The sequence below is a fragment of the Nothobranchius furzeri genome, chromosome 10 (genome assembly GCF_043380555.1).
Source record: "Nothobranchius furzeri strain GRZ-AD chromosome 10, NfurGRZ-RIMD1, whole genome shotgun sequence".
Taxonomy (NCBI): Eukaryota; Metazoa; Chordata; class Actinopteri; order Cyprinodontiformes; family Nothobranchiidae; genus Nothobranchius; species Nothobranchius furzeri.
The window spans coordinates 46141574-46211674 of record NC_091750.1 but is presented as its reverse complement, the minus strand read 5'-3'; the positions used below and the strand labels follow the sequence as shown (position 1 = coordinate 46211674).

The 70101-nt window shown below is 41.9% G+C and overlaps 4 protein-coding genes across 6 annotated transcripts; 3 read left to right on the top strand and 1 right to left on the bottom strand.

The window, feature by feature from the left end:
• Window positions 1–17080: 17080 nt before the first annotated feature.
• On the top strand, window positions 17081–23053 carry cdc23 (CDC23 (cell division cycle 23, yeast, homolog)). The gene is made up of 16 exons (XM_015960804.3): window positions 17081–17221; window positions 17465–17537; window positions 18588–18725; window positions 18802–18844; window positions 18923–19028; window positions 19121–19253; window positions 20800–20977; window positions 21050–21147; window positions 21222–21303; window positions 21489–21642; window positions 21730–21849; window positions 22013–22088; window positions 22181–22242; window positions 22354–22432; window positions 22588–22707; window positions 22777–23053. Exons 1-16 carry the CDS (start codon window positions 17115–17117, stop codon window positions 22927–22929), a joined length of 1722 nt encoding a protein of 573 aa, XP_015816290.2. The 5' UTR covers window positions 17081–17114; the 3' UTR covers window positions 22930–23053.
• Window positions 23054–24116: 1063 nt separating this feature from the next.
• On the bottom strand, window positions 24117–34038 carry kif20a (kinesin family member 20A). 3 transcript variants are annotated; one of them, XM_070555298.1, is made up of 20 exons: window positions 34020–34038; window positions 33876–33937; window positions 30802–30978; window positions 29861–29971; window positions 29644–29763; window positions 29345–29483; window positions 29066–29241; window positions 28446–28542; window positions 28073–28285; window positions 27833–27944; window positions 27339–27413; window positions 27118–27258; window positions 26863–27031; window positions 26642–26794; window positions 26361–26500; window positions 26092–26194; window positions 25783–25999; window positions 25616–25707; window positions 25395–25532; window positions 24117–25016 (listed from the first exon to the last, which is right to left on the bottom strand). In XM_070555298.1, exons 3-20 carry the CDS (start codon window positions 30970–30972, stop codon window positions 24663–24665), a joined length of 2721 nt encoding a protein of 906 aa, XP_070411399.1. In that variant the 5' UTR covers window positions 30973–30978; window positions 33876–33937; window positions 34020–34038; the 3' UTR covers window positions 24117–24662. The 3 variants fall into 3 exon arrangements, with proteins under 3 accessions (XP_070411399.1, XP_015816289.1, XP_054586510.1); XM_015960803.3 differs by having other exon boundaries at window positions 33876–34030; XM_054730535.2 differs by lacking the exon at window positions 34020–34038 and having other exon boundaries at window positions 30802–30975; window positions 33876–34015.
• Window positions 34039–39474: 5436 nt separating this feature from the next.
• Window positions 39475–45426, top strand: casr (calcium-sensing receptor). The gene is made up of 7 exons (XM_015960802.3): window positions 39475–39585; window positions 40273–40594; window positions 40953–41259; window positions 41392–42231; window positions 42303–42533; window positions 44040–44163; window positions 44241–45426. The coding sequence occupies exons 2-7, from the start codon at window positions 40410–40412 to the stop codon at window positions 45374–45376; spliced, it is 2823 nt and encodes a 940-aa protein (XP_015816288.1). The 5' UTR covers window positions 39475–39585; window positions 40273–40409; the 3' UTR covers window positions 45377–45426.
• A 5421-nt stretch (window positions 45427–50847) lies between these two features.
• On the top strand, window positions 50848–60923 carry b4galt4 (UDP-Gal:betaGlcNAc beta 1,4- galactosyltransferase, polypeptide 4). Its single transcript, XM_015960800.2, has 7 exons — window positions 50848–50898; window positions 52105–52580; window positions 52697–52929; window positions 56437–56624; window positions 56710–56832; window positions 56918–57022; window positions 59595–60923. The coding sequence occupies exons 2-7, from the start codon at window positions 52319–52321 to the stop codon at window positions 59722–59724; spliced, it is 1041 nt and encodes a 346-aa protein (XP_015816286.1). The 5' UTR covers window positions 50848–50898; window positions 52105–52318; the 3' UTR covers window positions 59725–60923.
• Window positions 60924–70101: the final 9178 nt, after the last annotated feature.

Below are 70101 nucleotides of genomic sequence, written 5' to 3'. Positions count from 1 at the left end.
TCTTTTGTAACTTTTAATTATGACTTATATTACAACAAATTCCTGTTTTCATCCATCACTGAGCTCATTGTTCTGTCCTTTAAGAGCTGAAAAAGTCTTGATGCTCATCACTGGGTGTGTCCTCTCTTCAGGTTTCTCCTCAGTGCTCAAGTAATCATCAGGGGTCTCATTTATCAAGCTTGCTTACGCACAGAACGGGGTCGGAAAAGTGCGTAAGCAACTTTCCACGCAAACTTTGGGATTTATGAAAGAAAACTTAGAGGAAAAATGTGCACAACTTTAAGTTGACTAAGGACCTTGCTGCTTACGCACATGTTGGACATGGAGAGCACCTGCAGTGCTGCTGCTGAGAAGGATAACATTATGAAATCCTGCAGCATTATCACTTGTACTGCTTCGTTTTCACACAGAACAAGACCCCCCACACGCACACACACACACACACACACGCTCGTGCACACACACACATGCGCGCACACTCACACACACACAGAGTCTGAAACCAGAATACGGAATGCGGAAAATCAGCAGGGGGACAGATTGAGACAGAATGTCATGCGTCTGTGACGGTGTGTGTCCTGTCACTGTGACCCGACTGATGATGCGCCGTGGCTACTTGTACAGGGGAGATCTCCATTTGGCTGACTGGTTAGCGTGCGTGACTTTCACCTTGGAGTCTGGGGACCGAATCCTGATTGGATCATTTTTTTTATATCCGCCACAGATCTCTCAGAAGAACTCAGCATTGACGGCTTCAGCAATGCTGTGCCACTCCGGATTTTCTCTTATTTGTTTCGCAAAAGCACTTCCTTTCATTTCTCCACCTCACCCACAGGTTCCTGAATCTCTGCTTGTGAAATAGTGCTTCCTTGATCTGCGGCCGTGATCGAAATGCTGCAACAAGCCGACTTATGTATGTGCATGAGATCCACAAGGCACTTTGCATCGACCATTTATGGCAGTAAGTGGGCGTGGTGAGGGCGGGATGTGACTAAAATGCAGCTGAGAAACATTCTCGTTAGTCTCTGATTTATGAAGCAGAGATTGCGTGCAGCTGTGTGTACTCCGTGTTTGATAGATCGCAAACTTACTTGGCGTAAGTACTTTTTTGTGGATTTAAACTAAATCTGAGTCAACCTTCCAGATGCTCCCAATCAACGTTGGAATCCCTCAAACACGTGGAACTAGGATTGGGACAACATAGCATGTAACTTGTACCATGTTTTGTAACTTAGACTTTTGTTTTGAAGCATGTAATTCATGTTTTGTAACATGTAAGTTTCATTTAGCAGCATGTAATTTTGGTACGTAACATGGAACTTTAATTTAGACACTTGCAGAAAAAAATCAAAGTACAAGTTTCAAATGACAACTTTCACAGCACAAATCTCAGTCTACAGTTACAAAACTCAAGTCTACAAGTACAAAACATTTGTTCCAATTCTAGGTTACTTCCAAAAGAACCAATGAAAGGCTGTGTCTTATCAGCCAATCATGTGTCACGAATTTCTGTCATTCTCATTGCAGAGTGAGATGTGTGTTTTGAGAGTTGTGAGTTGAAACTTGTAAATTGATTTATTTTTCTGTAAGTTACAAAATGAAAGCTTCATGTTACGTTCCAAAAGTTACGTGTTACAAAACAACAAAAGTTATATGCGACAAAACGAGAATTACGTGTTACAAAATGTAAGTTACTCGTTACAAAATGAGGTTACAGTTACAAAACTTGGTACAAGTTACATGTAATATTGTCCCGATCCTTGTTCCATAATAACAGAGCTGGAATATTGGCCATGAAGTTTAATTTCTGTGGCAGCAAACACGTCCATGTTTCTCTGGGAAAAGGGTGCATGGATTGCTAACGCCAGGTTAAGGGGAGAGGTCTTATCTCAAGTGAAGGACGTATATCTAGAGGTCTTGCTCACGAGTGAGGGAAGGTGGGAGAGGGCGATCAACAGGCAGATCAGGGCATCATGAATAAAAGCAGCTGAAATGAGTTTAGGGTGGATGGGCTCAGCCTCGGAGATGGGGTGAAGTCTCTGACATCTGGGAGGGACTGGGAATAGGCAGCTGTTCCTCCACATCGCGAGGAACCAGCTTCAGGCATGTGGTCAGGAGAGGTTTTAGGGTGTGTCATTCACCCTGGAGCTGACCCAGGACACACAGGAGGGATTATGGGAACATTTGGTAACCTGGTGGAGGATGGTCTGGCTTTCCCACATAACTCATGAGGAATCCCTCAGTGGGACTCTTTGATTTCTATTTAACTGCAATAACTTAAATTCTCATTTGGACATGTCTCTGCTCAGCAGTCAATATTGGGGTCATCATTAGTCTCAGTGGAGACGTGGCACATTTGCTGCTTAAAGGTTAGAGAAGCATTTAACGAAGTGGCTTCTCTCCTGCACACGCAGGCAAGATTTCACTTTTTCTGTTGTAATTTGTCTCCTTAAAAGCCATTTGATTAAAATTCTGGGTCTTGTGCTTTTCCTTTGCAACCCGGCGACAGAGTGACGATTAATTATAACCGCTTGTCATTTTCTTTTTCTCTATCCTGTGTAACCACTCCTCTACTTCTTTGTCTTCTTGAAACAATTTGATGCAAATTGGCCTCAACTTTTTTCATCTGAACTTTTAAGTATTTCCTTTCTTCAAACTCTGGCTGACTCATTATTTTTAGGAAAGAAGAGATTCTTATTAAAGGGACTTTACGGAGTTTTGAATTTTTATGCTCACGATTGCCCCCTCAGGCAAAAAGCGCAACGACAGCTTCTAGAGTAGGCTCGTGCACAAGGCGCGCATGCTGTACGTGCACACTCCTTAATGAAAACAACAGCTGAGACAGTCCCGTGTGTGTGTGTGTGTGTGTGTGTGTGTGTGTGTGTGTGTGTGTGTGTGTGTGTGTGTGTGTGTGTGTGTGTGTGTGTGTGTGTGTGTGTGTGTGTGTGTGTGTGTGTGTGTGTGTGGCCCGGAGGACAGGAGAACGCGCAGCTAATTAATTAAATAATTTGGTTCTGTACCTTTCTCTTCAGCACAGCCGACAAAGGTTTAAGATGGGTCAGTCCTCCTGCATGCTCAGACCATTCCCTTCCCTTGCTTGAAAATTTGTTCCAAAATGAAAGTTGAACCCACATCTTTTTTATCTGTGAATTCTATGCCGTTCGGCGAGTCTCAAATAAAAGTTTGGGCATCTTACTGTAAAAATAATATACCATCAATGTAAAAAAGAAACTCTAAATAAACTATGATCACATCCAGAATCAAACCCAGGTCTTCCACACGAGAGTCCACCATCTTACTAGGTGAACTATAGCACCAGTGACTTCCTTTGTATCTGTAATATTTATATCCTTGATGACACCTGAAACAACGTTCAAAGAACGGTTTGGAGCGAAAATGGCTAGTTTGTTGCTAATTTGCAGGAAATATCTAGAAGAAAGTAGCTAAGGGTCCTCAGAAATGTAGCTAGGTTCATCACTAGGCGTTAGGAACAGCGACAAAGACACTGAGTTGGCACTACCTCTCTCTCTCTGCTGCTGAAGCTACTGATAGCAAATGCTACGGGCTATGCCTGAGCGTGACCGCGCATGAAGCAGCCTGCTCAACCGAGCATCTCTCTTTTTCTGTGATTTTACAGAAAAACAGGCAATCACAGTAAAAATGCCAGGGCTCATTCTACAGGACCAGGGCATTGCAGGAGAATGTATGAAGAAGAAATTTATTATTTCTATACATGTTTTGGCTGTCAAACTTCCATAATGTCCCTTTAAATACCAAACCTACGTCTGTGCAGTATCTACCCCAGAAAGCAGATTACTCTTTCCTCCAGAATACTCTGGGAATTCCACAAAGAGTTTAACTGGGAATCCTCCAGAAGCTCCCAGCAGGCTGCGTAATGGATGCTGTAGCGATTGTTTGAAACTCATCACTCTGGTGGAGATTAAACCAGTATGAGATCTCCAGTCCAGTTTAATGCAATCTGGGGTTTTGCAGCCTTTTAAGAATCACTCACGTATTCATTTTCCATAACTGCTTTATGCTGTTCAGGTTCAGAGGGTTTCTTTTAAATCATGAATCTTAAACCGTAATCACATTACACAGTAAAATCTTTACGAGGCTTCTGAAAACACTTATTAAGAAGAAGCATGTCATGGTTTTTGGAAGTTTCCACTAAAGCATTAAAAAAGGTAGAGTTGCACATCTTAACGTGTATTTTTCAAGCCTGAAAAGCTCCAGTGACATCATAATATAACATGTTTGAATCATTTCTGCTATTTAGACGCCACTGAGAACATTAAGAAGATAGAACTGCCCTGACGAGAGACTTCTCCTTCTTCGAGGGGGAAATGTGTTTTATTTTTAAGATTTTAGTATTTTAATTGAATAAGTAGTCCTGCATAATAAAATTAGAAACGTATGTGGGCATAAGATGCTCGGGGGTGCATGTCAGAAAGACAAGGTAGTTATTGACATAATGTTGAGACATGAACTTAGTTTCTGCAATTAATTCATGTTTTTGTTTATTATTTTCAAAAGCAACGACATACACTTTCATGTTGTTTTGAATGTTAGAGGTGTGGAACACTGACAAACCATTTTTATTTCTGATTATAATTGGTAACTCTGAGTTTTTCATGCAGGCTGACCATAAAAATAGTCTCCTACACCTATCTCCTGCATTAGCTTCTGATGGGAAATAGACGGTGAAACTCTAGGATTAGAAAAGCCTGACAGATCTACGTCACACTGTCACTTAACATTCATGGACTCAGCCATCTTGGCCCAAAACGGGGAAGGCTGTTGGTTTAGCGTCCAGGAAAAAACAGAGAACGCCTCGATTAGTAGAAGCTAACCGTTAACGTTAGCATCCCCACCACACAGCAGAACTCCTTCAGGCTTGCGTTATTTGTGGAGATAAAACATGCAACAGAATCAGTGGTAGAGTTGGGTTGCTATTATCTGATCAGAGGCAAGATGTCCAAAAATCAGGAAATAAGACTCCAAATCCTGCCGTGTGAAGCTACTTTTTCCTCTAGCAGACTTACTTCCTTATTCAGACACATCTGGGTTTTTTCCCCTGAGTACGACTTATGAGGCATTCCTACTAGTGACCACTGCAAACGGCACTGGATGAGTTTTCCCACCAGGACAGCAGAGGGCGTAGCGCTGTTCTGGGCTATCCTGTCATGTTTCCAGTTCAAGATGGTGCATTTACTGTTGTGTTTATATTGTGTTTCTTGTATTTCAGAGAATTTATTCTCCTCCATGTCTTCATGCGCTAAATTTATTTAGAGGTGGCGAGATTTACGTGCACAGTTAAAAACACTTGCTGCATATCTTCATACCCATCCAGTCACGGGGGATAAACGTTCCTATTTTTAGAGTTTTTCTGCAATGTATTCTTCAAGCTGATCCATGTTTGTCACTAGATATCGTAGTTTATTTTTTAGGGCGCAATGACAGCACTGTTGATGAATATAATGGAAGCGGCGACCTGGCCAATCATAAGCTTTTGTTCTCCGTCTCGTTTAACAGATGTTTAGAGAAGTGGGCTTGACTCCATCCGTCCTTCCGAGCCTGTTGGAGAGCCCTTGCAACAATGGATAATGGCACTGTGTGTCTTCGCACCAACGCAGACGCACAAGCATAAACTAGGCTTCACATGGACAAGCACCATTTTACATTGGTGATCTTCTCAGTCCCTACACCACCAGTAGGTCCCTGAGGTCCAGTGATCAAAGCCCACTGGTTGTGCAGCGCCAGGCTAAAGACCAAAGGTGACAGATCATTTGCTGCTGTGGCCGCCAGACTCTGGACCTCTCTTCCCCCTGAGCCTGAGATCAGTGGACTCAGTGGTCTCCTTTAAAAGCAGCTGAAAACTCACCTGTTCGGGCTTTGGTCTGACCTTCTGCTTGTACTTTATCACTACACTCTCCTCTTTCAGCTCTTTCTACAAACTCTGACTTTCCCAGGATCCACTCATTACCACTCATTTTCTCTTTCCCTTTCCCCACAGTTTTAATCACAATTTTTTACTTTCCCCAATGTTTTGAAATCATTGTAAAATAATTTGTCATTGTTTTTCTTTTTCTTTTTTTTCAGTTTTAGTTCTTGTGAAGCGTTTTGTGATTTTTATCTTGAGAGGTGCTACATATAAGATACTCTCTTCTCATTATTATTAACATTATTCTGTTATTCAGCTTCAGCAAGAGCGTCCTGGAGAATAAAAATGATGGCGAGACATCAGAATCTTCGCTTTAAAACTAATTATAAGGGGAACTCCGCAGTTTGTGTTAGAGCATTAAAAATAAAGAAAAGATGTCACTCAAAATACGAAAAAAGGACCATTGATGAGCATTTGTGGCTCAAAAGGCTTCTGTAAACCGGAAAACACAGAAAGCAGAATTAAATCAGACGTCCAGTCGTCGTTTTATTGTCCTCGGTTACATCAGTTCCTAATTATTGTGCTAGGTTTTAATTAATGTGCTTCGAGAAGATGAAAATGCTTAAAACAAAGAGTGAGAGAGAGAGAGAGAGAGAGAGAGAGAGAGAGAGAGAGAGAGAGAGAGAGAGAGAGAGAGAGAGAGAGAGAGAGAGAGAGAGAGAGAGAGAGAGAGAGAGTTTTGGGTGAACGCATTATGGGGGAGGATCACTTTTCGGGGATAAAGTTGACTCACGTCTAACTCTAACCCTAAAAGTACCAGTCTGGAGAGCGGGGATAAGAAGAGGCATAACAGGAGCTTTGGTAATTTTTGAGACTTGATGAGGTCTCAGTAGAGGAGAAAGGGGAGCCGTTCCTCCCCGGCCTTGAACTCAAAACGAAGTAGCTCACTGTTAAGGTTTTTGATGATCAGAGAGTTCCCGGGAATCTCCAGTGAGTCTAACCCTGTTTAGAACTCTCCCTGAGAGGAGCAGTGGGACTCTGCTGGGACCGTCTCCCAGCAGAGTCTGCAGGCGGTGAGCGTCAGTGTTTGACATGAAAATCTGCTGGAGCGTTTGTCCGCTGAGACGTGTCACCTGCTGCTTGACATCAGGGAGCTCCAAAGGCAGATTGGTGTGGTTAATATTACCAAACATGACGCTGAGCGTGGGAACCTTCCACCGAGGACGTGAGCAGAGCCACTTCATAGGGAAGGGAAAGTTGCTGCAGCAGGATGTAAACACAATCACAACAATGGACTCCATCCCTAAAGGAAGAATAGACTCGGTTTGGGCTTTCAGTGAAGCGAACAAAACTGGAAAAAAGGCTACGTGGAGATATGGCAGCAGCAGTGCATAACAATGGAGCAAATGAACTCACCTTTAGAATAATGGGTACCTTGGTTCACCTGTCAGCATGAAAAATAGTGTGGACTGTGGGGGCGTTTTTCATCTCCTGCAAAGGTGCTTCAGTTTAAATAACCCAGGATTTCATTTTGTCATTTTGTGTAGCCATGCGCCGTACACGTACATTACAAATGTTTTCATTTGATGTGCTGTAAAACGGCAATAACTAGTTTGGAAAAGCTTTATTTAGAGTGTTGCCTTGTAACGCCTTCAGGAGGAAGACACTATAAACGGAGATCCCAAATCAATTTATGGACTCAAACATGAAAGCGAATGACAATGCTGCTCCAAGCAAGCTGATCAAATACACCACTGAAGCTGTGGTTTACTCAGAATACAAGATGTTTGGCTTCAGACGCTGGTTTTCTGTTGACCAGGACAACAGCAGCCGGCTGAATGTTAAAGAGTGGAAAATTCATTGCTTGTTGTTGAAATCTCCAGCATACTCAAGGCACCATTTTGGGAAATGGTCATATATTTCTTGATGACATTTTGTGGCTTTAAATGAACTCGTCTGACATTTACTCAGCTGGCTCTTAATGCCAATCAGGTATGAGGTGTTTCTGCAGCCTGTGAAGGTGTCGCTGCATGGATACAGTTGTGGTGACAGGTGTTCTGTTTCTTAAATTTGGAGGTTTTATAGATGACGTTAGGACATGATTAAAAATTATCTTGTTCATAAAATCCATAAATCATTACACTTCCCTTACAGAAGAAAAATATAATGGAACATATTGGAAAATATAATCCAATATATAGAAATCTGATAACTCATTCTAAAATATATGCTAAGTTTCATGAACACCAAATATCTGAATAAATGTGAGAATATATGTGATAAATGTATACACATACAAATATGTGTGTACATACATACATGAATATGTATTTATATATACATGAGAGAGAGGTATAGCATTCAGAGACAAGTTAAAAAAATAAGTAAATTATATATATATATATATATATATATATATATATATATATATATATATATATATCATGTACATGTGGAGATATAGGCCATGTATAGCAAAGAATTACATAATATTAAAAATTGCATATTTAGTAAATCACTTTTAATAAATGAAAAATATGACAAAATGTATCTATATGTAAAGTATTATATCATCACATATCTATATGTAACATATACTTTTACAGAAATCATAATATATGAAAAGCAGAACTTATGTACTGTTACATATGTTGCAATATATTGTCAAAATATATAATTAAATCTATATGACAATATATTTCAGTGGTGTATTATTTCTTATGTGATGGGTCACTTATGTAAACATATAACTCAATTTATCTGTCAATATAAGAAAAGTGACAATTTGTTTTGTATTATTACATACATCCTAAATATTTAGCAGGTATATCAGTAAATATATATGACAATATATCACAATATATTTCAGTGGTATATTATTCCTTATAAGATGGGTCACTTACATAAATATATAACCGAATATATTCACCAATATATGAAAAGCTACAATTCCTTATGTATTACTGCATACATCGCTATATACGCTAATATTCTTGTGACACCTCAGATTTTCCTACAGGTTTGCGTCCAAATTTTACTTCTCAGTATATGATTACATATGTTTTTCTTGAATAAGGGTTACTTAGTGATGTAGAGAAGCAGTGTACAAAAACTATTCATCGGTATTTAGAGGATTTTCAAGGTGTACAGTTTAACAATGACCTGAAGAAATTATGTTTTGTGTAATCTTTTTTAATTATCAGGGGCAGATCCAGAGTATTTTCTGGAGGAGGGCACAAGAGATACCAACAATGAACCTTGGGGGGGGGGGGGGGGTGGCAAGAATTAAAGCCTCCACCAACCTCTCTTCCATATTTAAACTACAAACAATGACTTATTTTAGACTGTACTGTTAGCAGTGTTGGAAGCATTGCTTTAAAAAAGTAATTAGTTATAGTTACTGATTACTTCAAAAAAGTAACTCAGTTACTTACTGAGTTACAAGAGTATAAAAGTAACTAATTACCAAGAAAAATAACTACTTTGTTACTTTTTTTCATTAAAGAATGCAAGAAAAATGGGTTCCCCTCTTAGAAGAGTCGTAGACTATTCATCATGTCTCCTTCGTTCTTCACACACACACATTTCACGAACGCACACACGGACACACACACACACACACACACAGTAAGGGCACAGAGGGTGGGGTGGGAGGGGCTGGAAAACAGTAGGCAAGAGCAGAAGCGCTTGTCGAAAATTTTCGTCTGATGTGAGCGGAGGAGCAGCCGGCAGCGTGAAAAATTCGTGAGCGATTTGCTTCGTGGCGCTTTGCTGCTGATGTGATCCCGGCGTCACGCAGGAGACAGAAGCAGAAGACTATTCACCTTCAGCCTGCACGTTAAACTCAGAGTTACTGATCATTTTCTAAAACAATAAATAAATAAATGATTTCTAAGTGAACTTGCTCTTTAAAAACAAAGTAAAAAATGTTAAAATTTTATACATTTCTAAAAATATATTCATACGTAATTTCTGAAAGGGACAAAACCCCGGATTGCTTCTTTAATGCAACACCATGAGTTTCTTGTTTCATTATTCATGACTTGAGTCTTTATTTACATCAAAAGTTAAGCAAGGATACAAGTGGTTTATGTTCTTGAACATGAACCAATTTCAAGGTTCAAGGAGAATGAAAACAGTCCAGAACCTCCCACAGCACTCGGAGCAGGGAGAGAAGACGTCTCCTTTCATTTGTTTAATAACCAACGTGCTTCAGCTTGTGGCATCAGTCTGAGTCATCATATAACATTCAGCTCTCAGGAGGAGCTGGAGTCATGTTTGATGTGGGGGAAATTATATCAAACATAAATAGGCAATAAATAAATAAAAGGCAAAACAGATAAAAACTATAATTGTTCACAAATACATGAAATGTCTTGGGAAAGTCCTTCAAATGAGAAATAGTAAATTGGATCGTGCGAAACAAAGGTTTCCCTCATGAAGTAATCAGAGCGATGGGCATTTCAAATCCCCTCCATGAGGCGACCAGTAGGGCTTCTGTCTCTTCCTTCCACCTTAAAGGACTTGCTGGTTTCCCGGAAATTTCAAATGAACGTTTTGCATTCATCTCAAATTTGTTCAGTGGAGGGTGGCAAACGTTTAGCTTTTCACAATGGATGTTTTCACGTTTGCACATAATTTATAGGAGAAAATTACAAGCTTGAAAAAGCACAATTATAATAAACATGGAACTACAGACTCTTTTTCCTTTTTGCTGCAAGCGTGGCACGGTCGGTGGAGGGAACAGAGAACACAACGTTCCGTTATAAATAAGTGATATTTCTTCAAGGTACCATGGAGAAAACTGAATTTATATCAGAATTCCTGTATAAAGTCATGAATCACACAATGTTAAATAATGCATTTACATAGCCCAGGGTGCAGCAACCCATCACCCCGTCCAAAAATCGGTGCTGCCAACCCTGGCCTGAATTACGTCTGCTGATAATTACATCTGAGTGGCTTGTTCCTTGTCCAGACTCATCCATACAGCATAATTCTTGCAGCGGACCACAGGAGCTTTGATATGAAATCATTAAAGTCTGAATTTATGAACCTGGACAGGGTGAAACCTGACAGATGGTTCTTTTTATGTGTCGGTCAAATGGTGATGCAGTGAATGGTTTAACTCGCACTGACTTGGTGTGATTTGTTTTGACCAGCTGGCTACATTAGCTGAACCAGCTAAAATCAGTGTGGCTCAAAGATGGGTGTCATGTTACAGGATGTAAAAAACAAAGCTGGTGTAGAAGCGGGGCGCTGACAGAGACTTCCTGTGTGATTCAGTACGTTACGTGTTCCCAGTTGGGTGTGGAGTTTGGTGGCTGGACGTCAAAGTTGGGAGGGGTTGGCATGTAACGTTAGCCTTATTGTGTCTGTTGCTGCTCCCCGCACCACCTGTCCCAAAAGGCAAACTCATACCATGGGTAGCCCCCTCCTCTAGGTCTTCTGTGCACAGACATGACACATCTGTCTCCGGCATTATCCGAGGCCTGGCTTTGCTGCTGGGGCACGTCGCTCAGCGCCTTGATGTTGGGGATGAAGTTTGGCAGCATTCAGCCTCAGTGACGGACGGAACAACGTACATTACGCTCCTCTATTTTCCACATCCGCTCTTCCTCTCTATCTCCTCATGTAACCTCAATCAAAACACTTTCGTCATGGTGGGGAGCAGAAAAAAGGAGAAGAAACACCAGATTACCCAGCAGTTGACAACCTATCTGAGCACTTTGAGGCGGAAAGAAGACTCAAAACCTTGAAATTGCTTCAGTGTCATTACCTAAATAGCTTGTTTTTTCTTCCATCTTTGGTATGGATGCACTTCACTATTTCATGATTGCTCACAAAAATGTGGGTAGAAGCAGCGTATGGCCGTGTCACTGTGGAGGCAGTGTGGAGCCGAGCTCAGGTGGTGGCTGCACTGATGACACATGGCTGTTGGCTGTTCTGGAGCCAGCTACAAACATCATCAGTGGCCAATCAGAAGGTCCTGCTCGGGACCCTGAAGGTCAAAACCGCAGGGACGAGGCCTGTCTGGGAAGCCTCTCTTCATGCTTCTTTACACAGAACAGATGTACAGAGATGCTTGGCTTTAAGGGTAAATATGGTTGTTGTTTTTTCATGTGCCTGAAAAACACATTTGATTTAGCCTCAAACATCAATGATGTTTCCTAATCTGTTCTGCTATTTAACGTGCCGCCAAAAAGATTTACAAAGGAAAGTTGGGAAATTTAGGATTGTTTCAGATAACATATTAAGCTTCGACTTTTTTTTAAATAAAAATGATAAATATTTCATTTTATTCATCGCTGGAGGAATTTGTTCCATAACATGACGTGTGTTGTTTAAATAAATGCATCTGTTAGATTAAACAAATACGCTTCTTTTTGATTGAAGTATTTCAAAACTGAAAGTGTGTGCAGACCTACGAACGAAGTAAACGTGAATTTTCCTACCCAGGTACACAAATGTCTCCGCTTTCTGTCTCACCTGCACCATCTTGCACTTTGCTGCCTCATTCCTTCAGGTGGTGTGTGTGGGATGTAGTGAAGTACTACAGAGATGTGTGTGTGCGTGTGTGTGTGTCTGTGTGTGTGTGTGTGTGTGTGTGTGTGTGTGTGTGTGTGTGTGTGTGTGTGTGTGTGTGTGTGTGTGTGTGTGTGTGTGTGTGTGTGTGTGTGTGTGTGTGTGTGTGTGTGTGTGCGTGCGTGTGTGTGTGTGTGTGTGTGTGTGTGTGTGTGTGTGTGTGTGTGTGTGTGTGTGTGCGTGTGTGTGTGTGTGTGTGTGTGTGTGTGTGTGTGTGTGTGTGTGTGTGTGTGTGTGTGTGTGTGTGTGTGTGTGTGAGTGAAGAGAGGAGATGGAATACTTGTCCTGCATCTGCACCTTTTTCAACCTGCTCAGTGAGCCGTGCTCTTGGCCTTGTAAAGCAAAGCGCTGCTTGATTACTTTGTCAGTCTCTTTAAGTGGCTTTTTGCTCTGTGGAGAAAATAAGGAGACACCTCTGACAGATGATGTCCGACACCGAGTTGGAAACTCGTGGGGGGGGGGGGGGGGTCCCTGCAGACACTGCTTCACATCAAAATGAAGGGAAATTATATTTTGCTGTCTAGTGTGTGAATAATCGAATATAGTACCATCAATCGTGGTTTCTTTTTTGCTGTAATGTTCTGCAAATGTCACATCAAACCCTCCAACCTGAACCTCAGTGTTGTGCGGCTGACTGTCTCACTTTACTCCACATATTTTAAACCGTCTCCCTCTCGTCCCTTTAAGGAGTCTTCAGGGAGCAGAGGCGGTTTATTCCTCATTATAAATCCCAGCTCAGTTCTTCAATTCCTGCAATTAGGAATGGCATTTCTAACACGCCACATTCCCACAATTGTTCTTTCCAAAGGAAAGGGAGGACACAGAACACAAGGAGATGGAACATCGTTGGCTAGATTTATGATCACACGGGTAGATCATGTTAGGAAGACTTTTGAAATAAAACATCTTTACTTTTTGTATTTTGCATCAAAACATTGATTAGACAGCGCCATCTGCTGGCCAGATTAGGTACAATGTGTTTTTGTTTAATTTGACAGCAAGCACGTTGTCAGATGACATGAAGTTTCTCTGTCACTCAATCTTATCAGATTTATTAGCTAATGGTTTCAGTAGAGCACGTTTTGGCCCAGATAGCTGACTGAAAAATAAACCGGACACAAGTGGAAAATGCTAAAAACTACAAAAAATGTTTTTTTTAATATATGCGGGTGTTTCAATGACAAAAAATAAAACATTGGTATTTTTCATTAAAAATATTGGTAACATAAAAACATTCCCGTTACTTTATAAGCCTCATGGCATCAAAAGATTTATAAAAAAAATGCAAAAAAATTAAAGTTTTTCTTTCTTGTTAAAGATTGAAAATTCAAACCAACATTTTTAAACTCCGTTAGAATTTCCCCATCTGGGACAGGAACACGGTGTGTGTGTGTGTGTGTGTGTGTGTGTGTGTGTGTGTGTGTGTGTGTGTGTGTGTGTGTGTGTGTGTGTGTGTGTGTGTGTGTGTGTGTGTGTGTGTGTGTGTGTGTGTGTGTGTGTGTGTGTGTGTGTGTGTGTGTGTGTGAGGAAGTTAGCAGGCTAAAAGGGCAGTTCTAAGTGCGAGCACCTGCTTGGCTGCTGGTTTCAGGGGCACATGCTGGTCCAGGATGCATTATTCTTTTCACTTTGTCTTTACACATTTAAAAGGGAACGTGTGGTTGAAGAATTCCTCTCACTTCCAAGCTACGGCCTTTTGCATCTGGCAAAGATCTGTCATCCGTACCAGAAGGTCTCGTGGTAGAGGACTTCCTACCTGGTTTCTATTTGAGGAAAACTTTAGCTTCAGGAACCATTCAGCTAAACCTTAAGAAAAGTAAGAATCATTTAAATGTGGATTTCTGAAAACCCCACTTCCAATAATGTAGCTGACAGCGAGACAAAGATCTTATCCTGTTCCCACCAGTGAAACCGGGACAACAGAAGTGAGGAATGCTACAAAGTGTAATTTACCACCTCCACAAGAAAAAGGTGTTTGTATATTTTTGTAATTCTTTAAATTTTACACAGAGGTTGTTATGATGTGGGTGGGGGCAGTGGTTTAAGTGGGCCAGTATGCAAAAGTACAGGTGTTGTGTGAGATCTTATTTTTCCCTGAAATGTTCAGTTTTCTCAAGAACTTTGACAAATCAAGAACAAATGTTTTCAAATTCACAGGACTTATGCTTGTTAAACAGCTGATTACATCTGTAACTTGTCTCTTACGTTTACTTTACACAATCAGCCACAAATAACGCTTTTACACCATGTAAAAGGATGTAATCTTTTATTTAGGTCTTTTACTCATCTCACTGTGGACAATGTGATTTTCAAATATTTATATTCATTTGCCAAAGTTATTAGGGGAAACAGAAATTTTCAGCGGAACAGAATTTCTCACAAAATATCGACAGGAGAATTTGCTGCCCTCCAGTGTCTGAAGGTTGATACTACACTGTTGTGCATTTTAGAAACAGAAGAAAATATTTTAGCCTTCTTATCTTAATGAAGCCTTTAGAAAATGGTAATATTTATTTTTGTCCTTTTGGGAATGTTGATATTAAAAAGGAGATGATGGAGGAGTAGAAGGAGAAGAAGGGACTGTATTTATAAAGTAAAAGAAGGTACTTAGTAGAAAGACTTCCTATAAATTCTTTCAAACACTGTTTTGTTGGCTTAAAAGAATAGGGAGTTTGCGCCCTTCCGTAGTAAAAAAAACAGAACAACACTCTGGATTCCAGCAGCATTTAGAAAATAATGAAAGCTGGGGAGTTGCTTCCCTCTAGTGTCTGAAAGCGGGTACTACACGTTTAGTCTTAAAAGCTATTTAGCCTCTTTATCTTAATGGAGCTTTAAAAAACACAATCTGTTTTGTAGCTAGCTGCTAATAGCTATAGCTTTAGCTCATTGGTTGAACACAGATAGTTAAAATAGACTTGTTTAGTTTTATTAGTTAAGTAGTTTGTATAAGTGTTGTCATTCTGGCTTTACTATTATTTAGACTAACTTTGCTGTTAATACTAGTTTAAAACCTGCAGTTATTTTATGTAGTTTATTGTATTTTAAATAAATCTATAAGCATGCTGATGAGTTTTGTCTTGTTTAGCTTTATGAAAGCTGTCTGTATAACATTTTGTTCCTGCAAATGCTGGAAAAAAATCCCTAATTTCTAAGGCTGAGTGATCGTGTCTCCATCCAGATGCCCTAAATGACAGATCATTTGCTGCTGTGGCCCCCAGACTCTGGAACTCTCTACCCCTGAGCCTGAGATCAGTGGACTCAATGGTTTCCTTTAAAAGCAAAAACTCACTTGTTCAGGCTGGTTTTGGTGTGATTTTTATCACCACCCTCTCATTATTCAGCTTTTTCTACATATTCCGCCTTTTCCGGGATCCACCAATTTCCCTCTTTCCTATTAATTTTCTCTCTCCCTTTCTGTATATTTTAATCACAATTATTTTTATCATTTTAAACATGGTTTTAATCATTTTTGAAAATAATTTCTTATTTTTTACATATTTTTGTTTTTGTGAATCGCCTCGTGATTTTAATCTTGAGAGGCGCTATATAAAAGATTGTTTTCTTTCTTTCTTTTTAAATAATACATATAATTGCCTTATAGACAGCATATGTGATCATCAATCAAACCAAATATCAGATTGCAAGTAAATAAATTAAATGTTTACAAGTTAAGTAACCAGTCACAGAAAAGAAATGCAGTTCTTATTTTATGTTTGTTCTTTGTCTAAAAAAAAACTTTTACAAGAGTATGTAGTAGAAACCCTTCATCTAACTTTTTTTAAAACACAATGTTTTGTTGCCTTGAAAAAAGGGGGGATTTTGCACCCTCTGGTGGCAGAAAACAGAACAATACTCTGGTTTCCATCAGCATTTACATAAGGGAATATGGTGAGTTGCTGCCCTCTAGTGTCTACAAGCTGGTACAACACTTTTGTTCATTTTTGCCATTTACAAGCATTTAGTCTCACCATCTTAACCCTCTCAGGCTCAAATAAGTTTTGATAAAAGGATGAACAACTAAGTCCTTCAGGGGCACTTCTGAGTTAAAAAATGCTCATGAAATACGTATGTGGAGTAACCTGGTAGGTAGGTTTTAACTGTTGCAAATCTGCAACACCTGCCTCCAGAGGGTTAAATAAAATAAAGAAGTAGAATACTTTTCAACATATGTATTGATAGAATGTCACTTTTTTTAACTTGAAATTTTACTCAAGAAGCAACGGTGCTGATGTTTGAAATGGGTTGTGACACCAGTGTAAGGGTTAGTCCCACTGTAAGGACAATCACTTGTTACAACAGCACATACACTTAGAGGTGAATACACATAGGCAGTAAACTACATCTACTTGATTCTTATCAACAACATGTATCCTGAGTAATTGATTGATTGATTTGTATTTTACGTCTAATTACTTAAACAAATGTTAACAGACTATATTTTAAAAATGTGGTCAAACCTCTATAATCAGGCTGGGTTAGGTACAGCTGACTGAAGTAGCAACGCAGGAAAAGATGCGACAGGGACCGTGATTATTAAAACCTGTCTACAGTCAGACTTGTATTTTGAAAGGATAAAAAACAGGAAATTGACTCAACTTTCGTCACTCTGACTTCCTCCAATCGCCGGCCTGTTCTGTAAAATATAAAAATGGCGGCCCTGTGCAGTGAGTTCGGGGACTTGACACAAATAAAAAAACAGCTAATATCAGTTATTTCGCTTTGTAAAGAAAGAGGACTTTTTCACAGCGCCAAGTGGTGAGACCAGAAGTTATTAATGTTCGCAGAGTATTTTATTCTTTTATCTTAGTAAACAAATAAAGAACAACGTCTGCTTACGTTTGGTAGCTATAAAAGCACTGCTGATAACCAGATGTCATGTTGGTTATTTGCTTATTAACATATATTAATATAGCTGTTAATGTTTTAAACCTCGCTCGTAGTTTACGTTAAACTCTAACTTGTGTGTAAACCGCTGATAATGTACTTTTCACATTGCAGGGCTTCTGAATTGGCGTTTGCTTTGGAGCCTCTTCCCAAGGATGATTTACCTCCATCAGCCCCTTTCACTGAGGTTCGTTAACTGGGACTCACTTTACTAGATTTATTTATTCGTCTCTATGTTCTCTGTACATGGCAGATTCCTCGTTGTTGATTCTTTTATTCTTCTCTAATTGCTTCAGGCTTGATGTTCTGTATGAAAATGAGCTTACCAACATCAGTCACTGCTGAATGATTCAACCATTACTCTGGTTTAAAAGCTGCTTGCATTAACAGAAATGTGTTATTCTAGCTCTTTGTTGTCTTATGCGTTATAAACAGTGACAGCCCTGGCTGTCTGGAACATGTAGATCTCCTCAGAATGAATTGAAACACTTTGATCAGGGGCGTGTCCAGGGAGTGGCTTGGGGTAGCACATGCCACCCTTGGAATCTGATTGGCCATCCCAGGTGCCACCCCACTAAGTCACAGTTTAAATTGACTTTACATTGTCGACAAAAGGCTTGGGTTTGTAAACTCCAAAATAGTGTGTGGTTGCATGCACCTTTCACCTTGTTTTCTAGCCCAGGTATGTAGTATTAATATTATTTAATATTTTTTCATATTCACATACATAATATTTAGAGTCCCACTCAACTCCAGTTGGTGGCAGTAATAACACAAGAAGTGACTTGCTAACCACCACAAAAGTAGAAGATGAAGAGGGGAAAAAATGGTGATTGTGCAATGTGAAACTCAAAAATTCACTAGAAAGTAAATAAATAAATAAACGATTTGTGTAAGTAAATAAATAAATAAGCATAACCGTTGGTGCCACCCATGAATAAACAAGTGCCCCACATGGGCCACCCCATTTTAAAAGTCCTGGACACGGCTCTGACTTTGATGAAGTGAGACAATCACGGTTGGTTTGTTTCGCTGCTTCTTTCAGCTTTTGTTTACACCTGCAAGCTTTACTCTTATTTGTTTTATTTGTTTTAAGAGTGTATAGCATCTCCATTGTTATGTGACCATGATGACAGGCTGCTTTTGGTGTAGACAAGACAAGCACAGTCAAATGAAATGGTTCTAAACTATGTACTGCTACTGGAGTGACCCTTTCGCTTGTTGTGCTCTCATACAGGAAGATGCACAGGACCTGGACGCACTTACACTGGCCAAATCGTACTTCGACCTGAAAGAGTACGACCGAGCTGCGTACTTTCTGAGGGGCTGCTGCAGTCAGAAGGCGTATTTTCTCTATATGTATTCTCGTTATCTGGTATGAGCTTGCATATTCTTCACGGTTGTAGGCAAGGGAAATATTTTGAAATAAGTTCTTGTTTTATTTGTTTTAGTCAGGAGAGAAAAAGAAGGATGACGAAACGGTGGACAGCTTAGGTGAGGATTTTTTCAGTTAAACATAGAAATTTTATTCTGCGTAGTTTGAGCTTTTTGTATGTTGGGATGTGGTTTTAGGTCCTCTGGAAAAGGGACAGGTCCGCAATGAAGCTTTGCGAGAGCTGAGAGTGGAGCTCAGCAAGAAGCATTCTGCAGGAGAGTTGGACGGCTTCACCCTCTATCTGTAAGAGCTCCTTCAGCCAAATCAAACACACTGTACAGTTTGTCAAATTAAACACAGGCTTGCTACTCATTCCTGTGTTTGTGAAAACTCAGGTACGGGGTGGTCCTACGGAAGCTTGATTTGCTGAAGGAGGCAGTGGGCGTGTTCGTTGAGGCGATTCATGCACTTCCTCTTCACTGGGGAGCATGGCTGGAGCTCAGTAACCTTGTCACAAATATTGAAATGGTAATAAATATTTTGGTTGCACGTAAACACAAGAAGCTAGTCATACTGTGTTCTTAATAATGATGGCCTAGAAAGTTCAAGAAGATACAAAAGTCAGCAACAAAGTTCATTAGTTCAGTTTGGCCACAGCTATTATTTATCCTGATGCTTCCAATATGCAGCAGTCTAACCCCTACTGCACATTGGAAGCAAAAGCAGCGCGGAACGGCACTGCTTCAAATAGAATCCATTATAGTTTCTGGAGTGTAACAAACCAGCCGCAACACGGACATTTTCAGACATGTCCCAGAGGCGGCACGCCACGCTGCTAAAGACGGGATCAGGTTCTATATTTGCCACTAGCCGCTTCTGGGATGTGTCACTTTCCGCAGTTAACATAGGGCTAGACAGGAAATCACTCACTGTTTCAGTGTAAAATCACTGGTAAATTTCAAAATAAAAGTTCTGCAGCGATGCTATTGCTTATATATATATATATATATATATATATATATATATATATATATATATATATATATATATATATATATATATATATATATATATTATATACATGTATATGTATACATATAAATTCAAATTCAAAGACACTTTATTAATCCCAGAGGGAAATTAGAGTTTCAGTACACACAATTCTGAGATCAGACATACATACATAGGCATAGACACATGACAAGAATTGGTGACTGTGGTCATTCGCAACCCGAGTCGCGCTACCTTAACAGAGATCAGAGGGTTTACATGAGGATTGAGTCAGGTGGAGGGAAAAAAGGCACTTCAGAGTTACCCTCCACAAGGAGGGCAGCTTTGCTATGCCAAAAACACCTCAGACAGAAATGCAACAGACTTCAGACATTACACAACATAAGTGTCCACTCGGTGGGGAGGTAGGGTACATATATATATGTGGCTTACGTGTAACCCAACAGCTTATTTACGCACAGCATTGTTTCAGAAGTGCAGCGGTGTGTTTGTCATGGCTTTAATCCTGGCAGTGGTGAGGAGCATCTTCTTTGACATCAAACGTGATTTGCTTCTTTTTGGTTTAATAGTGGATTGCATAAACAAACCGTAATCTTTAAAGTCTCGAGGGATCTTGTGATCTCGCGAGTCGAGAGAGGAGCTCGGCAGAGAAGCCGCTTCGCTGCTGAGACTGGAGTGCAGTGGTTGTTGCGGGTAAAGCGTTCCACGCCGCCTTTGCTTCCAGTGTTGTGTAGGCGTAAGGAAGCCTGGGGAGACCGTTCAGCTGTTCGATTAAGCGAGGAGATGGGTTTCATTTTTGGTTTAACCAGAAAGAATTGATAACGGACACTAGGGGTGCTAAAAGCAAGCAAAACTGCCTAGTGTGCCTTTAATCATCACCTCTGTTGTAGCTTTTGTGTTTTGTTGAACCTTCTGGGCCACCGTAACAAAGTCTACAGTGCACCTAAAACACTGATTTAAAACTCAAATTTTAAAGGTTTTGTTGCATTTTAGAACATATTAGTAATGAAATAATCAACATTTCCAAACGTAACCCGGTTGTTTATTCCTGGTCCTCCTCCAGCTGAAGTCACTATCTCTACCAGACTGCTGGATCAAAGACTTCTTCGTGGCCCACATGTACACCGAGCTGCAGATGATTAAAGAGGCATTGCAGAAATACCAGAATCTCATCGAGGCCGGCTTTTCCAAGAGCACCTACATCATCTCACAGATTGCTGTTGCCTACCACAACATCAGAGGTGTGTGTTCTTTATAAACGTTAGAAATAAACAAAACAAATACATCTAAAGGCTGTCTCTTTTGTGTGGAAGACATTGACCAAGCCTTGGCGCTGTTCAACGAGCTGAGGGAACAGGATCCGTATCGCATCGACAACATGGACACCTTCTCCAACCTGCTTTATGTCAAAGTGAGTTGTGGTTCGTTAATGTGAGGCGCAGCGGTCAACTTCTCTGTTTTAAGGTGTTTTGTGTTTTTCCTCAGAGCATGAAACCAGAGCTGAGCTACCTGGCCCACAACCTGGTAGAGATAGACAAGTACAGAGTGGAGACGTGCTGCGTTATCGGTGAGCACCACGCTAACCTCATTAAAAATCTCTATTTTAGACGTGCTGCTCGCGTTTGAATGATAAATGACGTAAACATGTCGGAGCTTTGGTGATGCTCTTAGTCAGCTGATCTTCTCTGTACTGAGAGTCACCGCTTTAAGTTGTTTAACGACCTTTTTAATTAAATGAATCGGCCTTTTCAGGTAACTACTACAGCTTACGTTCTCAACACGAGAAAGCAGCTCTGTACTTCCAGCGGGCCCTGAAGCTGAACCCTCGCTGCCTCGGGGCCTGGACCCTCATGGGTCACGAGTACATGGAGATGAAGAACACTTCAGCAGCCATTCAGGCCTACAGGTCAGAGCAGAGGTCACGCTGAGGTGTTCAGCTTTTACTGGACTGTGTGGGTGATTCAAACGGGACTTTGCTGTTTTTGCCCCTCAGGCATGCCATAGAAGTGAACAAGCGGGACTACCGTGCCTGGTATGGCCTGGGTCAGACGTACGAGATCCTCAAGATGCCTTTTTACTGTTTGTACTATTACAGGAAGGCTCACCAGCTCAGGTTTGCAGCTTGACTTAAAGTTTATTTTTGTCTGATTGTTTTATCCTATTAAGTATATTTTTATTTAAAAACGTGGCTTTAAATGTTATTTTGATTTAAAGGAACACAAAAGTAGATATGCATTGACCCAGCGCAGCATAAGAAGTGTATTTTTATTTTTTAGACCCAATGACTCGCGCATGTTGGTCGCTTTGGGCGAAAGCTACGAGAAACTGTCTCAGCAAGTCGAAGCCAAGAAGGTAAAACGTCTTCCAGCTGTCGGTGACTTATAACGAGAGTAATAAATCAGAGTTTAGTCTTTAAACGGTGATTTAAATTGTATTTTGTTCAGTGCTACTGGAGGGCGTACTCTGTGGGGGATGTGGAAAAAATGGCTCTACTCAAGCTAGCAAAGTGAGTGTTCATCATCATCATCATCATCGGTCTGGCTGGAGATCAGAAATGTGCCTGTGGAGCTGGTGGCGGGTTGTTTGTAGATATTTGAAGTGAAATCTTCCTCCGCAGGTTACACGAGCAGCTGAGCGAGGCGGATGATGCCGCCCAGTGTTACATGCTTTACATTCAGGACATCTTCTCATGTGGGGTAAGAACTTCTTAATGAAAATTAAAATAACTCAGTCCTGGTCTGGATTCGGGACCTTGGGTTTTCAATCAAGTTCTGGAGATGATTTGTTTATTTTGGGTGTTTTATGTGAAATTAGCATTTGACACATCTGACTGGACGTTCTGCACATTTAGGAGCAACTTGAACACGCGGAGGTGAGCACAGCTCTACGCTACCTGGGTCAGTACTACTTCAAAAACAAGCTTTATGACGAGGCGTCCATCTGCGCTCAGCGTTGCTGTGACTACAACGACGTAAGTGTTCCTCAGCTTCCAGTTGTAGGAGCTGATCAGAGCTCTAACGGGTGTCGTCTGTCTACACAGGCCCGTGAAGAGGGAAAGGCTCTGTTGAGGCAGATCTCACAGGTCCGAGATCAGGTGGAGACGCCATCAGCCGATCTGTTCACTCCACTCTCTAACAACAACACACCGGTCAGGAGAGTGTCTCCTCTGAACCTGATCTCCTTCACACCGTGATTTTCTCCGACTTCTAACACGGACACTTTCATTTTGTCACGCGCTACACGGGCGCCTGCTGGGTTTCATCTGAAAATGTTTCTGGAAAAGATTTACCTGAAATAAATTGTATTTGTCTGTAAAAGTTGCAGCTTTCACCACTTTTGTTCCAATAAGCTCTTTAAGAAGAGGTGTCATTCTACAGGGCAACACTGAACATATTAACAAACGTGCACTCTTAAAGTGACAGTGTGTGTTTTTTCTGCCGATAGGGGGCTGTAGATACCCAAATCGTTGCAAGCAAGCAGTATTTTTGTGTCGGAGTAAGACCTTACCAACGGATGCCCATTTGGGTCAATAAGGCCCGGGGAGTGCAAACTTCAGCAAAATAACATCAGACTCGCTTTCTTCACTGGTAATAAGAGGTAAAAGTGTAAAACAATCTTTATTAATGGTGAAAGTTTTGTAACCATTTGTTACAAATCAATACATTTTGTCCTCATGGGCTCCCGTAGAAGGAAATGTGGCATCTAGTGGGCCATTCCCATCTGTACCGGGTCGGCCCTAGCCTGGCCCGTTTGATTCCACACATCCTTGTCTTAAGCCCATGTGGGCTGATTCTACACACCAATCAGAGGCTTACTCTAATGGAAGGTGTGAATTTGCTGTCAGCAGTGGGTGTGTTGGCCCTGGTCGGCCTGAAGCAGACCCCCTCGAGAAGAGGGCTGAGAATGAGCCTTGGTTGGCCTGGAAAAATACCAGGCCACCCAGATATGTAAACAACCTACGCTACCCGGCCCGGTACAGATGGGAATGACCCATAATATTGCGTCACCCAGAGACTTGGACCCAATCCCAGTACTTCCTCTTGCACCCTTGAATTGAGCGTTCCCGGCCAGGGGTGCGGGTGCGTAGGATGTCCCGATTCTCAAGTGCAGAAGTTGATGCATTGCTCCCCGTCTCAATTCTGCAATTATTTGCACGCTTGTGTACTACACACTCGAACTCTACAGCGCACGTTCTCCAAGTGCACTTTGCTGCAGGGCGCAGTGCAAGTGTTGAGATCGGGCCTTCGACCCGTTTCCATGTATTTTAGACCGTTTTTTTATGGTTATACGTTACAAAGCCGCTAATATTTTAACTGGGCGTCATTTCATTCATTTTCAAATCTTGGATACTTCCAGAAATTAACAATAAAAAATACTACATTGTCCCTTTAAATGTTTTAATACAAATGAAATAAAGATGAAGGAAAGGACAGACAGCACAAAGAAAGGACTAAATTATTTACAAATCACTTTCTAATTCTTTACAGTCAAACTCCACAGACACACCCCCCCCCAAATAAGAAATAAAAGTTTAATTTAGTCCCGAAAAACAAACCGAAGTAACAAAAGAATCCCCACAGAATCAGACATGCAGTGGATCACTGGGATAAAACATAAAAGTGCTTCCAGAGACAGAGGGAGTCATACTAATCTCCAGCAGCAGCCCATAGACGCCGTAGCTGTGTTTGTGTTACATGCAAATCTTTCTTTAATCTGCAACAGATTAAATGTGACCACACAAATTAGTTTGACTTATCGCTGATGCAAGTGAAGGCAACACAGACAGGTGGCTGATTTTCACACTCCTGCCTTAAAGCGTTGATCGTGTTACTGGCATTACGGATAAAAAACTGCACGGCAAAAATAGTCTCAAATATAAAGCAATGCCATAGAGTTAAGCAGCAGCAAGGCTTTTCACTGAGGAGCTCAGTATTTGCCCCTGAGAGAGCGTGGGGTCGGGACAGGGCTGGGAGGAGGAGATGGCTGGCGTGATCGTAGGATCCGCGTGTACGGGGTCATGCAGGCTTCTTCGGCGACGCGGGTGTTGTATTTACGAGGCGGGAACAGAGACTGGAAGAAAGGCCGTTTCTGTGGAGGGTGGTTTTCGCTTCCAGCTGGGGTGGTCGCTGTGCCGCCTCTCTTTTTGCAGGAACCAGGTGTGGTGGGAGCGGCGAAGCTCGTAGGGGGCAGCTGGGCACACCCCGCCAGAGTCTCCGCTTTTCGCCTCAAGTCTGCCTTGACCAGAGTCAGGTTGTTCTGGAGCTCCATCAGGATCTGGTTCTGAGAAAGAGTCAGTGAACAGGGTTAGACCAGACCACAGCGGAGGAAGGGTGAGATCGTGGGGGTGGAAGGATGAAAAGAGTGGGAGGAAAAATGCTACATGCTTTGATTAGCTTAGCAAACACCTGGTGAAGACGTTAGAAACCTAAATGTAGTTTTAAAGCTGGCTGTGCAGCAGGAGTGTTAGGAGAGCAGACAGAGGGAGAGAGAGAGAGCATAGGTCAACATGAGAACTGACATTATAATCAGCATGAAAGTAAAACTACAGCTGAAGAGGCGGGAACCGGGCTAGTTAACCAGGTTTTCTGCATGTTGAGACTAAAGCGCTGCTTCAGAACAGAAATGGAAACAAACTTATTCGGTTTTCACACGTTGTACCTGCTTAGCCAGAGTCTCGTCTGCTGCCGTTAGCGTGTGACGCAGCCGTTCCCCTCCGGTGTTACGACAACAAGCTCGTTCTCCAGATTGCAGATCGGTTCCCAGCCTCTGCAAATCCAGACGCAGCTTCTGCAGGTTCTGTTGGAAGGGAAAGGACATTTTTGTTGTCCGTGAAGGCGATGAGGGTCACGGGTAGGGTTAAGACCTAAGATGGTACTGACCCTCTGGCCCTCCTGCAGCTTGCGGTCAGCAGCACTGGTGATGGCGCCAGCTGAACCTGGAACTTCTAGCTGCATCTTCAGCTTTGTCAGCTCTGCAGACGCGAGCAGAGTGAGATTGTTAACACCTGCATCCCAACACTAGAACACAAAGCATCATGCAGCCAGACCTTGGGTCTTTGTGAAAAGCTGCGAGCGACACTGATCAAGTTCAGCGCGACACTGATCGAGCTCGGCGTGCAGCCTCGGTTCGGCCTGAGACATGAGGCGGTGAGAGCGCCGAGGGCCTTCCGAGTCCACAGGAGAGGCCGTGGACGGCACAGACTCGTGCTTCCTCTTTTCCTGTTCAAGGGCAGTGGATAACTCCTTGATCTCTTCATCACGCTCCTACAGAAACACAGGAAGCAGGTTCTCCTCAAACCTTTGATAGGATTAGAGAGAAGACCTTACAAAAGCTTTAAAGAAGTCCAAACCCTCACCTGAAGCTGCTGGCTGTAGAACATCTTCAGGTGTTTCTGCAGATTAGCTATCCTGTCCTCACATCTCTCCTCCATTATGGCCCTTTCAGCCTCCAAGGACTCGCTTCAGGACAAGAAGACAGACTAGCATCTTAATGTCAAACAGGTCACTCTTGTTTCTCGCTTGACGATCAGCTGTGTGTTTACTATTTAGTTCAGAAGCATCTAAAACATGATGCCACGGCAGGTTCTGCGTACATTAGAGCAAGAACAAAACCAAGCACACATACTTGAATCCTTTCCGCATGTCAGACATGACCACCATCACCTCCGAGACCACCTCCTCCCTCACATTAGCCTCCAGGACTTCCTTCTCCACTCGCTGGCGGCGCACTTCTCTCTTCAGCACATCGATGACCTGCAGCAGAGTCTTAATAACGTACAACCGGGTGTTAGAACAACTCGCTGTAGATGGAAATGCACCTTGAACTCATGTTTATCTTGAATGTTTGCATTTATCCAAACGTGCACAAAGCACTACGAGATCCCGCGTCTGCAAACTCAAACACACCTCCATATTCAACAACGTGATATCTCCATCTTCAACATCACTTTCCTCCTCTTCTTCCTCCATCACTGTGCTTCCATCACGGTTAGCCGCCGGCTCGCACAGTAGCGACAGGATGTAGGCCACTCTGGTCTTTGTGGACGGGCCGTGGACGAGCTGAAATGACAACATGCCTCATCTCTGAACTCAGAAGTTAATGGCGTGTGGGAGTGTTTTGTTTTTACCTGGGTAGCGATAGCAGAGAACTTTAGTGCCTGGAGGGTCTCATCGTAGATGGATGCACACGGATTAATGTTGACCACCATGCAGGAGGTCCCTCGGCCACAGAAGAATCCCTGCAGAACCCGGGTCAGTTTACTGTCCCTGAAGGGCACCACCTGAGGGGGTCGCAACCTGCAGACGAGTTAAAAAAGTTCCAGGAGATTTTAGAAACTGCATTTTTTTATTATACTGCATAACCATCCGGGTTCGGAGCATACTTGTTCTGGTTGTGCCTTAAGGCAGCGATGCAGCGCCCCAGTGTCAGGAGGGAGGTGTTGATGTTGTTGGCCTCCTTCATCCGCTCACCGTTACGCTGCTCCTTACAGCGCTCAGACCCGGCCAGATCACACACAGTCAGTCTGCCGGGCAGACGGAGCTTAGCTTCAGGACTTTTTACAGTAAAACAGGTGAAGTTTACAGTAATAAAGGGTAAACTTACTCGCTGATGTGCATGGCCTGACCTGAAGCGGCCTCTGGGCGGACATGCAGCACACGGACTGAGAAGACGCTGTGGCTAAAATCAGAAATGATTTTACAATGAGCAACGCAAAAAGTCCGACTAAATACCGGAGATGCACCGATTCTGGTTTCTAGGGCCGATAACGATTTCCTATTTTTGTGCAGCTTAACTCTGATTCTGGTTAGTCTCAAAGAGCTGTTTGAAATCAACAACTTTAGAAATATCGTTAACACGACTCAGCACTCGGTGATGGCGGGTTCACCCACCAGGAAACTTCCCAAGTCTGTATGGCTGCATCACAAAGGTGTAATCCTGGACCAAAACATAATAAAGCCATTTTTTTTACTTCAGATCTGCCAATCACCCATTAAGCTGATCATCGTGAATACCGGCCAGTTCCAATCACGAGCCAATTATCTGTAACTTTTCTGCTAAACATGTTTTCCCAAAGCAAAAGTTTAATGTTTGCCCACCTCCTGCTGGAGTTTAGGTTCAGGTGGGTGCTGGCGAAGCTCTGGCTACGACGTCCAGCCTTCAGAATCCTCCAAGCTTCCTCGGCGCTGCGGACTTGGATCCAGGTCAGATCTGATGTAGCAGAAGGAAATTATAAAAGTAGCAAGTATTGTGTCCAAATAAAAGTGAAATCAATGGAAACCATTCTCCAAGAAGAGCCCCAAAGCAGTTGCACTAGAGGAGCAAAGAGTCTGAATTACCTTTGACGTAGGGGTTGCCCTGCTTGTCGTCACTCAGACGCAGCGTCGCTCGCTTTCGGGGTTGCTGGGAGGGCGAAGCTTCCAGCAGGTCGTAAAGGAACTCGTTGTAGATCTCATAGAAGGACACCCAGATGGAAAACTGAACCCCTTCTTCCAGGTCCACCCCCCCACTGAGGGACAGACTGTCCGGCTCCAGACACACGGTGTTAGCATCTACACACACACACACACACACACACATCAGTTACACAGCTGAGACTTAAACTCTAGTTATGTTTTTATACAAGTGCAAACGGGACCGACGGGGAGCTGGGAATGAAATCTTTGGCTAACAGAACGGTTGATGCTTTTCTTAGTCTGATTAACGCCTCACCTTCAGGCTGAGTGGTGAAGCTAGTTGTAGAGAGTCCTCCGATGCCACTGTCCCAGACTGTCGTGGTTCCGGCGCGGCGAGAAGAAAGATTCCCATCCTGTAAAAACACAAATGAAACACGAGTCCAGCTTTGTTACCTTTCACTCGAGTGAATTCTTTTGGGGAGAAGTGTTTAAAAACGGCATTCAGCAAAAGTTAATCCTCTTCGCTGTTGTTGTTTCCCCAAGTCCCGAGAAAATCCTCCGCGTGGGCTTTGAATACTTTGTGTTTGCCGCTGAAAACTCGGTCCCGATGACGGAGTTGGACAGGCTGCAGTCCCGCTCTCCAGAAACATTCCCTTCAACCTAGCTGTCGTCTAAAGCTGCATCTTTCTGCAGCTCAAGAGCTGCAGAACTGAGTGGTATTTCGGAGCAACCATTTGGCATTTTATGCATTCCTTTTAAGTGTTGATAAAATAAGCCAAGTCATTGTGAAACATGGATTCAGACGGTTTTCATCTGGGGACTTTCATTTGCAGACCAGAAGCCAAACTTCACTCTAAACTCATAAAAACAGGTAAAGATTATGCAAATGAAATAAATAAAGTCTTCCTCAGGACTATAAGGATGTTTTGTGTTTACCTCTTTCAGAAGAGAGTCTCTGTGTATTTCCTCCATCTTAATCTCACTGGAGCTGAGCTGCCTCACATCCTGACACATGACTGGCTTCAGGTCCAGGGCGCCATAGAGACGCCCCTGCAGCTTCCTGAACAGAGACACTAAAGCCCGGGGCAGGAGGCCCGTCTCTCGACCGCTGCCTGCAGGTCCAAGGTTGATGTTTAAGGTTAAATCATTAAATGTCAGATCATCATGTAGAAACATCCACATCACGGAGCTGACAACAAACACCACACCTCCTACCTTGGATGGTGTAAGTCTTCCCAGAGTTGGTGACACCATAAGTGTAGAGGAGTCTGTTCTCTCCTTTAAGAACATCGGTTACCATCTTCTTCATCGTGTCCTCGTAAAACTGCTGCTGAGTCGTCTCCGGACCAAAAATCTGTAAAAATATTACAAATGTAAACATAAATAAACCTATCTGGGTCAACTGTTGTGGACTGATTGTAAATAAACATACTAGGATGTTATTCATCTTAAACATACGTTCATATTAGGGAATAAATGTTCCCAAGCATCCGGTAAAGCTGTGGCTTTTTTACCTTGGAGAAGCTGAACTTGTGGATGCTCTGAGAGACGCCTCTCTCTGCTGCCCTCATGTTCTGAGACTCCTGTGGAGCTTTGAGCAGCAGAGTCTCCTCATCTTGGACCATCACACAACCCTGAAAGACGAGTGAATCTTACACAAACAGCAACAAATATATGCAGAGAACTAAAAACTCAGTTGATAGTTACATTAAGATAACTTCACCGTCTCACCTGCTCTTCTCCTTTCTCTCTTTCTGAATCAGTGAGTGGACGAATACGCAGAAAAACCTTCACCTTCTCTGAGTTCCTGTCGTCACGGTCTCCGGGTTTCGCTGCTACATTCTGATTTAACATAAAATTATTAACAGATTTATTGTTTCATCATTTAATGGTTTTGTTACGACATAACCCCTTTAACATTCTCCATCTCCCGATAATAACATTTCACTTTCTTTAACATACAAAGTGCTACTACTAGTTCACCAGTTGAGTTAATTATAGAGTCACTAGGATAAAGACAATAAAGTTTATTTTACTAAATAGAATATATACTAAGAAATCACAATGTAGCCATAGAGACAGTACTTGGTATATATGTTACTTCTGAGATCCTCTGTGCATATTACAGTAACCAGTTGATGTTCCACAGCGAAGAACAATGATGTGTTAAAAAAGCAAAAAGAAGCCCGGAGCACTCGGTGACTAAATACGTCACAAAAAAGGCTAATTTTGACACCCGCTTGTGTCTTCGTCAGAAACTCGACACATTTTTGTCACTTTGAGTGCTCCTGCCTTCTTTTTGCTTTTTGCCTTGGTATACATGGTGTGTGTGTGTGTGTGCGCTCTGTCTTCTCGATCCCCAGTGAGTCAGGGCGGATGGCTGCTTATACTGAGCCAGGATCGTCTGGAGGTTTCTTCCTGTTAAAAGGGAGTTTTCCTCCCCACTGTCGCTGCATGCTTGCTTAGCATGAGGACTGCTGTAAAGACTCTGACACTAGTCAGTGACTTGATGTGATCTGCTTGGTTCCTTATAAAGGAAACTTTTTACTGATTGGCTTAATGAACTGACCTGTATTGGAATGATTACTTTGGGAAGTGCCTTGAGACGACTGTAATGATTTGGCGCTATATAAATAAACTGAATTGAATTAATGTATGTTCGTCCATCTCACCTGGCTTGTGAGGGGTGGCTGACCGTCCAGGCCAGGGGAAATGACAGATATCTCAGGCAGACGTGGTCTGCTCAGCCCGCCGTTCTCTGCTACCGTAGACTCAAACACAGGTAATTCCTCCTCCTCCTCCTCAAAAGGGTATCCACACGGGGAAGACAGGGGCAGTGCCATGCTCTACTGCAAAAGAAAATGCTATCAGTATGAAACAAGTGTGAATATGTGTCAAAGTGACTGATTATTCAATTCAAAAATACTTTATTAATCCCAGAGGGAAATTGATTGCTGTAGTAGCTCAGAATAATAATAATAATCAAGTCATCAAAGAGTTGTTGTATATTACAATGGCTGTTGGCAGGAAGGATCTCCAGTAGCGGTCAGTGTTGCAGCGAAACTGAAGAAGCCTCTGACTGAAGACACTCTTCCGTTGTCGGACAGTCTTGTGAAGAGAATGCTCAGGGTTGTCCATCATTTTCTTGATTCTCTGGAGAATCCTTCCTTGCATTATCTCCTCCAGCGGTTCCACAGTCGTCCCCAGAACAGAACCAGCCTTTGTTATTAGGCTGTTGAGCATTTTCAGGTCCCTGCTTCTGATGCTGCTACCCCAACAGACGATGGCTGAAGAGATTACACTCTCAACAACAGATTTGTAGAAGATCTGGAGCATCTTGCTACAGACATTGAAGGACCCAAGCGTCCCCAAGAAGTGCAGTCTGCTGTGTCCATTCTTGTAAACGGCTTCGCTGTTCTTTCTCCAGTCCAGTCTGTTGTCCAGGTGAACTCCAAGGTATTTGTGTTCCTCAACCACCTCCAGTTCTTCTCCCATGATGGAAACAGTGTTTGACTCCACCCTGTTTCTTCTGAAGTCTAAAATCATCTCCTATGTTTTGTTCATGTTCAAGGTCAGATGATTGTTTCCACACCATGCCACAAAGCGCTCCACCAGCTCTCTGTACTCAGCTTCCTGTCCATCTCTGATACACCTGACAACTGCAGAGTCATCCGAGTATTTCTGTAGATGACAGGTCTCTGATTTGTACTGGAAGTCTGAGGTGTACAGGGTAAAAAGGAATGTGAGAGTACAGTCCCCTGTGGTGCTCCAATGTTACTGATCGCCTGGTTTGATGTGCAGTTCTTCAGCCTCACAAACTGTGGTCTGTTTGTCAGGTAGTCTTTGATCCAGGTGATAGTTGAGGCCCCCACCTGTGTCTTCTGGAGTTTCTGGCAAAGTACATCAGGCTGGAGTGTGTTAAATGCACTGGAGAAATCAAACAACATGACGCTCACAGTGCTGCCTGCTTTGTCCAGATGACAGTGGATTGGTTGAAGCAGCTGGATGATGGCATCTTCAACTCCAACTCATGGCGATAAGCAAACTGCAGCGGGGCCTGATATGTCCTAGTTTGCTTATTCAGGTGGACCAACAGGAATCTTTCCAGGACCTTCATGATGTGGGATGTCAGGGGAACCGGTCTGTAGTCGTCATTAACTGATGAGCGAGTTTTCTTTGGAACTGGAACAAGGCAGGATGTCTTCCACAGGCCTGGAACCTTCTCCTGGGCCAGGCTGAGGTTGAAGAGGTGCTGCAGAATCCCACAGAGCTGCTCTGCACAGGCCTCTGGGTGAGTCCTTGAAAGGGCTTGGAGTTCCTCCATCTTGTTGGCCAGTGATCTCACATTGCCCATTATGATTGATGGAAGAGATGGTTTGAATTTCCTCTATCTCCGTTTTGCTCCCGCTCTGCACCCACGCTTCTTGCTTTTTAGCTCATTTGGGATTTGTGGCTTCAGTTGAGGTATTATTTCAGCCTTTCCAATGTTAATCAGCTGCTCCCGATTGTAAACCAGCTAGCTGCCATGGTTACACATAACAAATGCTCAAAAAGTGAAAAAATAGTAAAAATCCTCCAAGCTTCACAGCACCAGAAACAGAAAAGTAAAATATAAAAAAATAAATAAATACTGTTTTTCTTGAGAAACTAGAAGAAAAAATGTCCAAGAAAAGGCTAAACTTGCATATAGTCAACAGAGCTACTCCAACATGCAGCCACCCAGAGCAGCGCAGTTCTGGAAAGAGCAGCTCAGAAGGGCATGTGGTGATTCGTGTAGAACCAAACAGGAAAACACACAAGTTTGATTCCCCAGTGCCAATAACAGCATTTCTAACAGTTTTTTTTTTTGTCTGGCACACATTTCTATCTGCACATAGAAGCATGCAAAAAATACATTTCTTAAGCACTTGAACACTCAGAAAACCAGCTGACACTTCAGAGTATTGTTTTGTCTAAATAATTATATTGTATTCATATTTTCTGTTGTGAATTATCATGTTTAAGGACCAATCTGTGTGTTTTAGTGGCGCCTAGTGACAAAAATGCTGATTAAAAACTGTCTGAAATAGTGATGTGACGTTCACGAACTAATCGAATCTTTTGAAAGGGTTTTCAAAGTGAATGATGAGAGCCGAGTCCCTGCAGAGAGCCGTTCATCTTAACAAACCTCCCCGGAAGTCGGTCAAACTCACCCCCTCAAACCCCACCCACTGCTGTGACGGATGTAGGAGGAACCATGGATATGTATATAGACAAGTGTTTACATGCATATCTGTGGGAGGAACGTTAATCAACCCCGTGCGCCCTCACAGACACTGCAGGAAGACAGTGCTATTGATCCCCCTCTCTTGGCTTCACTTCGTTCAAAGGAGCCAGTCTTTTGAACGGCTCTTTGACGTAAACGACCGACTAATGAACGGCTCCCATGATAAAGCCACAAATCCCATCACTAGTCTGAAAGCACACATCACACTTGTTAAATACACAAGTAAGTAATGGAGGACCCAGGGAAGTGTGGGAGACCGACAACTGGATGGTCCAATGGCTGATATCGTTCTTGTTGCCGAAACACAAATGGGAGAAGTGAAGCACACGACAGAAGACACAAGTATAAGTGGTGGTTTAACAATAAAACATGTACATTTACTCTAACCAATCACAACAGAAGAAACAGTGGTTAGGTTCGTCAGGATTATAAAACCCAAGTATTCGGCCGTGAGTAAACATGTTCCGTAGAATGACCCACCTTTCAGCAGAAGCTTGTAGGAATTAGCGGCTGGGTTCCAGTGATTAGAACAACAAACGCTTCTAGAAAGTAAAAATATTTATAAACCAAACTAATAAAGCGTCGAGATTGTGGCTAATCGCGTAACCTGTCTGTATCTAGTACCGTTGCTCTCTGAGCTCCAGCTGACTGAATTTACCCGATGACTTGTAACGTTTTTTGAACAATGCGCTTCTCCTGCTTGACGAGTCTCTGATTGGCTACAACTCAAATTTGCTGTCTTCTGATTGGCTAATACGTTGTGCGCAACATAAACGCTCCGTACTCGAACAGGTGAATTTTATTAGTTCCTGTTACACGACGTTAGGTTGAAAAAAACTTAAGATAGCATGTTCATTTTGCATAGCTAAAATTTTTTATTTTTTCCAACACATTTAAAACATGTCACAAAAACAAGGTGTCTGAAAGTACCTGCTTCTTTTACAATTTTATTTTTACTTGTCAACACTTTTTCATCTCATTAATTTCAGAATATTTTTTAAACCTGTCAAACTAATCACCAATAATGTGAACAATCACCTAAACTTTAAGCATATTTTGCCCGTGACTTCGTCCCAGATTTTCGTTTCGGCCCAGTGTGAATTTGAGTTTGACACCCCTGACCTAAAGGATCAGATGGCTAATAAGGCAAACCTGCAGAAAAAAAAAAAACTAGGATAAGTTGTGTTTTGGATGCTGGCTGGTCCAGCTCACGACGCTAGTCAGCATGGGATGCTGTCTGGTCCAGGATGGATGCTAGTCTGCATGATGGTCTAGAATCCAATTAACAGCATCTCTCATGCAGGATTAGCATCACATGTTGAACCAACATATGCTGGGTTTTTTTTCAGTAGAGAGGGTTCCAGTGGACACTTTCTACAATCACTGTGGACATCTTGTCAACCAGCGACTTCATATCAAATAATAATGTTATTATTGCCGCAAAGATTTTAGTTTTCTAAAAGTTGAACATTTTTCTTTGATAAGAAATTAAATTAATTACACTTAAACTATTTAATCAGTGACTAATATTGAAGATACAATGGAAAGAAAAAAACATTTATCTGTTTTTTTATTATTATTTACACAAATCTATGCCAGCAGCATCAGTTCTAAAATGGAAAAAATAATCAACACAATAAACTTACAGAACACAAGGACTACAAACTTGTGAGATGTGTTTACCCACTACAATCCCTAAAGTAAGTGTGGCAACAACAGGACTTTATTTATTCAGAGGTCTAAAAGAAGTCCATCCCTAGCCATGGGGAAGAGAACACGGAGCATTGGGAGCATAGATCCCAATAAGCTACAGGAAAAAGATCAGACAGTTTAACTGCAGACTTTTTTATTTCTGTTTTCACTGTGCAGGAGCATTTCTGTGGTGATGCACAGTGGGAAACAAGAACAGTTTTTAAATTCCATCCAATTAATTTAGAGATTAAATGAAATTGAGAACAAATTATTTTAGCAGATTTGTGCTGTTTCTTATTGGACACAGACTTTTGTTTAACCTCGTGGACAGAGCACAGAGTAATCCCAACCACCGCATACTTTAGAGCCCCAACTAATGTGTGAAAGCTACTGGCAACAGGCTGTGAACACAGAGCAAATAGGACAGCATCATCAGTCAAGGAAGCAGACTCTCAAAAATAGGCCAGGAAGCAGATGAAAAAAGACATCACGATACCAAGTGACTTCTGAGGGCTCTGAACCTCCTCGCCTAACGATAGTTTAGAAGACTTTTCCAGAAATAATCAATGAAAAGCTTCAAAGCGTAATTGCACAAGTGATTGTTCATTTTAATTTAAGCTAAAAGAATTTCACACCATGTCATCAACAGTTAAATCGTACAGAAAAGAGTAACTTCTCATCATACACCATCAACTATTGACAGGATTTCCCATCTTTGCAAAAGTTACCAGATTTTTTTTTATCTGTCATTTAGCATCTAGATGGTTTCTTTCAATCTCAGCTCTTTGTAGGCCTTTGCCTGCCGGACGCTGAGCTGGATCAGGGCACAGATGAGTCAACATGTTGTAAAAGAGAAATATTTTTCTAGAGGGGACATCTGCTCGGCAACAGATTGGAGACTGACTCATCAGAGCATTAAAAATTCACCCAGTTGTTTGTGGAACATGATGTACAGTCCATTGCTTCTAGGGGTTTCCATCATCAGGCAGTTAAAGTCCAATCAAACAAACAAAACAGCCTCCCTGTAAGGCTGACTGCAGACCATCAGAAATGCAGACACTGAAAACAGATTCTGTGTATTTGTGGGCTCCAATGTGATGGAAACATGTTTTGTTTTAGGTCAAATAAAAGTCTGATGCAGGAAAAGGGTATGTTTTGATAAATAAAACTGATCAAAGATTTTATTTTTTTGCATGAGATATTTGAACAAATTCATTGATTTATGTGTAAATAAAGGCACATCAGTTTTGTATTTAAAGCAGAAACAGAGTTTTGTTTTCTCAGTTTTTTAGCTAGAGACTGAAAAATGATTTGCACCTTTTATTTTTTTTTTCCGTAACTGTGCTGCTCTGGGTGGCTGCATGTTGGAGTAGCTCTGTTGACTATATGTAAGTTTTGCCTTTTCTTGGACATTTTTTCTTCTAGTTTCTCAAGAAAAACTGTATTTTTTTGGACATTTTACTTTTCTGTTTCTGGTGCTGTGAAGCTTGCAGGATTTTTACAGTTATTTTTTAGCTTTTTTTACTTTTTGAGCATTTGTTATGATGCATAACCATGGCAACAAGCTGGTTTACAATCGGGAGCAGCTGATTAACATTGGAAAGGCTGAAATAATACCTCAACTGAAGCCACAAATCCCACATGAGCTAAAAAGCAAGAAGTGTGGGTGCAGAGCGGGAGCAAAACGGAGACAGAGAAAGAGGAAATTCAAACCATCTCTTCCATCGATCATAATGGGCAATGTGAGATCACTGGCCAACAAGATGGAGGAACTCCAAGCCCTTTCAAGGACTCAGCGAGAGTTTCGGCACTTTCGGAACTGCTGGAGGAGATAATGCAAAGAAGGATTCTCCAAAGAATCAAGAAAATGAAGGACAACCTTGAGCATTCTCTTCACAAGACTTTCCAACAACGGAAGAGTGTCTTCAGTCAGAGGCTTCTTCAGTTTCGCCGCTACTGGAGATCCTTCCTGCCAACAGCCATTGTAATATACAATAACTCTTTGATGACTTGATTATTATTATTATTCTGAGCTACTACAGCAATCAGTTTCCCTCTGGGATTAATAAAGTATTTTTGAATTGAATTGAATTAAGCCCCTCTCTCTCCTTGATTACGGCTGGAAGCAATGTTTCTCATTTATGAACAAATACACACCTCTAGCTGGTAAACTAAACAGAGTTAAAACACACTGTATTCTTGTGTTCTGCTTTTTTCCATACATTAAAGTCTTACTTGTCCATGGGAAATGTCACCAACTCTGTACCAGTCTAGGTACTTACACACTCTGGGATTGACATCTACAGGTCCTTCTCAAAAAATTAGCATATTGTGATAAAGTTCATTGTTGTCTGTAATGTACTGATAAACATTAGACTTTCATATATATTAGATTCATTACACACAACTGAAGTAGTTGAAGCTTTTTATTGTTTCTAATATTGATGATTTTGGCATACAGCTCATGAAAACCCAAAACTCCTATCTCAAAAAATGAGCATATTTCATCCGACCAATAAAATAAAAGTGTTTTTAGTACAAAAAAGTCAACCTTCAAATAATTATGTTCAGTTATGCACTCAGTACTTGGTCGGGAATCCTTTTGCAGAAATGACTGCTTCAATGCGGCGTGGCATGGAGGCAATCAGCCTGTGGCACTGCTGAGGTGTTATGGAGGCCCAGGATGCTTCGATAGCGGCCTTAAGCTCATTCAGTGTGTTGGGTCTTGCGTCTCTCAACTTTCTCTTCACAATATCCCACAGATTCTCTATGGGGTTCAGGTCAGGAGAGTTGGCAGGCCAATTGAGCACAGTAATTCCATGGTCACCAATTCTTAGAATTGTGTGTACTGAAACTCTAATTTCCCTCTGGGATTAATAAAGTATCTTTGAATTTGAATTGAAACCATTTACCAGTGGTTTTGGCACTGTGAGCAGGTGACAGGACGTGCTGAAAAATGAAATCTTCATCTCCATAAAGCTTTTCAGCAGACGGAAGCATGAAGTGCTCCAAAATCTCCTGATAGCTAGCTGCATTGACCCTGCCCTTGATAAAACACAGTGGACCAACACCAGCAGCTGACATGGCACCCAGACCATCACTGACTGTGCATACTTGGCACTGGACTTCAGGCATTTTGGCATTTCCCTCTGCCCAGTCTTCCTCCAGACTCTGACACCTTGATTTCCAAATGACATGCAAAATTTGTTTTCCTCCGAAAAAAGTACTTTGGACCACTGAGCAAAAGTCCAGTGCTGCTTCTCTGTAGCCCAGGTCAGGCGCTTCTGCTGCTGTTTCTAGTTCAAAAGTGGCTTGACCTGGGGAATGCGGCACCTGTAGCCCATTTCCTGCACACGCCTGCACACGGTGGCTCTGGATGTTCCTACTCCAGACTCAGCCCACTGCTTCTGCAGGTCCCCCAAGGTCTGGAATCGGTCCTTCTCCGCAATCGTCCTCAGGGTCCGGTCACCTCTTCTCGTTGTGCAGCGTTTTCTTTTCTGCCACACTTTTTCCTTCCCACAGACTTCCCACTGAGGTGCCTTGATACAGCTCTCTGGGAACAGCCTATTCGTTCAGAAATTTCTTTCTGTGTCTTACCCTCTTGCTTGAGGGTGTCAATGATGGCCTTCTGGACAGCAGTCAGGTTGGCAGTCTTACCCATGATTGCGGTTTTGAGTAATGAACCAGGCTGGGAGTTTTTTAAAGCTTCAGGAATCTTTTGCAGTTGTTTAGAGTTAATTAGTTGATTCAGATGATTAGGTTAATAGCTCATTTAGAAAACCTTTTCATGATATGCTAATTTTTTTTAGATAGAAATTTTGGGTTTTCATGAGCTGTATGCCGAAATCATCAATATTAGAAACAATAAAAGGCTTGAACTACTTCAGTTGTGTGTAATCAATCTAATATATATGAAAGTCTAATGTTTATCAGTACATTACAGACAATAATGAAATTTATCACAATATGCTAATTTTTTGAGAAGGACCTGTATATGTAAGTGGATGTCTAATGCTATTGGCTAATGCTGAGTGGTGCTCAGTTCAAATTTCATGGGGCTCTATGGGACAAAGGGCCAGCTTAGTAAAAATAACATTGATGTATTACACCACAGAACAGGGTATGAGTATTATTTTTATGGATTTATTTAGAAAAATCAGATCTAATTCCTGAAAGGGGCAAAACTCAGAATTGCTGCTTTAAGAAGGAATTAAACATTGTGTCATATAAGTAGCCTCAACTAAGTTGTAGATGATGGTAACTTTCACAATCACATTAGTGATTATTTTAGATCAGGAGGGGTGAAGTGTGAACAGACTTTTTTAGCTGAAGGAAATGGACAATCCCTCTCTCTGTTAATGATTCATCTGCAGAGCGGTTCAGACAGCAGCAGACTTCACTTTTGAAGACTCTCAGGATGTTTTAGAAAAAGGTTTTAAATGTTTAAGAGCTGCAGACTGGTTGGTTCAAGTGGAGTCAAAACTCAGAGCTTCAGGCGGTAAGTCGTGTCCCTCCTTTGATTTATATGTCGTGTTTTAGTTTGGAAACTGGAGGTGAAAACGTGTAAAATCCCAACAAATGTTTAAATGTTTCTGTAGTAGTGAACAAAATCACAGTAGCATGTAGTTTAGTTATTTTAAAAGATGAAATTTTACATTAATTTTGCTAGAAGACTATTTTAAGTAAGAAAACATGTTAACAATGATATATATATATATATCTATATTTATATATAGATATAGATATATATATATATCTTTTTTTTTTGGGATAAATTTACACTTTGAGGACATTTTTGCCCTGGGAAATGAGCCATTGCAAACACTCTTGTTCTGTTGTAAACTCTGGGTGGCTGTGACTTCATTATCACAGCTCTGCTCCAGCATTTTTCCAGCAGGATTAGCCAGATTTGGCGGCGCTGCTATGGAGACTGCAGTTCTCTGACATTAGACAGGGAGTCTGCAGGAAGGAAGCTCGACAGAGTGTGACTTTGCTCTCAGCTATTCTAGTTCTGAGAATTTTCTAAAGGCATGCTCTCTGTGTGTGAGATGTTTACTTCTATTACAATCACGTCCCAAAAAATCAGCCCGCTCACAAAATCCACCTCTCTATAGGGCCGTTATAGTTTCAAGTCATTTTAAGTTCGTCATGCATGCCACCCTTAACCTGTTTCTACTTTCTTCAGACAGGTGAAGCTTTCCCAGTCCTCCAAACATGAATAAAACACATCAGTGCAGCGGGAAGACTGAACGGACAAAGGAAAACTGAGAATCTCCGTCTTCTGAGAATCTACAGGGAACAATCCAATCAGACACAAGAAAGATGAAGCTGCTTCTGTGTTACTTGTCGATGTTGGGGTTCAGTTATGTGACTTCCACTTATGGACCCCATCAGAGAGCCCAAATGACTGGGGATATTTTACTCGGAGGTCTTTTCCCCATTCACTTTGGTGTCTCATCTAAAGATCAAGACCTGGCAGCTCGGCCAGAAGCCACACAGTGTGTTCGGTAAGATTTGAGTAGACCATTCCTTCAGTGAGTTCTGATTTAAGAGTCTAAAGTATGTCGCTGTACCATTTTAGAGAATTGTGAGTGTCAGAAGTAGGATGGAAGAGGTGGTTTTGCTTTCTTTATTGTCACACAAATTTGAGGGTTTTCCAATCAAATGTAAACAAATGTTATTTCTGTTCTGAAGCTACAAAAGGCTGAATAATGTTTTCATCTCATGAAAATTGCCTTTAAGATTCATACTGCAACCAGCCAGTAGGGGGTGCTCCTTTTCCTTTAACACTGCATTATGGTTTTGTGTCTAGTTATAATTTATGTCACACACAAAAATTTTTATGCTGAGTTTGATGTTTTTCAGGTTTAATTTCCGTGGATTTCGTTGGCTCCAGGCTATGATTTTTGCGATTGATGAAATCAACAACAGCAGCTCGTTGCTGCCCAACATCACGCTGGGCTACAGGATATTTGACACATGCAACACTGTGTCAAAAGCCTTGGAAGCTACCCTTAGCTTTGTCGCTCAAAACAAGATCGACTCCCTGAATTTAGATGAGTTCTGTAACTGCACCGATCACATCCCATCAACCATTGCGGTAGTGGGAGCTGCTGGATCTGCAGTCTCCACAGCAGTTGCCAACCTGCTGGGTCTTTTTTATATTCCTCAGGTCAGTGCTTGGACAGGAAGTTTATACTAGCATCATAATACAGGTGCAAAACTAAATCTGAATGGTTATTTATTATTTTTTTAATGTGCATATGGATGATGACACAAATGTGTGAAATCTTTCCTGTTTTAGATCAGCTATGCCTCCTCTAGTCGCCTCCTGAGCAACAAAAATCAGTACAAGTCCTTCATGAGAACCATCCCCACAGATGAATACCAGGCCACCGCCATGGCAGACATCATCGAGTACTTCCAGTGGAACTGGGTCATCGCCGTTGCTTCCGATGATGATTACGGACGTCCTGGAATTGAAAAGTTCGAAAAGGAAATGGAAGAGCGAGATATCTGCATCCACCTGAATGAACTTATCTCTCAGTACTTTGAGGATCATGAAATTAAAGCTCTGGTTGATAGAATTGAGAACTCCACAGCTAAAGTGATAGTTGTTTTTGCCAGTGGCCCAGACATTGAGCCCCTGATCAAAGAGATGGTAAGGAGAAACATCACAGATCGCATCTGGCTCGCCAGTGAGGCATGGGCTAGCTCCTCCCTTATTGCCAAACCAGAATATCTAGATGTGGTAGCAGGAACCATTGGCTTTGCTTTAAGGGCAGGGCAGATACCAGGATTTAGAGAGTTTTTACAGCAAGTCCAACCAAAAAAGAGCAGTCACAATGAGTTTGTCCGAGAGTTTTGGGAAGAAACCTTTAATTGTTACCTGGAAGGCAGCCCAAGAATCCAAGAAAGCGAGAATGACAGCACCACTTTCAGGCCTCTGTGCACCGGTGAGGAAGACATCACAAGTGTTGAGACCCCGTACCTCGACTACAAACACCTCCGGATCTCCTATAATGTTTATGGAACAGTTTATGCAATTGCTCAGGCCCTGCAGGACATACTCACCTGCACACCTGGGCGTGGCCTTTTTGCTAACAACTCTTGTGCAGATATCAAGAAAATTGAAGCATGGCAGGTAAGCTTTTGCACAGATGATTGAAACAACTAAATGATTGATTTGTTGAAAATGATAATTCTACTTTATAGGTGCTGAAGCAACTGAGGCATTTGAACTTCACTAACAGTTTGGGTGAAAAGATGCACTTTGAGGAAAATGCAGACCTGACAGCAAACTATACCATCGTCAACTGGCACAGATCTACAGAGGACGGCTCTGTGATCTTTGAGGAGGTTGGATGCTACAGAATGCACGCCAAGAGAGGAGCTAAACTGTTTATTGACAAGACAAAGATTCTCTGGAATGGATACAGTTCAGAGGTCAGTCAAAGCATGCTCATGTGAATGAAATCACAGGAATAGCAAAATGACAAAAACAGTCCAAACATTTTACTCTTTTATGACAACTGATTTTAGATTATTATATCAGCCAAGCCAAAATATGCTTGTATAAATAGTTTAAATTTTTTTTCACCTCATTCCTAAAACATTCACTTGGTATTTCTGACTCTGAATGGGATAAGCGAGTGATAAAAAGTTCTTTGGGCAAAGTACACAAGATTTTAAGGTTGTTTAAAAGGTGCAATATGTAAGAATTCTACTGTGAAATAGTCACAAAACAGTCTAATGTCCAATCATGTTGAAAGGAAAATTTATACTGGAATAGATTTTATTTTCAGCTGTCTGGGGGTTGTCAGTTTTTCTCTTTCCAAAAAAAAAACAAAACAAAAAGGGACATACGTAGTTACTGTTTACACTCTGAGTTTGGCGAATCTTCAGTGAACTCATGCAACAATGCAGGCGTTTGAAATTAGACACCAGCAGGCAAAAAGCTCCAGAGTTGTTCAAAGAACCAAAGCCAGTAAACAGGAGCTACTGCATCTTTTTGTTTTACTCTAATATTAGGTGAAGCACGACAGAGGCTAGCGTTGAGCTAACAATACTAAGAGTGAATTAAAAGCAAATAATGAGCTCTAAAAATACCTCAAGCTACTTTTTCAATGTACGTGTGAAGTGAATAATGAGTCAGTAGTGGCATTTTACTTTCTTTAATGAGTCGTTAATAACTACAACAGCAAGCTAACAACAAGACAGCAAACAAATGCACTTCCTGTAATGCATAGACAAACTTTTGTAATAAGTGTAGTAAGTGACATACCCAAGAGTGCTACCAGATATGACAATTTATTTACGTTTTCATCAACTTACTGTGTATGACTCTACTTTCTCTACTCATCCATAATCTTCTGGTGGTGATCTGTAACTGGCAATAGCGACGAAACTCACAGAACAGGAGCGAGAAAGCAATAATTTTGCTTAAAATAAAGACTGCAGTAACCACATTTGACCACAGGAAGTCATTTCTTACAAATTCCACCTTTTATAAGAGAAAAAACATTTACTGGTTAAAGGCTGTTATATACTACTCCTAAAACTTAGCATTTGCAACAAAGTCATTTTTTATCTATTGTTTGTGCTACAGCAATTCCAAAACATACAATTGGGAAAAATAATTCTTCTAAAATATTCATGTTGCAAAAGTAGCATGAAACACCATTATGAGCGCTGAAAGAATAAACCTGAAAAAAGCCGTTCGATCTTGAGGAGTGTGGTCAGATGGTGACAAAGAAAGGGAAGTCCACGCAGAAGGGGTCTCACTCCCAGAATATATATATATATATATATATATATATATATATATATATATATATATATATATATATATATATATATATATATAAGCCATTGCAGAAACATGAACTCTTGTTGGTGCTGTTTGTACGTTACTACTTTTCTCATATAATATGTTTGTTTTACACCCTGCAGGTGCCGTTTTCTAATTGCAGTGAGGAATGTGATCCTGGAACAAGAAAGGGGATCATCGACAGCATGCCCACATGTTGCTTTGAATGCACTGAGTGTTCAGATGGAGAGTACAGTAACCATAAAGGTATAGACAATCCTACATGGAAAAACTCTACTGTTGCTGTTGTAATACTGATTATTGTGTTTTTTGGATTTACACAGATGCCAGCGTTTGCACAAAATGTTCAAACAACTCCTGGTCAAATGGGAACCACACATTCTGCTTCCTGAAAGAAATCGAGTTTCTCTCTTGGGCTGAACCGTTTGGAATAGCTTTGACCATATGTGCTGTCCTAGGTGTTGTCCTAACAACCTTTGTGATGGGAGTCTTTGTCAAATTTCGCAACACTCCTATAGTGAAGGCCACAAACCGAGAATTGTCCTACGTCCTCTTGTTCTCCCTCATCTGCTGCTTCTCAAGCTCACTAATTTTCATTGGAGAGCCGCAGGACTGGACATGTCGCGTACGCCAACCTGCCTTTGGTATCAGCTTTGTTCTCTGCATCTCCTGCATTCTTGTTAAAACCAACAGAGTGCTTTTGGTTTTCGAGGCCAAAATTCCAACAAGTCTCCACCGTAAATGGTGGGGGTTGAATCTACAGTTCCTCCTGGTGTTTCTGTTCACATTTGTTCAAGTTATGATATGTGTGGTGTGGCTTTACAATGCCCCTCCTTCTAGCTACAGGAATCACAACATTGATGAGATCATTTTCATCACTTGCAACGAAGGCTCTGTGATGGCTCTAGGCTTTATCATTGGCTATACATGTCTACTGGCAGCTATTTGCTTCTTCTTTGCATTCAAGTCCCGGAAACTTCCTGAGAACTTCAACGAAGCCAAGTTCATCACTTTCAGCATGCTGATATTCTTTATTGTTTGGATCTCGTTTATCCCTGCCTACTTCAGCACCTATGGCAAGTTTGTTTCAGCGGTTGAGGTCATAGCTATTCTGGCGTCCAGCTTTGGAATGCTAGCATGCATTTTCTTTAACAAAGTCTACATCATCCTCTTCAAGCCATCCAGAAACACAATTGAGGAGGTTCGATGCAGCACCGCAGCCCACGCCTTCAAAGTGGCAGCAAAGGCTACGCTAAAACACAGCACGATTTCCAGGAAAAAGTCTAACAGCCTTGGTGGGTCTTCAGGCTCGACTCCGTCCTCATCAATCAGCCTCAAGACCAACGGCAATGACTGCGACCTGCCTTCAGAAAGGCATAGGCCAAGGGTGAGCTTTGGAAGTGGAACCGTTACTCTGTCTTTGAGCTTCGACGAGTCAAGACGAAGTTCTCTAATGTAAAAAAAAAAAAAAAAGTACAGCAAAGAAATGCTGTTTCCGTTCTTTAGATTGCAGTAGACAGGATTGTGGAGGAACTCAAATCTGATCCACAAAGTCTAAAAACTTGGAAGACTAGCCAGGCCCGCCAGACTCGCCCTCTGTCTATTCCACACAGAAGATGAGTCTGGATAGGCAGAGAGCACCACAAGGGGCGGGACTAGCCAGCTCAGAAATAACCTATCAGATAAAAGGCAGAAATGACAACTGTAGTGTTTTAGCTGTAGTCAAAGATGGCGTCTGGCTTCTGGCACAAACATCTTTCTTTAGAAGAAATGCTTTTAGCGCTTCTTCTTGTTGTGGTTTTAAAGACATGTCCAAGTCGTTTAGAACAGAGGAAAGAGCCGCAGTGAACTCTGCTTCAGATGTCATCTTTGTTGTTTAGGAGGAACTGAGAGTTGCTGTGTGTGACGTATGCTGCTCAGTGCTGACTGGCTCGGTTAGAATCCTCAGGGGGTGGGGTTATTTAAATGGCAGCATTATCAGGCCCTTTGCTTCCGATAGGGAGCCTAAGTCTCCTTCCTTTCTGGTCGGATCATGGGTCCCCGGAAGAACGAAAAAATGAATGCAAGTCAATGGAGCAAAAAACGTTATTTTCTAACCCGCCTTGCCTTACGCCCTGGATCGCACATATGTTGTACTGCAATTTAAATGAAAAGTAATGATGGGTGTTTCGACCACACCTGTCACGTAGTTTGAGATTTATCAGCTTGTAAATGTTTGTAATTAGCATGACTACACACCAGAAATCGGCACGTCGCATATGTGACGTCACCACATAATCTCCTCTCTCCTAACGTAGCTGCTACTTACCACATGGCCAGATTTATGGTGGTTCTTTTCTCCTGTGGGAAGTTTGCTGAACTTACAGCCATTTTCTCTCAGTTTTCTCCGTGTCTGGTTCGATGACGTCACTTTTGTGAAGTGCATCTGTAGTCCTGGACTTATCTCCACACAAAACCTAAAATAGCGTTTCCCCGTTCGAAAATAAGAGCGTTCTTAGTATCAAAAAGCTTTAAAATTCACGGACATCAAATGAGAAATCCAAGGCACAAGACAAGCGGAATTAGAAAATTGCATTTTTAGCCCCGTTACTTAAATTCATTTCTTCGTTCTTCCGGAGACCCGTGGTCCGGAGGTAGATGGTCGTGACTTAGGCCCCCTGTAAGGAAGCATTGGCATGGCTGGCCAGGTTAGCGCAAGGCATCAGTGAAAAGACACAATCAACATCCTACCAGACAACTTCATTTTTAATCTGCCTCGCTCAACTTCTATATTCCGTATTTATCAGTCAACAAAAAGACGTATTTTTAAAAAGTTTTTTTGAGAATTTGTATTACTTTTTTTTAAGATTCTTTATACTTTGGCCAAATAATAATTTCATCTAATGCAGAAGAAATCTCAGTCCGATTTGTTCTGCAGGTGAATTTTATTATTTTTATTTTTAAGCCAAAACCTGTCCAGTGAATTAATTCTCAACTGAAAGTTACTTGTTTTGTACAAATAAAAGTCCTTTATTGGATCTTTAAGTTTATTGATTGTTTTTTGGGATGGAGTTTGGCTCCTTGCACACACCAATGAAAACACACTTTGATGTCAGAACATAAAGTGCACAATGCAAGATATTCTATAAATGCAACAATAAGACTTAAAACACTGGTGACAAGTATCATGCAAAGCTTGTCACACTTTTGATTTCATTTCCTTTTCTTGTCACTAGAGGCTCCCAGTAAAAACCTGAATATCTGAAAACACAATAAAGATTCTTACTGGGATCCATGGGGCTGATTTGGTGCAACTCTTCCGAGGAGATTTAACTGCCTACCTGCCTGCTTTTCACAAGTACCTGACAATAAAACGGAAGGTGACTCTCACATGCAAATGTCATTGTTTCAGTAAATCACGCTGTCCCAGTGTGTATGGGTTACAAGAAGAAAGAGTTGAGTTTAGATTGTCAACTGTGAAAATGAACCCTTTCCTGAGGGGAAAGAACAAACCCAGCTACACACGATGAAACAGGCAAGCAGTATGCTCCATTTAGAAAGCAGTAAGTGTGTTTGTGAGCCGCTGAAGTAAGCCTATCAAAACCAAACCTTGAATGCAGCCTTCAGACAAACACTTGACTCGATTGAGAGTGCATCAACAGGGAAACATAACTCCTAATCCGAACTTGCTGTCAGGAAGTCTGTGAAGTTCACCATCAATGAGGAGAATATCAGTGCATTTTTTTCTCTCGCATATTCTGCTGAATAATGTCAGAGAACTGAAGCAAAAGGTCAGTGGAGGGTTTGAGGGTCCAATAGGACAATGACTTAAAAATAGACATTCATTCAGATGAATTCATCTAAAGAAAACTGAACACATTTATTACATCTTTCAAGGGTCTGAAATAGGTTATATATGCACAACTTCTTTTATTTTAAAAATTTGATTGAGATGTTTATCGTCTCGTCTCTCGTCTCGTCTTCCTCCGCTTATCCGGGTCCGGGTCGCGGGGGCAGCATCCCAACTAGGGAGCTCCAGGCCGTCCTCTCCCCGGCCTTGTCCACCAGCTCCTCCGGCAGGACCCCAAGGCGTTCCCGGACCAGATTGGAGATGTAACCTCTCCAACGTGTCCTGGGTCGACCCGGGGGCCTTCTGCCGGCAGGACATGCCCGAAACACCTCCCCGGGGAGGCGTCCAGGAGGCATCCTGACCAGATGCCCAAACCACCTCAACTGGCTCCTTTCGATCCGGAGGAGCAGCGGTTCTACTCCGAGTCCCTCCCGAATGTCCGAGCTCCTCACCCTATCTCTAAGGCTGAGCCCGGCCACCCTACGGAGGAAACTCATTTCGGCCGCTTGTATCCGCGATCTCGTTCTTTCGGTCATTACCCAAAGCTCATGACCATAGGTGAGGATTGGGACGTAGATCGACCGGTAAATCGAGAGCCTGGCTTTCTGGCTCAGCTCCCTCTTCCCCACGACAGATCGGCTCAGCGTCCGCATCACTGCAGACGCCGAACCAATCCGCCTGTCGATCTCCCGATCCCTCCTACCCTCACTCGTGAACAAGACCCCGAGATACTTAAACTCCTCCACTTGAGGTAGGACCTCTCCCCCGACCCGGAGGTGGCAAGCCACCCTTTTCCGGTCGAGAACCATGGTCTCAGATTTGGAGGTGCTGATCCTCATCCCAGCCGCTTCACATTCGGCCGCGAACCTACCCAGCAAGAGCTGAAGGTCAGAGCTGGATGAAGCTAGGAGGACCACATCATCCGCAAAAAGCAGAGACGAGATTCTCCTGCCACCAAACTCGACACACTCCACACCACGGCTGCGTCTAGAAATTCTGTCCATAAAAGTGATGAACAGAACCGGTGACAAAGGGCAGCCCTGGCGGAGTCCAACCCTCACTGGGAACAGGTCCGACTTACTACCGGCTATGCGGACCAAACTCACGCTCCTCTGGTAAAGGGACTGAATGGCCCTTAACAGAAAGCCACCCACCCCATACTCCTGGAGCGTCCCCCACAGGGTGCCCCTGGGGACACGGTCATAAGCCTTCTCCAAATCCACAAAACACATGTGGATTGGTTGGGCAAACTCCCATGCCCCCTCCATCACCCTTGCAAGGGTATAGAGCTGGTCCACAGTTCCACGGCCAGGACGAAAACCACATTGCTCCTCCTCTATCTGAGATTCAACTATCGATCGGACCCTCCTCTCCAGTACCTTGGCGTAGACCTTTCCAGGGAGGCTGAGGAGTGTGATCCCCCTATAGTTGGAACACACCCTCAGGTCACCCTTCTTAAAGATGGGGACCACCACCCCGGTCTGCCACTCCCTAGGAACTGCCCTCGATGACCACGCAATGTTGTAGAGACGTGTCAACCATGACAGCCCTACAACATCCATAGCCTTGAGATACCCAGGACGAATCCAGCGTGTAATCCTGGGTGAGATGTTTATGTTTATTTAAACCTGAAATAGTGTACAAATAGGTAAATATTCCTAAAATCGCCTCCATATTCTTCTCATATGAGTGAGTCTCAGCCTTAATAGTCCAGGATTAATAAAACAAATCAGCCTCATGAATGCTGATGACATCAATCCATAAAAATTATTTAGTAAAATGTTTTTTGTTTGTTGGTCTTTCTAACGAAAACAAAGCTGTCATCGGAGCAAAGAGCATTAAAGGTGACTCTAAAGTAGGTAAAAGGGTGTCTGACTGATTCAGAACCTCCCACATAGTTTAACATGTGGGCATTTTACTCAGATGTATGCAGGATCACGACTGACCTGCAGCAGGCTGAGGAACAGCTGGTCAGCCACCTCCTCAGGATAAGACAACCTTTATCCAGAGGGCCAAAAATTTAAACCCAGCAGATGGATCAGCATGGTGTCTGATCTCCAGACTGGCTTGAGAAAAATATAACCTTGATGCATGCTGGGAACATCTGGTAAAGCTTTTGTTTTGAAATATTGAGAGAGCTTTGACAGATTCCTTGAAGTACATTTCTCACATAATCATTCATTCATGTTTCGTCTGTGCACTGTAAAATAAAAGTATGAGCTATGATTAGAAAAACATTTAAAAAAACTTTAACATTATTTAAGCTCTTATATGCGCAGACTCAACAGGCACATTAAACCTCATGTTAAAAGGTCCAAACCCTATATCAAATTTATGACAGAAAAAAAAGTTTATGTACAGCTTGATACACTGTCAATGCTGTTTTCCACAAATACAAATTAACTTCAATTTATTAATTTCAAATCCTTGCTGATCATCAAAGCTTTAACATAAACTCCACTAGTTTATTTCAGATTATTAAGAAAATCCAATATTCGTTTATTTCTCACTCTTTTCTCTTTTCTCAATTTCTTTCCAAATTTTAACTCTACAATTTCAAAATAATCTTTGATTTATTTTGAAAAGCCCGTAACGGAAAGTCAATTAAATAATTTGTGAACATATCCTTCACAATAAAAGCAGCACAACGCTGTATGATCCATATGAACCTCTACGTCACGGCTGTTTGTTGCCTCTTCTTTTTAGTGAATGTGTTGATTGTATCTTTGGACTAATAGTTTTTGCTCTTCAGTTGGAAACATGCATCACAAGCAAATCAATTTGATTTGCTTGTGATGCGTGATTTAATGATGTGATGATGTGATTTAATCAAATCTTTAGGTTTCTTACATTAAAATGTGTTAATTATACGTTATGACAATGTTTTACTTAGAAGGAATTCCCACCACTCAGATAAAACAAATTTCAATTATCTCATAATTATAAGAGAAATAGTAATCCCATACCAAGTCATAATTATGAGATAAGTATTTTTTTATCTGAGAGGTGGGAATTGGCTTCCATAAATCTGCCATTTTCAGAGATAAAAATTTAAATAACATAAAAAAAAGATTTTAATGTGAAACTCCGTACCGGAAGTTGGTGCGTTTACGTTAATTTGCTCCTGATTCGCGAGGTTAAAGTGTGTGGAGGTAAGATGTCACATTCAAACTAGTGGCATTACATTAGTTTTTCTGGTAAAATGCTTAGTTTTCTACATCTAAATGTTAACGTGTGTTTGAACATCTTTATGTGTGGTCCTTGTTGGGCTAAAATCGTAACTTTTAAAGCACTTTATTGTGATTTAGTCGTAACATCCGCCTTATTCGTTAGCTAGCAACTCCCAGGTACATCTGATCAATGCTACCGTAACATCAAAGGGCGAAAAAGACGGTTTTGTTAAAGTAAAATCAGCGTTTTGCTTCTCATATCGACACAAATAAATACTTTTGTTTGGGTTACGCGATCAACGTTAGCTTGTCCACGAAAGATGCCGGAGATGAGCTGCAGGTGAAGGTTCGTCTTAATGACGTTTTCTTTATAGTAACAACAACCGTGACTTAATATTGATGTCTATTTTTCTACAAGGGCATAAATGCGGTGTGTATTTGGTCCCAATTGTGTGTAAACATCGAATTAGCCCTAGCTTACAGTGGTTTTCCATCTTTTTTGTTAGGTTTTGTGAACTTTGCCATGGAAAGGTTAGTGTCAGCTGAAGATAACATTCATTCATTGTGACCAGGTGTGAAATTAAGTATTGATAAAATCATGGGTAGTTTATTTAAGTGTTAACTTTTTATAATTTTAGAATATATTTTTTTAAAGAGCTGTTTTCAGGTTTTGTAATTCTATAGTTGATGTTGTTAGTTTAGTGGCTACATGATCCTCTTATACACCATTTATGTTATCAGAAAGTTGCACATGTAGGGTGGAGGTGAACTGTAACACCACCCTGGGCAAACCTTTGCAAAAATGTAAGAACTGGTCGCTTGTTTGTTTGAGGGTCCCTTTCCACCCAGTCCCTGGCTTCCAGTAAAACAGCAGTTCTCCTTTAGTAAACAGGGAGCCTGACTACAGTAATTTCCATCATCCATTAAAAGGTGTTTCCTGGTTCTTGTCTTCACGGCTTGCTGCCCTGCTTGCTTTCCTCCTTCGGTACACCTGGTTTTACAATAGCAGACCTCTGCAATGTCAACAGCATTTCCTTCAGTTTGAAAATGAGCAGATAAGGTAATTCAATCCAGAAACTTGTAAAACAAGCAGATAAGGATGAGTTATGAAAGCACATGTTGATTATGTAGTTAGACTTGTTTTATGCTGGACATTTATCTCGACTAACTCTCTGACTTTGTTTACAGGTGGCAGACCTTTTTGGCTTCATAACCGGAGAATGGATTTCTAAGTTCCAGAGTTAATTCTGAAGTGAGCCGGCATGTTTCGCCACCATGGGACGACTCATCAGTGACTCTGTGGCTCTCTGTCTTTTTGCCAGAAAAACCTGCTTGGAATAAAATCCCTAAACTACAGAAGCCTTCACCTCCACTATTGTCACATGAGCAACTTTAGATAATTATGGGTTTCTGTTCAATTGTCAGCAAGGTTTTGCGCAAAAGCAAGTACTATTTCCCAATCGTACTTGTCCTGTCTGTGCTGGCATGGTTGTTTATTTTTCCTGGTGAAACTGTAAAGAATAATCACGTTAACTCGGCCACCACACAAACTCTGATCGGGGAAGTCGACTTGAGGGAACACCTTGGTGTTTTTACTGCAGCTCCCAGTCATTCAAATGTTCCAACACAAACCAGTGAATGTCCAAAAGTTTCTCCATTACTCCGTAAGTATGAAGTTAAGCAGGTAATTAGTTAAATGTGAATGCTCATGAATTAAAATGTCTTGTGCCCTACATCTGATTAAAATGTATCTTTGGGCTTTTTTGGTAAATTTCTACAGAGGGATCAGTGAATCTGACCTTCAGATCCTCACTGACGTTCAAAGATGTAGAGGATGAAAACAAAGAAATGACTGAAGGAGAGTACGAGCCCCCAGACTGTACGGCGAGGGAGAGCGTGGCGATCCTCATCCCACATCGAAACCGAGAGAGGCACCTCCTCTACCTCCTGCATCACCTGCACCCCTTTCTGCAGAGGCAGCAACTGCACTATGCCATTTATGTCATCCATCAGGTATTTCTCCTAAATGTTGAACAAATTTCCGGCACGCTTGGAGCCTTTGCTTGTAGAACCCATTCAACCGGTTTATCGAGCTTCCGTTTGAAATGTGCAGTTTAAACCTTTGTGTGCAGTGTTGTTTTTAGAGGCTGTCCTAGTTGTAATAAGTCTTTAAACCTGTTAGTTTTAGTGTGTTTTAGTCAACTAAATCTTAGGTTTTTAGTTTTACAACAATAAAATGGGGCAGTGGTTCTCACTCCTGGTGCTGGAGAACCGGTATCCATCGTGTTTTCCTTGTTTCTCTGCTCCAGCACACCTAATTCAGTGGTTGAATCCTCTGTGCAGCAGCTCATCAGGCTCTGCAGAAGCCTGTTAATCACTGCTGATTGAAATCAGGTGTGTTGAGGCAGAGGTAAAACTAAAAGGTGCTGGATACCGGCCCGCCAGACCCGGGAGTGAGTACCACTAAAACAGGGTATTAGTTTCTAAAGTGGCAGCGTGTAGTTTTCTGGTGCTGTAGTTTCCGGATCTACTAGGGGTCCTGCGCCTCCAAATAATGTCATCGTACTGCGACGTTACCACTCGGCCAAAATATATTGCATCACTTTCTCAATTCTGTTCTTTCACATAGGTTTTGGAAAGCAGTTTTGATATAAAATTTGTGTTTTCTTACTGCCGAAATGTTTTTGAACGAGGTAACGTACATCCGGCCAATCAGCTAGTGCAGCGGTCTCCAACGCGACGCACTTGAATGTCGCCTGGAAGCAGCCATCCTGGCTTTTAATTTGTTGGCAAGCTTTCCCCGTTTTCTTAAACATCAATTCTAAAATTAATTTTGTGGATGTAAAATAAAAATCGGATTATTGCACAAATTCGGCAAACGTGTTTCTACTGGAAAGGATCAGGTTGTAGCACAGATCCCCGTTTCTGTCAGCTTTGATCAGCGGCTGCAGGTGGATGGAGACACGCTTCTAACGAAGACGGGGTGACGTCGGTTATACAGACCTGGTTTCAGAAAAACATCCTAATCCGGGCGACAGTAAAGTCCTATCTGCGGTAACAGCTCGTTAATGCAGATTAAATGCCGTTTGTTTATGAACACATGATGAACACAGGCTTCAAACTCTGGACGTCTCCTGTGATTCAGTTCCAACAAATTTCGCTGAACAGTTCCAGCAGATTGTCCCATTTAGTAGTAAAACATGATTGTGATCTCTCTCTCTCTCTCTCTCTCTCTCTCTCTCTCTCTCTCTCTCTCTCTCTCTCTCTCTCTCTTTCTCTCTCTCTCTCTTTCTCTCTCTCTCTCTTTCTCTCTCTCTCTCTCTCTTTCTCTCTTTCTCTCTTTCTCTCTTTCTCTCTTTCTCTCTCTTTCTCTCTTTCTCTCTTTCTCTCTTTCTCTCTTTCTCTCTCTCTCTCTCTCTCTCTCTGTGTCTCTCTCTGTGTCTCTGTCCTTCTCTCTCTCTCTCTCTCTGTGTCTCTCTCTCTCTCTCTTTCTCTCTCTCTCTCTCTCTCTCTCTCTCTCTCTCTCTGTGTCTCTCTGTGTCTCTGTCCCTCTCTCTCTCTCTCTCTCTCTCTCTCTCTCTTTCTTTCTCTCTCTCTCTCTCTCTTTCTCTCTCTCTCTCTCTGTGTCTCTCTCTGTGTCTCTGTCCCTCTCTCTCTCTCTCTCTCTCTCTCTCTCTCTCTGTGTCTCTCTCTGTGTCTCTGTCCCTCTCTCTCTCTCTCTCTCTCTCTCTCTCTCTCTCTCTCTCTCTCTCTCTGTGTCTCTCTCTGTGTCTCTGTCCCTCTCCTAAAACAGGGATATTCGACTCCAGTCCTGGAGGGCCGGTATCCAGCACATTTTAGTGGTTTCTCTGCTCCAACGCACTTCATTCAATAGTTGAAGCACCTGTGCAGCAGCTCTGCCTGTTAATCAGCTGTTGATTGAAATCGGGTGTGTTGAAACAGAGTTAAAACTAAAGCATGCTCAATACCAGCCCTCAAGGACCGGAATGAAGACCCCTAGCCTCAACTGTTACGCTGGTTGATAAAAAAGCTGGAATGTGACCTGTAATTGGAAACCAGGAGGTGAAAGAATATTTGATTATTCTAAAACATGTTCAGATAAATAAATAAAATACATAATTACTTTTTATTTATCTGGCCCAAAACATCACTTTTTCAGGAAGCACACGGATAGGAACGTGTTAAAATTACAAATATATTTAAAGGTAGCCTCATAGCTCATGTTTCTAACACTACTTCCTCAATAAGCGGTTTTGTTAAGCGATGCACGTTCCCACGACAGGGCAGGATCATCTCTGCACACAAGTCTGCCGTGCAGAATGAGCGCTGCTGCTGCTGCATGCTAGGGATGGGCATGACTGAACAGGGCGCAGCAGACACGTGCATTTTGAGCAGAATTTTCATCCAAGTAATGAAAACTCACACATCTCGTCTTGTTTTAGCCACCAAAGAGCTATTTTTAGCTCTTCAGGGTGTTTTTATCATGAGAAAAAGGAAAATTGATGACATCATTTCATCATCGTCACCGTTGGCTAAAACAACACGGTGTGTTCAAGGTTTCTGTTGGAGACTTTGAAACAAACTAGGTGAAAATTTCAATGCTAAATGCAAATCAGCTTAAATCTATTTTAGTGGTTAGACTACACCAACATGCAAATACTAGTCATAAGATATGAACTTGAGAGACTTCTAGACAGGGGAAGCAAATGCTCCTTGCCCTTTGGCTTGACTCATGTCATTTGAATATATTTTACACAGGTTTATGTAAACATATTTATAGCCAGGAAGTTAGTTTTGCTTCTATTTGTCTTTTATGAAACTTTTCAGCATTCTGGTTTTTCACAGATTTGGTATTTGGTCAGAATTAAAGAGCAGGTTCACAGAGAAACCGAGAAAATACTTATGTTTGAAAATGTTCTTGTTGGTTTAGCATCCAGGGTAGAGCAGTGTGCCACAGCTAGTAGAAGCTAACTGTTAGCATTAGCGCCCCCCCCCCCCCCCCCAACACACACACACACACACAGAATTCCTCCAGGCTTGTGTTTTTTGTGGAGATAAAGCATCAGTGGTAGAGTTGTGTTGCTGTTATCCAGTCAAAGGTGAGATGCTCAAATTTGAGGGAATAAGTCATCTTCTGCCACATTCTCCTCTGACTGGTTTCTACATCCTCAAACAGGAGCATCTGAGCATTTTTCTCTAGAAAATGACTGATTTCATTCCTACTGGAGAGCACTGCACGTGACCTTTAAACACATACCTCCTTCAGACTCACCTGCTTAGCATAAAGCAATACAAATGTCTCTTTATTCAACATTCAGTGACAAGAATATTGTTTTAGTTGCTTTTGACAGATTTCCTGCTTTGTGCCTGAATGAATTCAAATTTTCATACATTGCAGAATACTTTCTCCATTGTAAATAAAGCATAGTAACAGAATGGTACAAGAGAATAATTAAAATCTATGTTGAACTTTCAGGAAGACACAATATTTTGAATCTGCACCTTTTACCCTGTGTTTAGGCTGGTGACGCAACGTTTAATCGAGCAAAGTTGCTTAACGTTGGGTATTTGGAGGCACTAAAGGACTACAGCTGGGACTGTTTCATCTTCCACGACGTGGATCTAGTTCCTGAAAATGATCACAATTTGTACGTCTGTGACGAGCAGCCTAAACACTTGGTGGTTGGACGAAACGCCACAGGATACAAGTAAGTATACACCCACGAGAGTAGTCCTTCAATGCTGAAGATAGATTCATTAAGCAGAGGCGGCCGTCCTCCATTCCCTCCACAGGCTGCGTTACAAAGGCTACTTTGGTGGAGTCACTGCCATGACCCGAGACCATTTTCTTAAAGTCAACGGATTCTCAAACAACTACTGGGGGTGGGGCGGGGAAGACGATGACCTGCGCATCAGGTGAGACATAGAATGTAGGACAGAGCTTTGTGATGTGAAAACAAATTTAATGTAATTTATTTCTTTTCACACATGGCCGTTCCAGAGTTGAGCTGAATAAAATGAAGATTGTGCGACCCCCTGCTGCTGTAGCACGCTACACCATGGTGTTTCACAAACGGGACAGCGGCAATCAGATAAACATGGACAGGTCAGTACTGCTGCTGGTCTTATGTCTAAAATCTGGACGTTTGTACTGCTTTGTGATGGTGTTGTAGCAGCTGCTTTCCTAATTCAATAAACAGGTCAGACAGAAACCTTCGTCATGGTACTTTTCTCCAAACAGACCAGTGTGTGCTCTGCATCAGCCTCAAACCTAACAGCACAATGAAATATCTAGCTTTCAAACCTCGTCCAATGCAAACACCATCCATGAGTGTAACTGGGGAAAAAAATTATGCCTAAATCGGTGTTTACGAAAACGTCGAAGCTAAAGCCAATCTGGCAGACGTGAACGTCTCAGGCAGGACGTTTGAGGACAATGTCCTCGTATGCTGCAGATATGTATCTATATTATAGATGTAGTGGGTACTTTAGTGACCTCTGACAGTTGCATATTTTACACTGTCCTTTAAATATGGTTAAGCATAATATTGATATAGTGAAGACACAAATGTGGCCTTAAACCACTTGTATTTGCAACGAGTACCTGTAATCAGATTACAGTTGAAACTGTGGGAAGTTACTTAAAACTTTACTCAAATGAGTTTATAGACTGGTATTAATTCAGTGCAGGTCAAACAAACATTCAAGCTAGGTTGGTGTGCTAAGCGGACTACGTCAGCGCATCACCCCGCAGTGCATGCTGGGTACATGGAGCGCGTTGTTGTTGATTGACATTTCACTCTTGTGGATACGCAGCTCTATTTGTCAATGCTCTAGGCTCGCATAAATTGCTGTGGAGGCCAGGGGTCGGACTTAAGGAAAAAATAAATGATGAAAAATTTCCTTACTTTATCATAGAACAAGGTCAAAGAGTCACAGAGGGAGTCTAAGTCACGCTCATCTACTTCCGGACCACGGGTCCCCGGAAGAACGAAAAAATGAACGCAAGTCAATGGGGCTAAAAACGCTATATTCTAATTATGTGCTATGGATTTCACATATGATGTCCATGAATTTTAAAGTCAAATTGTGATATCAAGAACGTGCTTATTTTTGAACGAAGGAAAACGTTATTTTAGGTTTGGTGCAAAAATAAGTGCAGGACCACAAATGCACATCACCAAAGTGACGTCATCGAACCGGACCGAGAGAAGAAAACAAGGAAAATGACTAAGTTCAGCGAACTTCTAATCCTTCCTTCAGGAGGAAAGAACCACCATAAATCTGGTCATGTGGTAAGCAGCAGCTACGCTAGGGGGAGGAGATTCTGTGGTGACATACCGTGCCTGGTGTGTAGTCATGCTAATTTCGAACTTTTACAAGCTGATAAATATCAAAGTACGTTACAGACATGGTCGAAACGGCCATCATTACTTTTCATTTAAATTGCAGTACAACATGTGTGTGATCCAGGGCGTAAGGCTAAGCGGATTAGAAAATAGCGTTTTTAGCCCCGTTAGCTTGCATTCATTTTTGTGTTCTTCCAGGAACCCGTGAGCCGACCAGAAAGGGAGGAGACTTAGGCTCCCTATAGAAGAATGTTTAAGCTACATGCCTTACCTTTATGCTTCCCAGGCCAGATCAATCAAAATGCTCTAAGGAACGCGAACAGCAAGCAGCCAGTCAGTGACGATCGCTAATTTATCGTTGAAAAAAAATAAATGTGTGTGCAGATTTTCAGCACAAAACCTATTTTTGGTTTTCAGGAATGTTTTAATGGCAATATATTTGCAAGTTTGAGGAGAAACGGCCCAGTCAGCATGTCTGTCGATTTAAAGTTTTGTGTTGGTACTGTCTGACATGTTTTCACAAATGCTGCCTAAAAACAATTAGCATATCATTTGGACTGCAGTATAAAGTTACAGTAAAACAACCTCCTAAATGGCAGATTAAAATAGGAATGATTGACGAGGTTATTCTTGGACTCGGAGGGAAAAAGAAAATTGTCTTTTTGTCTTAACTAATGAGTCTGTTCCTGTTGGAGAGCTGCTGTTTATTCTCAGCTGTTCCCCCATTCAGCCAGATGTAATCAAATACACTTTTATACCATACAATCATGAAAGAACAATGCAGTGGTACAGTGTGTGTTTATGAAGTTCATTTAGCCTTAAAATAAAAAAAGATTTCTTCTTAATAGGCAAGAGTCTTTGGGAAAAGTTTTTTCCTGTGACACAGTTGCAGCTTCCCACTCGAAAACTGTCGCAGGAGAAAAGAAACTGTCCTTTTCCCCAAAGACTCTTGCCTATTAGGAAGAAATCTTTTTTCATGAGTGGTACAGTGTGTTAGGAGACTCCCTGCTGCACCGGCAGACACTCTTATAATCTGAGCTGGATCATTCATGACACATCCATAGAATTAAACCAAGATCCATTTAGGAGAGCCAGAAGAAGCGGTTTAGTGAGCTGTAATTCTCACGACTATCAGCAAGATTTTTTATGCTCATTAGAGCTGAAGAAAGTTGCTGCTTAGAACAAATCTACACTAAATGCACGTGTGCCTATTATTAATAATTTAGCGCCAAAACAAAGAGGAAGATTTACAATTTGAAAACAATCAGCGTTTGACTTAATCGTTTCTTGAATTTTGCTGATTTTTTTGGTGTTGTCTTTCCTTCATAGGATGAATCTGTTAAGAAAGGTGCCACAGATCTGGAAGAAGGACGGGCTCAACAGCTGCTCGTATAAGACTTTGGCGCTTGACAGGATGCCTCTTTATGTGAACGTTACCGTGGAAATTGGTGACCCATAGAGCCAGGGTCTCGAAGAGCAAATGCTCCTTTGACCTGGTGGTAATACTGAAGTCAAGGCCACTGAGGACATATCAAACTCCCTGCACCGTCTGTAGGAACATTCAAGCATATGATGCTACGTTCACTTCCTGATAACCTGTAGGAGAAAAAGGGTTTCAACTTTTTGTTTTGTTTTGTTTTTTTTTACACAAAGAGTGTTTGACTGGAATTTTCCAGGAATTTAAGTTGTTTTGATGATGCATTTTCAGCCGTCGAACCCGGATTAATAAACCCGTGTCTGTATTTGACTGGCTGTTTGGGTCTGGGCGGCGGGTAGAACCAGAACATTATGACCATGGTTTATACCAATTACGTCTCGGTTTTGTTGCCAAAACAGCAGTGAGTGTTTGCCACTGGGATGTTGGGAATAAATCCAAGTGCCAGGATGAAGGTTTTCCCTGAAGGACAACACAACGTTGTTACCCATCTAGACTCCTCCGGGCCAAATTCTCTTCTTTTTGCTTCTCATTCTTGGAAATAAAAAGTTCATTTCCAAGAAAGTTTTCTTTATTTTTCCATACTTGGGATCAAATACTCCTTCAGCGATAGTTTACTCCAGTGAAAAGAGGTTTTGTCTGTTAGTACAGGGTGTTTGCTGTGATATGAAAGAGTCAGACATGCTTGAGCTCTCCAGACTCTAATTGTTACATCAATTATTTCAGTTAGCCTAAAATATATGGGCTAATAGAAATTATTTACTTATAGCTCAAAGGATGTTAAACGACATCAAACATGTGAACATAGATCATTAAATTCTCTTTATTTTATTTGAAGGCCTTATTAGCTTGTTTTATTTCATTTGTGGGGTTTTATTTTGGTTTATTTCGGTGGCGGTTTACAGATTTTCCTCTTTAGATTTTTGTGTAGCCACAAAAAAGTAACTAGCAAAATCTTTGCTTTTATGTTTGCATGTTACTCATAAATGTTGCACATATCAACTTAGTTGAATAATTTAAGTTTATTTCAAAAGCGTATATATTTTTAAGACTACTAACGTCTGTCACATGACTTGTTGTGTATGTGTGAGGACGGTGTGCCATGGTAGCCAAAGGTTTCTGTACATGACGGCGGTGTCTGTGAGGACAGCCACTGCACTGGGCTGAGCTACTCTAGAAATGCAGTAGCCAGTAAAGAAAATAAAAGTTTGTTCCTACTTTGACTCGTGGATGTGTTTTCATTTCATGACCGAGTCAGTTTCTCAAATACGAGTGAAATGAATAGTTCCAGACTTTATTTAGGCTTCTTCTTCCGGCTCTTGAAGAGTACAGACACTTTTTTTCTCCTCTCCCTCCCTGCTCCTCCCAAGGCTCTCTGTCCCGTCTACCCCTGTGCTCTGCGCTTCTCTGCATTTTTTTCTGTAAACTGGAAATTATTAAACATGGATCTGGTCAGTTGGTCTCTCAACGCGATTGACAAAATCTTTCCAACGATGAGAGGGGGCTCCTGGATGCCCCTCTGGGACAGAGACAGCTGGGTATATCATGGACTCCTGGAAATGGTGGAACTGGATCTGCCTCTCTCAACTGTCAGTAGAGGATTCTGAAGATGTCTGGGTATTTGTCGTTTTGGTGTCACGATTCCTGATGTTTGGCCTGAGCGGTTACCTGGCATACTGGAAAATTAACAAGCTTTTGAGGAATATTGACTTAATCCCGGAGCTCAGGGATGGAATGCATCACGCTGTAAACTCAGACTCATATAATTGTCGATGAGTCGTAAGCTTGGAACTTTGGCTGAGATTCAGTCTCTGGGACAGAAGGTTGATTCGATCAAGGAGAGAGTTGACGGATCAGCACGGATTGGAATAGTTTGATAATGCCATAATTGGACCAGGAGGGGTTGAAGACCGACAGAACTCTAAGGCAGAGAGGAAATTATCTCTGTCTGTACCCAAAACAATTCTTGTTGTCTGAATCTGGTGCCCTTGAAGCCTGTGAGGCTGAAGTGAAAACTCCCCTCAGAAGAAATGTGGAATGCTGCTGTCGCTATGGAAACTCTCTCCCTATCCCAGCCTGGGTGGGACTGTGACCGATGAAGGCCGTGGAACCGTATCTAGGATTCAACATGCCCTCTAACCCTTTATCTCCCTCCCCTGTCCAAATGGAGGTGATGAGCACTGCTTTTGCGGCTGCACGCTCTGAAGTGAGGAGAGTGCCAACCCTACCTCCCCACCTAGTGGATACTTATGTTGTGTATTGTCTGAAGTCTGTGTGCATATCTGTCTGAGGTGGGTTTTTTTTTCATAGCAAAGCTATCCTCTCTGTCGGGGTAACTCTGAAGTGCCTTTTTTTCTCCCTCCCCCTGACTCTATCCTCATATAAACCCTCTTGATCTATAACGGTAGCGTGACTCGTGTTGCGCGTGACCACAGTCACCAGTTCTTGTCATGTGTCTATGTATGTGTCTGATCTTGGAATTGTGTGTACTGAAACAATTGAATTTCCCTCTGGGATTATTGAAGTATTTTTGAATTTGAATTGAATTGAAATCACAAATGTACGGGTATTAGAAGACTGCAGCGCTGTTGATCCGTTTCTCTTGTACTTATTATCCGGCCTGTTGTTCCTGCTTCTTTTGTTCTAGAACTGACCAATCTCAGTTTGCTGCTGAAGGACAGGAGGAAAATGAGCTAGATGGTTTCAGAGTAAAAGTCCCCCTCAGTAGTTCATGCTTCTCACCAGCAGGGGGCAGTATATTAATCTGATCTGTTAAAAACAAAACTTCTTTAGCTCTTTGAAACCAAATCAGATCTGAAATGACTTTAGCTTTACTGCCAAGTGAAGGTTTTATACATCAGGACTTACTTAAGTCCCATCTAGCTGTGATGCCACTGTTGTGTTATGATGGATGATCTAAAGATGGATTTGATCAGAACAAAGCTTTGATCTTTCATTTTCAGGACTTTAACCCAAATGAGTCAACTACAGCACATTTGAGCTGTTATACCCTTTTAAATATAATCCAAACTTAAATAAAACAACTAACAAACAAAACACTGAACTAATAAAACATTTTTGTTGAATCAGAATCAGAATGTTTTTTTTTCCTTTTTTTACGAGAAATCACAAATGTAGTGGGGTAATTATTGTATGTATTTGAGTGCTTTTTAAGCTTAATATACTACTCTACACTTTGACCAATGTGATGTGAATTTCCATATAAATATGGAAATCCGGTCTGATTGGTCTTTGAATGTTTTAACCAGAAGATTTAGAATTCTTTGTTTACTCGGGGATTGTAGGACACCACATTAATTCAAGAAGAGAGTCAAGTTTATAAAAAGTAAGAATTTATTTTCCAAACAATTATAAACATGACAAGTTAACTAAGACTACTGTGATGGATGGATCTAGGTGGATGGGATGTGATGTATGGTGGCTATGTGTGAATGTGAGGTTATCAGAACCTTCGTATATAGAAGAACTGAGTACTGGGTGTAAAAAAGAGAATTTGGTTTGCATTAACTAGGAAGTTGATTCTAATCAAAGCCACATCAAACACGATTCATGCTGTGTCTACCTCACCCTTTGGAAGACCCTCTTCGTGGATCCAGAGGTCAGGAAGGTTGGATGACCTCTGGGCACCGATGCTCAGTAGATTAACCGCAGCACCGACTCTCCAGTCCAGAGATGTTTCCGGGTCACAACAGATAGATGGAATCATTTGCATCTAGAAGGACTCTTAGGGAGTCGGAACTGTATCAGCTTTGTTCTGCAGGAACCGTTTGCTGTGTCAGCGGTTGGCAGCTTTTAGCAGGGTTTTGACAGCTTGTCGAAAATGCTCTAGGTTAAAGAGGTTTTGCTCTGGACGGCCGTTCCGTAGCGTTCTCTAGAACTATCTCACCGAGAAGTGAGCTCTGTTTCAATATTGTCATATTATGAATTCTTGTCCAATCGGAAGGTGCCATGTTAAGGGATATTACCAAGAACCTCAGAACATCACACCTTCTTTCAGATACCAGATGCTCTGATTTGGGGTAAGGAAATATCTATGTGTCACGAGTTTAACTTAACTTTAATTTATCTCTCTAATGAACCTTGTGTCTGAGTGTAGGTGATGATTGCCTTGTCATGTCAAACATTACTGATTATCATATATATAAATCATTCAATGTAATGAGATTTATCAGCTTGTAAAAGTTCGTAATTAGCATACACATCAAACATCTGTATGTTATGACGTCACCACAGACTGTCCTCTCTCTGACGCTTCGGGTGTGAGAATGTGTTGCAACACCCTTTCTGGTTCCATTACGTTAATTTAGTGATGCTCATTTGTGGTCCTGGACATATTTTCACACAAAACCTAAAATAACGTTTCCATCCGTTCGAAACGTCATCAAAATCTGTCTTTAAAATTCACGGACATCCTGTGAAATGTCCGTGTGAAATCCATGGCACAAAAGAAACGGGATTAGAAATTATTGACTTAATGTTTTCATTCTTCAGGGGACCCATGGTCCAGAAGTAGATGGGCGTGACTTAGGCTCCCTATAGGTGGTAAAAGCAAAGCTTTCCTTGTTTTTACAGCTTCTTTTGAAATTAGTCATGTTTAGTTGACATGTGAATTAGTGATGCACCGATTTGAAATTTTTGGGCCGATACTGATATCCGATATAAAGATCACTGTTATGGCCGACAACCGATATTTGCCGATACCAATATACTGACATTAATGCTTCTGAAATCAGAAGATTTTTTGTAGAAGGAAAATGATTAAAGCTGAATTTATGTTGTTATGTACACACAACACACACACATTTACGGTTCTGAGATTATTTCATTCGCTGTTCACATGACTAAACAATTACACATCACCCCCCTCTCCCACTGAAACAGGCAAACAAATGGAGACAAGATAGAAAAAAATATCGGTTGTTAATATCTACCAGGTTTTATTTATCGAACCGATACCGATATGTTAAAAAATGACTAGCATCGGCCGATACCGATAACGATGCCGATATATTGTCCATCCCTAATATGAATATTGACATGAACTAAAGTAATCACATTTTTCTCCACACTCAAATTCACATCTAACTGAGCTTCATCATCCTGCAGATTTCAAATATAAACATTGCATCACTCTAGGACATGTTGGGCTGAAGCAGCACGAGTAAAGACCAGAATAACCCTATTCTTCACTCACAATGATACGTCTTATTTACTTCTTTCCTTTTTTCTTAATTAACAGTGAAAAGGAAGAGCGGGATGTCTGAGGCTTTGTGTGAACCGAATGATGTCATGTCCTCTTCCTCTGGTGCAGAAAGAAACCTTTGTCCTGCCGAGGGTAGGCCATGGTCATCTGTCTACCATGTGACATTCACAAAACACTGGTAGCACAAAAGCAGCAGCACCATCATCTGCACTGAGAGCATGCACGTTTGTTTACTATCAGCACATTGTTGTTTGATTCATGCCAATGCTGCTCCACATGCATTGAGTTGTTTTAGTTTGAAATGTGATCCTTCCACTGTCCCCTCCATGACGGGGGTGTATAAACATGGTTGATAGTTTAGCTCTTGGCAAAGGTGAAGTGGTGCACTCGTAAAAAAAAATAATTAAAAGCACCTGAGGCCCATCTGACCCCATTAACAATGTGGAAGGGTAAAAATGTTTTATTTATTTTTTTTGCGTGAGATGGAACTTCTCCTTCTTGGAGTCAATTTTCTGTCTGAGTCATCTGACATTTAACGTAGAGGATGTGCTAACTTCCAGTTAAACATCAGTATTCTAACTTGTGACGAAGAAATCGTGTTCCTGTCGGCAGAACAAAGCCGTGATTCAGAGCAATAAACCTCTAACCTCTCATTGTTTCATGGAGGTCACGTGGTCAGTAATATTAAGTATAACAATAACAAATTGTGTGTACTCATTCTGTCTTTCCTATAAGCAAATATTCAGATGCAGTGTTTTATTATTAAAGCTGCAAATCTACTGAACATGCTAGGTTTTGAACGCGAACATGGAACACTCACCCCTCCCCTCTTGTGTCTCCTCTGAGACACTGCTGATGGAACTCAAACCCGCAATGCTGGACAAACTATAGAGCTAAACACCAGTCGCAGTTTTCTAGGTTCATACGTCTTTTGTTGTCCGTGACTTCAAATGGTATTTTCATTTTGGGACTTATATATATATATATATATATATATATATATATATATATATATATATATATATATATATATATATATATATATATATACATACAGGTGCTGGCCAGTAAATTAGAATATCATCAAAAGGTTGAAAATATTTCAGTAATTCCATTCAAAACGTGAAACTTGTACATTATATTCATGCAATGCACACAGACCAATGTATTTCCGATGTTTATTACGTTTAATTTTGATATTTATAGGTGACAACCAATGAAAACATTAAATCTGGTATCTCAGAAAATTAGAATATTCTAAAGGCCAATGAAAAAATGTTTGTTTCTCTAATGTTGGCCAACTGAAAAGAATGAACATGAAAAGAATGTGCATGTATAGCACTCAATACTTAGTCGGGGCTCCTTTTGCCTCAATAACTGCAGTAATGCGGCGTGGCATGGACTCGATCAGTCTGTGGCACTGCTCAGGTGTTATGAGAGCCCAGGTTGCTCTGATAGTCGTCTTCAGCTCCTCTGCATTGTTGGGTCTAGCGTATTGCATCCTCCGCTTCACAATACCCCATAGATTTTCTATGGGGTTAAGGTCAGGCGAGTTTGCTGGCCAATCAAGGACAGGGATACCATGGTCCTTGAACCAGGTGCTGGTGGTTTTGGCACTGTGTGCAGGTGCCAAGTCCTGTTGAAAGGTGAAGTCTGCATCCCCATAAAGTTGGTCAGCAGCAGGAAGCATGAAGTGCTCTAAAACTTCCTGGTAGACGGCTGGACCTCAGGAAACAGAGTGGGCCAACACCGGCAGATGACATGGCACCCCACACCATCACTGACGGTGGAAACTTTACACTGGACCTCATGCAACGTGGATTATGTGCTTCTCCGCTCTTCCTCCAGACTCTGGGTCCTTGATTTCCAAAGGAAATGCAGAACTTGCTTTCATCAGAAAACATAACTTTGGACCACTCAGCATCAGTCCAGTCCTTTTTGTCCTTGGCCCAGGCGAGACGCTTCTTGCGCTGTTTCATGTTCAAGAGTGGCTTGACACACGAAATGCGACACCTGAATCCCATGTCTTTCATGAGTCTCCTCGTGGTGGTTCTTGAAGCGCTGACTCCAGCTGCAGTCCACTCTTTGTGGATCTCCCCCACATTTTTGAATGGGTTTGTCGTCACAATTCTCTGCAGGGTGCGGTTATCCCTAGAGCTTGTACACTTTTTTCTACCACATTTTTTCCGTCCCTTCGCCTGTCTGTTAATGTGCTTGCACACAGAGCTCTGCGAACAGCCAGCTTCTTTAGCAATCACCTTTTGTGTCTTGCCCTCCTTGTGCAAGGTGTCAATGATTGTCTTTTGGACAGCTGTTAAGTCAGAAGTCTTCCCCATGATTGTGGTGCCTTCAAAACAAGACTGAGGGACCTTTTAAAGGCCTTTGCAGGTGTTTTGAGTAAATCAGCTGATTAGAGTGGCAGCAGGTGTCTTCTATATTCAGCCTTTTCAGAATATTCTAATTTTTTGAGATACCAAATTTGGAGTTTTCATTAGTTGTCACTTATGAATATCAAATTTAAATGTAATGAACATTGGAAATACATTGGTCTGTGTGCATTGCATGAATATAATGTACAAGTTTCACGTTTTGAATGGAATTACTGAAATATTTTCAACCTTTTGATGATATTCTAATTTACTGGCCAGCACCTGTATATGTTTGGAGACTTTCTGTTAAGGGCCATTCAGTCCCTTTACCAGAGGAGCGTGAGTTTGGTCCGCATAGCCGGTAGTAAGTGGGACCTGTTCCCGGTGAGTGTTGGTTTCCACCAGGGCTGCCCTTTGTCACCGGTTCTGTTCATTACCTTTATGGACAGAATTTCTAGGCGCAGCCGTGGTGTGGAGTGTGTCGAGTTTGGTGGCAGGAGAATCTCGTCTCTGCATTTTGTGGATGATGTGGTCCTCCTAGCTTCATCCAGCTCTGACCTTCAGCTCTTGCTGGGTAGGTTCACGGCCGAGTGTGAAGCGGCTGGGATGAGAATCAGCACCTTCAAATCTGAGACCATGGTTCTCGACCGGAAAAGGGCGGCTTGCCTACTCCGGGTCGGGGGAGAGGTCCTACCTCAAGTGGAGGAGTTTAAGTTTCTCGGGGTCTTGTTCATGAGTGAGGGTAGGAGGGATCGGGAGATCGACAGGCGGATTGGTTCAGCGTCTGCAGTGACGTGGACGCTGAGCCGATCTGTCGTGGTGAAGAGAGCCAGAAAGCCAGGCTCTCGATTTACCGGCCGATCTACGTCCTTGTCCTCACCTATGGTCATGAGCTTTGGGTAATGACCGAAAGAACGAGACTGCGGATACAAGCGGCCGAAATGAGTTTCCTCAGTAGGGTGGCTGGGCTTAGCCTTAGAGATAGGGTGAGGAGCTCGGACATTCGGGAGGGACTCGGAGTAGAACCGCTGCTCCTCCGGATCGAAAGGAGTCAGTTGAGGTGGTTTGGGCATCTGGTCAGGATGCCTCCTGGACGCCTCCCTGGGGAGGTGTTTCGGACATGTCCTGCCGGCAGGAGACCCCCGGGTCGACCCAGGACACGTTGGAGAGGTTACATCCCCAATCTGGTCCGGGAACGCCTTGGGGTCCTGCCGGAGGAGCTGGTGGAGGTGGCTGGGGAGAGGATGGTCTGGAGCTCCCTAGTTGGGATGCTGCCTCCGCGACCCCAACCCGGATAAGCGGAGGAAGACGACAACGATGTTGGTTCTAGTTTCAGTACATTGTTGTCAGTGTTGGGACTTATAAGCACCCAAGCCTCATTGCTGACTTTAACAGGATCATCTACAAATATGATCCCTCATGAAGTTACTACTTTACATAAGAAGATAGTGAAGATGTGCAACCTTCAGGCTGAACAAAGTTTGGAAGTTTTTAGAGTTTGAAAAACGTCTCCCACTGAGAGGCTCCCTGTCGGGGAGAGAAGGAGATGCGCAGGTCTGGTCTTTGTTGACTGATCACTTTGTCTGGTAATGACTGACTCTGATCATGAAGCAGAATATTGACTCTGATGAAGATATTCACTCATCCAGCCGAGACGATTGACGCTGCTGCAGCACAGCTGGTGCTGCACGAGAGGTGTGTGGAGTTTACAAGCTCCAAACATTGGGTTTGATGTCGGTTTAACCTTCTTTGGGATGGGACGGATGTAGAAATGATGGTAAAAACACAGCTAATGTGACAAACGTATTGACAATGTAAAAAAATACCTGTAAAAAGGGGCAGATGCCGATGCGTTATGTATGGAAGTCAAAGTGTGTCACATAATCATAAAAAAGGTAAAATATAATTTTAAAAAGAGATTTATATATTTATATAGAAATAAAAACTTTCCAAATATAATGAAAATTTCTAAATATCGTAAAAATACGAAGGAACATCTGTTGGTCAGAGGCTGAAAAGTTTGGGAGCTACTGCTCTGTGATAAAAGAATATTGTTTCTTCTTATATTTTATGTGCAGTTTTTTAGGGGTTTTATGTTTTCTGTAAAGATTGGTACGCTGAAAATCATTTAATGTTTTGCATAAAGCATGAGGTTTTGGTTAGTAATTGATTGGAAGAATAACAAATGACTGAATTAAATAGTGGGGCGCCTCTGTCAGTGCGCCCCAGGGCAGCTGTGGCTACATCGTAGCTCATCACCATCAGTGTGTGAATGTGTGTGTGAATGGGTGAACGATACACTGTCGTGTAAAGCGCCTTGGAGTCCTTACTCTGAGAGGCGCTATACAAGTGCGTATCATTTATCATTTATAGTGTTGATCAGGCAGAGCTTTGTTGCCAGCGTTCCACTGCATAACGGCTTCAAACACGTGTATAAAAGTGTTAGTTTTTACGTAAACCATTGGAGGAAATTACACAAACTGCGCTCTAGTTAAGGTGTGTGTGTGTGTGTGTGTGTGTGTGTGTGTGTGTGTGTGTGTGTGTGTGTGTGTGTGTGTGTGTGTGTGTGTGTGTGTGTGTTTGGGGGAGGATACTTTGGAACTTTGTCCCCCCAGTTTGAAAATCCTATCTGCGCCCCTGGCAGCAGTAACTTGATTACTAATTACATCAGGTCATGACAAGTTCCGTTATTCTTGGCTGTAAAATCCTGAAGCAAAATTTGAGGAGTTTGGGATTTCATTTTCCTTCAATGACACAGTTGGAAGGCTGCAGATGAGGTGAATATCCCAGAATATTACACAGTACTTA

What these genes read in the sequence shown, in the direction of transcription:
- b4galt4 (XM_015960800.2), top strand. Translation starts at nt 52,319, where the DNA reads ATGGGTTTCTGTTCAATTGTCAGCAAGGTTTTGCGCAAAAGCAAGTAC. An exon ending in AAAAGTTTCTCCATTACTCC is followed by an intron (nt 52,581 to 52,696) that starts GTAAGTATGAAG and finishes AAATTTCTACAG; the next exon opens with AGGGATCAGTGAATCTGACC. An exon ending in CGAAACGCCACAGGATACAA is followed by an intron (nt 56,625 to 56,709) that starts GTAAGTATACAC and finishes TTCCCTCCACAG; the next exon opens with GCTGCGTTACAAAGGCTACT.
- kif20a (XM_070555298.1), bottom strand. Translation starts at nt 30,972, where the DNA reads ATGGCACTGCCCCTGTCTTCCCCGTGTGGATACCCTTTTGAGGAGGAG. An exon ending in AACCTAAACTCCAGCAGGAG is followed by an intron (nt 27,414 to 27,832) that starts GTGGGCAAACAT and finishes TTCTGATTTTAG; the next exon opens with CCACAGCGTCTTCTCAGTCC. An exon ending in TCACGTTGTTGAATATGGAG is followed by an intron (nt 26,501 to 26,641) that starts GTGTGTTTGAGT and finishes TACGTTATTAAG; the next exon opens with ACTCTGCTGCAGGTCATCGA.
- cdc23 (XM_015960804.3), top strand. Translation starts at nt 17,115, where the DNA reads ATGGCGGCCCTGTGCAGTGAGTTCGGGGACTTGACACAAATAAAAAAA. An exon ending in TTGTCACAAATATTGAAATG is followed by an intron (nt 19,254 to 20,799) that starts GTAATAAATATT and finishes GTCCTCCTCCAG; the next exon opens with CTGAAGTCACTATCTCTACC. An exon ending in AGCAAGTCGAAGCCAAGAAG is followed by an intron (nt 22,089 to 22,180) that starts GTAAAACGTCTT and finishes TATTTTGTTCAG; the next exon opens with TGCTACTGGAGGGCGTACTC.
- casr (XM_015960802.3), top strand. Translation starts at nt 40,410, where the DNA reads ATGAAGCTGCTTCTGTGTTACTTGTCGATGTTGGGGTTCAGTTATGTG. An exon ending in AGAAAATTGAAGCATGGCAG is followed by an intron (nt 42,232 to 42,302) that starts GTAAGCTTTTGC and finishes TCTACTTTATAG; the next exon opens with GTGCTGAAGCAACTGAGGCA. An exon ending in AGAGTACAGTAACCATAAAG is followed by an intron (nt 44,164 to 44,240) that starts GTATAGACAATC and finishes GGATTTACACAG; the next exon opens with ATGCCAGCGTTTGCACAAAA.